The sequence below is a fragment of the Molossus molossus genome, unplaced genomic scaffold (genome assembly GCF_014108415.1).
Source record: "Molossus molossus isolate mMolMol1 unplaced genomic scaffold, mMolMol1.p scaffold_m16_p_8, whole genome shotgun sequence".
NCBI lineage: Eukaryota > Metazoa > Chordata > Mammalia > Chiroptera > Molossidae > Molossus > Molossus molossus.
Genome location: NW_023425402.1, coordinates 77,943,229 through 78,015,317, shown reverse-complemented (window position 1 = coordinate 78,015,317; position 72,089 = coordinate 77,943,229). Strand labels below are relative to the sequence as shown.

Sequence of the window (72,089 nt, the reverse complement as noted above, 5' to 3'; positions counted from 1 at the left end):
AAAGCAAGAGAAAAAGACTGTCAGTCAGGAAACTTGAAGGTCAAGGTGTAGTTATTTGAAAACAATCACATGTCTCAGTCTAACATATAAAACCACACTTTTATTGAATTTTAGTATTTATTCAATTTTAAATACTAAAAATATTATTCTACATGTTCCAAAAATAGTCAGTCTGGAACCGTGTTCCAATGTGTAAAAGTACTAAATATGTCCTAGTTTCTAACCAATGTGTAAAAGTAATATATTATTGCTTTGACAAACTTGACTATTATTTTCCTACCAAATTCATATCTTTTTATTTCACTTGTAGTCATAGATTTACAAATTCCTTCTAAGAAACTGAAAGAACAAATTGAGATCAGAATTTGTAATGATTTTACACTTTACATTTTAAAAAATTTTAAATGGATTTAAACTCAGTGGTCACTTACTGGATTGACCCCTTCTCCAGCCAGGACCTGTCACCATTCACTGCTTGTAGTACTGAGGCCTTTCAGAGTTTTATAGTCTTCTGATGTACTCAGTACCTCTAGAAATGAAATGGAGACTTAAGGAAAAACATATCAAGCATTAGAGAAAAAATATATCCTCAACATTTATTTCAAGATTAGGGGTAGGTTCAGTTGTCTACAAGTGATTTTAACCAGGGCATCTCCTTTGATAAAGAAACTAGACAAATTAAATTTTAGTATAGCATTTTTTTTTTTTACCTTATGCAATCTGAATGCAGCTCATAGCTGTCCACATGAATTGAGATGCTGAGTAATCTCATTCATTATTTCTAGCAAAGTAAAGAAAACATCAAGTAACTTAGATCATTAGAAGGAATGCACACTGTATACTATACCCAGTGAAATTTGACTAAACCTAAAGTGATCAAATTGATTTCCATAAGAAAAAACTCAGAATAATAAAGTAGTGGAAGCTTACAAACATGCCATTCAAGTTTAAGAAAATAATTCAGCAAAAATCACTCAAGAAAAAAATAATAATGAAGCCAAATCACTACGTTTGAATGTCAGAGGGATTTTTAGGTAACAGCTTGTAAAATGAAGGACACCTTCAGAGTTTCAATGTAAATTTCAACTATCTAAACCTTTTCTTCAGAGAGTAACAATTCTCAGGAACTCCAAAGGCATATACTCCTAATAAAATGATTCATCTTTCCTATAAATGAGTACTGTTATTTTTGTCACTTCTAATTTTATCCATTATGTCCTTGTTTTTTTTACTTCAAAAGTTTGTTTCAAGTCCTCTTGTGAATGAATAGACTATAAACTGTAAATACATTATTGAGAAAAGAATTAATACTTTGAGTATTTATTATGTGTTGGCTGCTTTATCACTTAATCCTCAAAACAGCCCTAAAAACTATTCTCATTTCATAAACTGATGCTTGGAGTCTTCATGAGATTTTCAAGTTCACACAATTTACAAGGGATGGAGATGAAACTCTCATTTATAGCCATTTGATTCCAAGCATAAATGTTCTAAATATTTCTTTAATTATAAAATTTTATTAATATAATATTACATTGATATAATGTACTATATAATATTGTATATGATATATAATATACAGCCATCGCTCGCCACTTCATGCTTCGACTTTCGTGCCTTCACTCTATCACAGTTTCTTCAAATATATTCATTAAAAGATGATTGAGACAGTGAAAATGATATAGTGCGCTCTCTGTTGTCTGAGTCAATTATACATCCCTGCATTACAATTAAAATTAAAATTAAAATTACTGTATGTATGGACTGTAGGCCTATGTATTCGAGCACCCCAGGAATCCTTCAACACCAGGTGCAACCGCTAGAGTCTGGAACTGATTAACCATGATAAACGAGGGATGACGGTATTCATTCACAAAGCAAAATGGTTTATAATTTCAATAATAATTTCTGACATTATTTGAATATAAAAAAACATACTTTTCTATAAGTCTGTACTAAAGTCCTGTTTCCTGCTAACGTATGACATGCCTGACTTTTTTGGTGCCCCCTAGCACAACAAGAACCTCTCCTGAGCTAATAATTCCCCGGCAAGGGCTACCCGTCCCGGTCAGCAAGGAAACAGGCAGCCATCTGGTTTTTCTTTCTCTTTTGTTGAGGTCCTATTCTCCCACCACACCCACTGCCTCACAATAATAGTTAGCCATATGGGAGAGCAGAATATAGTCAGTTGTATTCAGAGAGAATTTCTGATAAAAACTGGATATTGTCCTTACTGCTGAAGAAGCACCAGTGTCGGTTTTAACAGTTCTACATATTCGGGCATTTTTTCCAACAGATTTTCACTGCCTGAAATTCATTCTCTCCCCCTCCCTTCTTTACCTGGCAAACTCTGTTTAGACCTTTAAACACCCATTACAATTAATTTGCTTCAGGAGTCTGTCTACAACATCCTCTGTGTATATTATTTCCCATCACCACACTGCATTACAATAATGTGTCTGGAAGTCTGCTTGAGTCCTTATAGTGGGAACTTCTTTGAGGCAGGGTTGGTGTTTAGCGGTTTTTCAATTCTGGTGCATAGAGGTGCTCACTAATTTAAAAAATAATAAAATAATGACTTCATAGTTCCTCCAGGAAAATCTAAGAATATTTTATAATGCATATTGTAGTTTCCCAGGGAAATAATTTTATAGATTTTGAATTAATTCCTAAAGAGCTTATCTAGACTAGAAAAGATTATACACATTACTATTTCTGAAGTTTCTGGCAGAGGAGAAAGCAGTTTAGACTGAACAGGCACCATTCTAAGAAAGTGTTTTGAAAGCCTGAGTATTTAGAAACAACAGAATTGCATCCATGGCCACTTGTATTTGAAGCTTTAGTCATTTAATTGATCCCTCCCCTAATCTAGCCTCTTCTTAGATTTTAAAAATTATGAAAACCATCCTACCTTAGAAATGTTTTTTTCAAAAACAGCTCTCAAGCAAGATTTGCGAACAAGCTTTTCCAAGCATGTGTCCCTTTGACGTCCAAAGCAGGTGGGAACAGAATGGAAGCTTCCCTCCTCTGTCCCTTCCCAGTTGCGGCCATGGACTCCCTTAAATAAATGACACTTTGCTCGCCTTAGATACTCAAAAAGAAACTCGAAGCACCTCGAGTCTGGAGCCTGCATGGAAATCCAGATCCACTTCTTAGGAGCTGAATGGTCTGGACCTCTGTTCACCTCAGTTTGCAAATAAAAATGATACCTACACCCTAAGAATCTTGTGAACATTAAGTGACATACCCAAACTGTTTGAGATTGTTCCGGGCACGGAGTGAGCACTATGTAAATGTTAGCTGGGGGAAAAAGACATGGAGCATTTTTTTTTAGTGTGCTCAGACTTGTTTCCTTGTTTTTGCTTGCTAAGAAAAGAGCTTCCATGGTGCATTGTTTCTAGCAAATCTTTGTGCTCGTGAGGAAAAAGGTAATAATAATATGGAATGGTATTTTTCTAGGTATACAGCCTGCATATTATGAAACAATATATTTTGCTTTTATGTACACTTGAACATGCTCAAGAATCAACCAGTTGGCTCTAATAACTACAAGAAACTCCTATAATGAAAGGAGACTAAACTCTTCCTTGGGTGAGGGCTAGGCCTGGAATTCTGCCCTTCTCGTCACAACACAATGTGGCGTGTGCAACTTGGATCGCTCCCCCTGCTAATCTACAATTCACCAGGGCGAAGTAATTTTGTCGAATTCTAAATAAGGAAAACTTCCAGTAAGCAGGCAGGTCTGCTGACATTTGATAATATCTAGTTGTCAGTGAGATTTTAAGAAGGTGCATGTGCCCACACTGATGCCAAGATTAAAACGTACTCCACAGCAGGAGTTCATGAAATAAAAATTAATGATAAGACATTTTGCAAGCGTTTCATATGAAATCATATGTTAGTTAATGTTTACAGTTCATGGCCCGGATGGTTTTGGTTAATTAAAGAAATCACTTGGGATAAGGAAGCGGTAGGAAACGATTGTGGGTTTTTATACAGTTTGTAATAAGCTCCGAGACTTGAGGGAGCGTTTCAAGCTTCTACAAAACTGAATATATTTTCCCTTTGGCCCATTATTTACTTAACTGCAGGTCATTTATTTTTGCAGGTCATTTATTTTTGCAACATCCAAAGGCCTATGAATTTTAATCTTCTTCTATTGCGCATTATATCATTTGAAAATTTTTAGTCAAATGAAAAAACTGGTGATTTTTTTCTATATTAGGATTCCTCTCAGCTTCTGTGACTTTAGTTTTTATAATTTAATTGCATATTGAAAATACATTGCTTTCCTTGATCACATGTAGGTTTTTCATTAATGAAGTCCAGTAAATATATTTAGCATTGTGTATACATTTATGAAAAGTAATATATTCAGAAATGGCTCTGAAGATAGCTGCATCTGTGCATGTATCTACTTAAAGATCTCACCTAATAATAATTTTCCTATTGCATAATAATATGAATTTATATTTCAGATTATGAATTATGCATGCTGGGGACAGATCAGGCTATTTTAGTTGTGGATATTAAATTTGTTAATGCTTTTCTTCATAATACCTACTTCTGATTGTGTACACAGGACAAAGCCCAGCCATACCACCTCTATTACCAACAGAACAAGTTTCCAGACCCAATCCAGCTTCACCTGCTCTTGAAGGCAAGTATTCTATTATAGTTTTTACAAAAATCTTCTCTACTGTAACTCAAATAGAGTGAAGAGAAACAAAATAATAATAACAGCAACAACAAAATTCATATTTTCTCAAAGAATTTTTCTAATATCTACCTACTACATGGCTATACTTTATTTTCCCTAAAATTACAGTTTGTTCCCATTTAGAAAACCAAAATTTTCCTCTTAATATTCCATACTGGTAATCCCAGCTTCTAGAAGGATGCCCAGCTTTGTACCCTAGAAATCAACCATAAAATATAAGGTCAAATGGATAGGAATATGACTTGCAATTTTTGCTGTTTCATCACAACTCAATCAATTTATTGTCTTACAACTCTGGTGCCAGAGTTTCTGGGTTTGAATCTGAGTTATACCTCTTAATAACTGTGTGAATTCAGAAATTTATTTAAATTCACTGTTCATGAGATTGGTCATCCCTAAAATGGAACAAGAATGACATTGATCTCACAGAGTTATTGCAAGGATGAAACGTGTGTGTGTGTGTGCGCGCGCGCTCGCGCACCATTTTATAAACACTTTATGAAATTAGTAGTTATATTACCACTAATAATTTATTCTTCAATATGTGATGAAAATTAGCAAAACTAGAGGATGGGAGTATTATAATAAGTATATTTGCTAGAAATGTAATATAATTTCTTTAAGTCTTCATATAGTCATTTGACTATTCTTTATTAAATTCCAACCCATGGAATAATGTAAGATATTGTCCACAGTACTGGGGATTCAAGCATTTGTAGAAAATAGTTCCTGCAATACCAAGACTTTGTTTGCAAATAGAAATTAAAAGTAATTAAAGAGGAGCCTGATATAAAACATAAGTAAATAAAGCCAAATGCACCACCAATTTTTTACAAGAGAAAAATGGACGTCTACTTCAGTTCACCAAAACACCCTTTCCACTCTAGCTCTGTCACACACTGAAAGGTACCTTCTGTGTACACACGTGGATACTAACCTGTTTGTCCAAGTTCTATCCATTCTGCCAAATAGCTACCTGTTGGCATTGACCACCCTTTGAGACTAAGGGTAACCACACTTACGAGGATTCATTCAGGAAAAGGTCCATGCAGGCACTGGCATCAGAGTAAGGGCTTCTGAAGGAAAAATTTAGGGTCCCAGATTCTGGATTGTAAGAGAGACTCCAGGTGGCTACACCCTGTTTCCCCACAGACTCTTAGACCCAGGGAAGAGGGCCCAGAGAGCCCAGTGAAACACAAAGACTCCAAGAGGGGCCTGGTTGTTGGGTTCTAAGAGGTGTGTTGATTAAAGCAATATGATAAGAACCAAAAAATAAGTCAGTGCAAAATACAGTAAAAGATTAGAGAAGAGAGAACATAGCTGTTTGGAAGACCCCAGGAAATTCTTCTCTATAGAGGTGACTGTAAACTTTAAGTCCCAAGAAGAGATGTTCATCACGCAGGCGAGGAAGGAAAGAGCATTACTAATAAATGGACGGGTATAAACAAAGGAATGGAGAAGAGTAAGAAAAGAGTTTGGTACAGAGAAGTATAAGTAGTCCATCATGGAGAGAAGGAAGAAGGCATGAAGAGAGTTTGGGAGAGCTGGTAGAAAGACATGCAGAGGGCAGATTTCCAAAATGCTGTAAAGTAAACATTATTATTAAAAATTAACAAATGTAGCCATGGTATTTGTTTATTTATTTTACTGTATTATAAATAGCAGGACTGATATTCTAGCCTTATGCCCAGAGAACTATTATATTACTATGTAGAGACTGAGGCTTGAGGATTGTACGGTCATGTGTTCTGAGTCATCAACAAGTTTTAGAAAATAGAGACAAAGCTTTAGACTTCATGCTGTTTTGTGATAGAAACATCATGTTCTGATGCCAGTCCAAAATATCCTAGCAATGATTCTCAAAATTTCATGTGCATACAAATACCTGAAGACATTGTGAAAATGTAGATCCTAATTTGGGAGGTCTGGGGTAGAGGCTGAGATTCTTCATATTTACCAACCTTCCAAGTATTTCTGATGCTGCTGGTCCTGGACCACATCTGAGGAGCAAATCCTTAGACTATTTAAGAGGGATGAAGAGCAATTTAATATTTCTAAAAATGCTTTTAACTTAGTATTAGTTATCTGAATGACCTGTAATTGGCCAAATATTTTTCAGATTTACTGGAATGCCACATGTTAAAAGGTTTTGACTGCTAGTTGTCTGGGAAAAAGCAGAAGGTTTCAGGTCAAGTACCTAAGCATTCTAGACAGGCTCACAAGAGAAATGCCATTGAGAATGGAGGAAAGGTTACATTATACTTGTAAATTATAACAACCTATTACATAGTATGTAAAATATTTTCATTTGGCCATCTACATGAATTGAATAAATTAGCATTTGAAAATTTTAAATAAAAACCCCATGCAATCTGTAAATCAATACTATATAAATTCCAATATGAAGAAAAAAAATAATTTGTTTGGTCATTCAAGACCATAACTTAATGTAAAGTTCATGTAATGTCTCATTTCAAGACCCCAAATCAACAATGCTTCTTTGAATATTTAGGAAACAGTCCAGATCTAGTCCAGGGTTTGAAACTTATGTCTCTCTTTCAATTCAGCTGCAAACACACTTTATTTGGTCCACACCGGTGTTTTACTTATTGCTTTTAAAGAAGATCATCTTGCATAGAGCAAGTTTCCCACTGTCTCCATCGATTTCTACACCTCCTTCACCCATTCACTCACTTGGCCCCAGATTTTATGTGTGTGACAATTATGTGAAAACAATTTTTCTCTTGATACAATAATTTCTAAAAATTTCTGATCAACCTTGGTGTCTTAGTATGCATGGGCTACCATAACAAAATACCACAAACTAGGTGAGTTAAACAATAGAACTTTGTTTTTCCGCAGTTCTGGAGAAAGGAGTTCCAAAGTCAGCATACCATCATGGTCCGGTTCTAGACAGAGCCTACTTGCTGCCTACAGATGGCCTCCTTCTTGTTGTGCTCTTACATGTTAGAGAGAGAGCTCTGTTGTCTCCTTCTCCTCTTAGAAGGACACCAATTCTATAGGGTCAGGGGTCCACCCTTAGGATCTCATTTAATCTTAATCACCTCCAAAAGGTTCCATCATTAACATAGTCACATGGAGGTTAGGGTTTTAAGATACAAATTTGGAGGGGACACAATTTATTTCATAACACCTAATAAACTCTAAGCTTATAGTTAATACATAAGCAAAGCAGCTGAAATTTTTATCTCATACGATGAGTTGTTTAAATATTTTTTTGAGTAATTAGTGATTTTGCCTTTTTTTTATATCTGTCATATATGGGTTTCTAACAGCATAAATTCTGAATTTGCATCATTTTCTGTACATGCTTACAATCGACAGAAGTTAACTTTTCTTAACTGGACTCAAATGTAACTGAGTTTATACTGAAGGTAATAAAAAAAAACTCTGAGTAATCTCATCACTGGCTACTATTGTGTATCATTTATCTAGCTTATAAGCAAATGATTTATAAAAAAAAAAAAAACAACCAACAATTATAGAATCCAGTCCGAGAGAAAAAGAGAAAGAGAGAAAAAGGGAGGGAGAGAAAGAGAGAGATAGCAGAGTTTTTTGTTATTGTTTTTGGCATTTAAACTATAATAGCTATGTGACTTGAGATAATGTGACATAAAACTGACAAGTGACTATCTCACTGCCCACATGTTCAGAGGACGAGGGATGACCTATACGTAATAGCATCACCTTAAGTTTCATCAAATTCTAATTCTGTTGTTGTTTGAGGTGGACGTAAGTCAATGGACTCCAAATCTCCAATTTGTGGGATATTTTGAAAGTCAGAATGTTCAAGTGTTGACTCCAGTTTACCTCCTAGCAGAGGTTCATAAAAGACCAAGTAGCAAATATTTTGCCTATCAGTCTGTCACTTGCAAATGGATGTATCCATTCTTAAGTGGGACACTCAGGTTCTACTGTTATAATCAAAGAGCAATTTAACTGGACATTTTATCCTGGAAACCAATACTATGTGTAAGTGAGCAACAAGGTTTTTGTCACTATGTACTTTTAATTCATAGAGAGGCAGTCTTTGCACTAAGGATGCTGGCACTGAGCAGCTTCCCAAGGAGTCCGAGTTACCAGGCGATGCTGAGATCACTGGCTTTGTCAGGGCTTGCAGATGTTCTGCCTGCGACTCCATTAACATAATTGATTAGAAACTAGGACATATTTAGTATTAATCAAGCTGTTTTTAGTGAGGCTAATTATGCACAGTCCTTGATGTACTATTTTTGTCTGGAACTTCCTTAGAACCAAGTTGCAAGAAAATGGCATTATATGAGAAGAAACTTCCATGTGGCACTAAAATATGATATTTGATTTGAGGAGTACAGTTATAACAGGTCAAAATGTAGGAGTTTAAGCATATTTTGCATTTTAATGTTTTAAAAAGTTGAGTTTATATATAGACTGGATATTAAATTTACTCACAAGAGAATGGAAACAATTTAGGATTTTATCAGTAGAAATCTAAAAATATCAAGGACCTTGTTATGGGTGAAAACACCCTATACATCTGCAAGGCCCTTACAAGATCATTTTGTGCTTTCATAGCACTTAATACATTTCAAACAGCACTCACTTGCATTTAGCGAAGCATCGGTGCCCTTCTTATGTCAGGACATGTATGTAACGCCTGGAAGCTGTATCCTGCCTTCCTTGGATTTCACTCTTCGCCCACATCACTCGCTTTGCACATCACAATGGAGTTTTATTGTTTTGAATCTTTGGATATAAAGACAACTTGTGTATTATATAAGTTGCCTTTGACTCTCACTATAATTTTTTAGGATATGTTTGGCCAGGAAAAGAATGTTACAATAGCATAAAAAAGCTCTTTATACAATGACCACCTCATGCAATCATTTCGGTCATTTTTGTCAATTTGTATTTAATTATGAACATAACTGGAACTGACTTCAATATGGAACTCACTTCAATATAATATTAATTCTCATGATCTTTCAAAAGATTATTACATTTTGTGACAGAATTAATTCCCATGTCTATTGGGGCTGAAAGGCCTGCAGGTTCAAATAGTCAACGTAGTAATTCATTCATTCCACAAATACAGCAGACCTATGTGAGTTCCCCTCCTCTTATCACATCAAATGATACCTTATTATATTAATATCATGGGTGGCTTTATCCCTTGGCATGAGAGCTATTTTATCATCAAATGTTTGTCAGAACTGTATTTTTTACTTCCCTCAGAATCTTCAGTGGTTAAGCAGGACAGTTTTAGTCAACATTTTTCATCTCTTTCCCAATCACACACACAAAGTGTTGTTTCATAAAATTTTTGTATAAGCATAACTACTAGATATGATCCCATTGTATTCAATCAACAATGCCAGAAGATTTTTTTTTTCCCTTACTCAACATAAGCCCCACCCCAACACCATTTTTGTTGTCGTTGTTCTTGTTGTTGTTTATCCTCACTCAAGGATATTTTTTTCCATTGATTCTTAGAGTAGAAGGGAGGGAGGGAGGGGAAGAGAGAGAGAGAGAGAGAGAGAAACATTAATGTTAGAGAGACACATCTATTGGTTGCCTCCCACACAGGCCACAACCAGGGCTGGGGATCAAACCTGTAACCCAGGTATGTGCCCTTGACCAGAAATTGAACCCACAACCCACTGTTTCACAGGCCAATGCTCTAACCATGGCTACACCAGCCAGGGCAACACCATATTTTTTATTGTCATTGATCTCTGAAGAATTAAAGACTTCCATTCACATTTAGTATAGTTTGCTACAACTTGTCTGTTGTGGCAAAGATGTAGAAGAAAGAAGTTGAATGATCCCTTATTAAATACATATTTTATACTTAAATTACTTTTAATATTCCAAATACAGTGATGTGAATAAACACTGTATACCCTGTCATCTTCTTAAATAAATATATAACTAGTATTATCTTAGTATTGCAATTGTAAATATTATAAATGCCATCATACAAATGTGGGCCAGAGAACTCTAGAGAGAAGACCAAGAACCCAGCTTCCAATCTTAGCTGTGACACTAATTGGTTGTGAAATATTTGAAAAATTAATTGATTGCTTGAGCCTCCATTTCTTCACCTGTAAACTATGAGGACTGAACTTAAATGGTTCTTAAGTCCCTCTATGCTTTTACACTCAGAGATTTTAAGCTTTTTTTTTTTTTTCAGGATGGTGGATTGGTAAAAAGCCGCCTTAAGAACAGAGTGATTAAATAGCTTTGCATAGTGATTAAATAGCTCCCATAGATGTGCAAGGTGTGGTGATGGCCTGGCTAGAGATGTCAAACTTGGAGCAAATGAGCATGTCCCTATGTTGTGGATATTATTATGCAGCATTATTTACTGAAGTATAAAAGTGAGTTGTGCAGATCATAATGGCTGCAATGTTAGGAGACAAATGTCATATGAGCAAGGCAAGGCTATGCAATGAAATTATAAGCCTGCATTGGCCATAAAGAGTACATGGGTAGGATTAGTACAGAGGAGAAAGGAACATTATAAGAAACTTATTATAAGGTAATTACTGTCCAGTCGGTGTGGCTCAGTGATTGAGTGTTGACCCATGCACCAAGAGGTCACAGTTCGATTCCCAGTCAGGACACATGCCCAGGTTGTGAACCCAATCCCCAGTGCGGGGCATGCAGGAGGCAGCCAGTCGATGTTCTCTCTCAGGGATGTTTCTTTCTCTTCCTCTCCCATCCTCTCTTTCTAAAAATCAATAAAGTGCCCTGGCCAGTTTGGCTCAGCAGTTAGAACATTGGCCCACAGACCAGAGAGTACCCGGTTCGGTTCCCGCTAAGGGCATGTACCTCAGTTGCAGTTTGTCCCCGGCCCCAGTTGGGGTTGTGTGGGTGTCAACCACTCGATGTTCCTCTCTCTCTCTTTCTCCCTCTCTCCCTCCTGCTCTATCTGAAGAAAAATGCAAAAATGTTCTCAAGTGAGGATAAAAAATTTAAAAAATAAAAATAAAAATCAATAAAGAAAAAACAAATTAAAAAATTATTTTAAAAAAAGATAATTTCTTACCATAGGATGCATTTGGGGACAATGTTTTGCAGGTACCTGTAATGCTTTATTTACAATTCTATGAAACCAAGAACTTATCACTTTAGCTCTTCAGTGAGATATATCCTGGGAGGCAAAAAACATAAAACAATAAAATAGAAATTTGGCCCAAATTCTTATTCCATTAACTCTATGACACAATAAATTTTATTGAACTTTAAGCCAATATAATATTTGTTCTGTAGTGAAATAAACTCATATCTGTCAGAGATTTTTAAATAAAATTGACCTTTAGTTATAATTTTTGATAAAAAATACCAACCAAACTGCTTCTAGTACCTAATTAACTTAGAATGTTGCTAAGATGGCAATGCAATAATATATATTATACCCTAGCACATTTTCCAGCACAGTTAGGTACTCAATCATTAGTTACCATAATTATCATTATCATTCTTCTATCAGAAAATTTCACTTCTATGTATAGTAAATTATTAATTTTTATGATAGTTTTTAATTTGTATCTATACAAGGTACTAAGGTAATTGAATTAATGACACTAGTTAGCATATGTGAAACTCTATGTAATTTTTAAATACAGAACTGAGTCATATCCAGAGTCTTGTGCACACAACTAATGCTTTTACACTTCCTCATGGACTGCACAAGCCAGTGAAAGCAATTGAGAAGAGTCGCAATGAGATTGTTGTGTTAGCTATAGAAAAGCAGGATGGGTAATGGGTCGGGGTTGGGGGTTTGGAAATAAGACAGATAAGTAGACTTCTATGAGGCTACTGGTCATGGGGAAAATATATGTTACTTTTCTTTTAAACAATCACATTTAACCCTCAAAACAACTCCAAGCGATGAGCATGATTTCCATCATTTTACAGAGATGACCAGAAAACCCAAACAAATTGCCTAAGGTAACACAGCTCTAGAAGTGGCATAAAGTAAGCCCTCACTTAACATCATTAATAGGTTCTGTGACTTTGAGTGAAACAATGTATGACAAAATCAATTTTACCCTAGGCTAATTGATATAAACAAAAATTAAGTCCCTATGTCATCTCATCAATATTCAAATAAAACATCATATAACAAAATGACATAATTTCATACCCAGACTCAGTCTATTTCTATTATCTTAGACTAGCAATCAAGTGTTTGGGATGAGCATAACAACCAAATTCTTAACTTACCTGGATAAATGAATGGCGTTAAGTATAAGAACATTGTATTGGGAGATGATGATGAGTTTAGTTTGGGGCTTGCTGAGTATATTGGGGTCCCTAGCATACTAAAAATGAGTGACTAACAGTGTTTAATAAAAGTAGTACTTATAAAGGTTTGAGCAGTGTTATGGCAGAGAAGCCCAGAGATAGCAAAATAGGAAGATTTTATAAGATCTAGGCCTGAAGGGGGGATGGGAGTGGGGAGTAGAGTGGTTTAGAAACCCAAAAGCCTAGTAACTCTAAGATTGCTTTATGAGAAAAATGTGCTGACATAAGAGAGTTCCAATCATAATACCATAACAAGAAAGCTAATAATCTATCACATTTGCTCAGATTTACAAACCATCTCATCACTAACTTCCTCATTGGTTAAAATACAGGGGAAAAACTACTTCTTGATACCAGCATAAAAGTTACCGAGAGCTCTGAGGCAGGAAGCTGGACCTGATCAACAGAAGGCTCCTTTACTGTGCCCCGCCCAACTCTTGGACACCACCCCTTGATCTCCAGAGTAAAAACTTATTGCTACCAGATTTTCAAATTAGACAAACTTCTCTAGCTATATTGTCAGATATGTAGTCAAAGTAAAATAAAACTTTTCTCTTAAAGGTCAATGAGGAAAAGTTAATGGTTGTCACAAAATATATATTTCAATAATCAATAAAGAAAATCCAAAACTCATAAAGCAATACAGAAAAATTCTAGTTTAGTCATTCAGATATTTTTACAAACTACAGTGGGTCTACAGTTGTTTGAATAGAAAATAATATAATAATTAATAATAATACAAAAATAAACTGTTTCACGTATTCACAACTGTAAATGTACTTTTGCCCCACCTTGTATATTCTGTCTGTATGTATTTTTTCATACTCCTTGGGAAACCCTCATTTTTTTTTCCATTTTTGTCCTCTTCTTGACATTTTTTCCCACCTATTTGTTTTTACGTTTTTATTTACTCACTTGTTAAGACATCTATTTTTTCATGCTACTAAGCTGAATTTCACTTGTTCTAAAATATTAGCTCAAATATAATTGTGTTACCTCATGACCAGAACCAATGCAGTGCTACAATCAAAATTAATGAGAGTCTAAAATTCCAGGAAGGTTTGAAGATAAATTTAAATCAGTACTGAAGTTTCTCAAACAGCTAATGTTGAACAACCCAAAGCAAACATTCTGAAGATTCTCTGCTTTACTTGAGCCTCCCAACCCTGCTTCTTCACACTTGCTTCCCCAAAACCCTTCTCTATCCCAGAATCACTACTAAAAACTTAACTCGGCCCAGACTGGCTCTCCTATTCCCTTCTCTCGACCTCTGTCCTCACTGTCCAGATCTTATGTTTTCTTCCTATTCAAACATGAATTAATTTAATTCTTTGGGCTCCTTCCAATGCTTCTGCTCACTCAGCATACTCTGAGTACAACCCAAACAGGCAGGAGCTGATCAGGCAAACATAGTATATTCCTTAGAAATTAAGATGAAGGACTAAAGCTGTGAATATGTGTGTGGGTATTTGTAATAACCACAACACATGTAAGCAATGTTTTTATAAAATCTTTTACAAATCATTGAAGTGTGAAAGTTGAATATGGTCTGTAGTTCAGTTAATAGTGTTATACCAAAGTCAATTTCTTATTTTTGGTAGATGAACCATGGTTATATAAAATGTTCACTCTAAAGGAAGCTTATTGAAGGGTATATAAGAACTCTTTGTACTGTCTTCACAACTCTTCTGTAAAGCTAAAATCTTTTCAAAATAAAAAATTTAAAAACAACAAAATACTAGAAAGATTTTAGGACTCTGAAATAAAGGATTCATGTTTCCTTGGAAGGATCGATTAGTCAACTGTGTAACACAGAGGAAATGAAATAAATGTGTGAAGGAGGAAAGAGTTAATAAAATGAAGGCCTCAAGCATGATAAAATTTTGGATCTGAAACAGACTTTTGAGATCATCTATTCCAAAAATATCACTCTGCAGATGAGAAAACTGAGTGTCTGAGAGGTTAAGAAGCTAACAGGAATTTCACAATTAGAACTTTACTTCAGACTCCTAACTCCTATACCCCCAATTATATGAGGCAGAAATAAATTTTAGAGGAAAGAGTAGGGCATCATGATCTTCCACTTGACCAATCTAATGGTCCCTGGTCAGTATTTGTCCTATTAATCTCTCTGGAGCACCTGGACCTGCTATAGCCCTTTCTCCCATATGTCCTTTGATCCTTGACTTTCTAGTCTGTCTTCTGATGATGTTTGTGATGGTTACTTTTATGTGTTAACTTGGCTAGGCTGTGGTAACAACTGCATGGTCAAAGATTAGTCTGGATATTGCTGTGAAGGTACTTTTTAGAAATGATTAACATTTGAATCATCAGACTTTGAATAAAGCAGATTACCCTCCATTAGGTAGGTGGGTCTCCTCTAACCGAGTGAAGAAATTAAGAGAAAAGACTGAAGTCCCACAAGGAAGAAGGACTTCTGTCTTCATATTTCCTCTGTACTTGGGGAGTAATATCAACTGGGTTTGCAGCCTTGGGGCACTCCCTGCCACTTTTCCACACTTGCCAGCCCCAAAATCCCATGATCACTTTAAATTTATTCCTTAAAATAAATCTCTCTCTGTCTCTTCCCACCCTGTGTGTGTGTGTATGTATACATATCCTGACTAAAACAACATTCCTCAAATTTCCCTTCTGAGTAGACTTTGTGCACTAGACAGCTTCATTTACATCATGGTTGACCTGCACTTCAGTTATGTTCAGAACTAAGCTTTATGTGGCGCAGGGTGTTTCTAAGATCGCCTGTTCCATGGAACCTGGATATGTTATTGGGAACAGAAATATTTCTGTGATAAAAAAATATATATATTGGAAACATTGAGTTTAAAAAATTAAACTGTGTGTGTGTGTGTGTGTGTGTGTGTGTGCGCGCGCGCATGTGTACATACTGTCTTGGATCTTTCAATGCACTAATGTATGTTGTGAATGTCCATGAAGGAAATATGCTGACCAAAGTATTTTGTCATGAAATTTTTTTCCACCAAGAATGTTATAGAACCCGAATTCCCTATAACAAACATCAGCTATGCTAAGGTTAAACTTATGACTCTAATGCCTGTATCTCTCTTACTTATAAACTCCAGATTCCTCTATTCAGTTTTCTACTGGGGCTGATCACCTGTGTGAATTGAGCTCAGCACGCTACACGACATGTGGCAAAGTCTTTCTTTTCTCTCCAGGTCCAGTCTTCACCCTAGTCTTTGTGAATTGCATTAACCAAGCTCCTTGCCCTCTGGATTCAGGATATTCTGGCTTATGGGAGCAACAAGAGAAATAGAGGAGAAAATGAGAGAGATGGGCATTTATTCTCCAGCTCTCTTCTGGGTGCACAGAGAGTGTTAATGGTGTTTTCTACTGAAGGACATAGCTCTGATTAGGTATCTCTATCAGTGGATTTACACTGATGAAGTCTGAAGACCTTTGGGACATTTACTTCCTGAATGGAATTGTATCACTGAGACTTCCCAGGCTGTATCTGCAGACATGAAAAGGCACTCTGCCCAGTTTCTTCACTTGGCATTGATAGTAACACTTGCTATACTCAGCTCAGAATCAGGTCTCACATACCATTTTAGTCTTAGTCTATAGTTCTTCCTCTAGGAGTAGTTTTCATACTTTCACTTCTCCCTCTTGGGTTTGGAACTTTCTGCTGGGTCCCTTAGACTTGACCTTTAATGCTTCTCAAGGTCCTTATAGTAATTGTAACTTTCTCACTTCTTATTCTCTTACCTGGAGTTCCTGAAAGGAATCTTGTAAACTCTGGACCCTGGCAAGAAGTTTGACATGAGGTTAAATAAACATTTGTTGATGGATGAAGGAAACAAACTACATGTGTAAGAGTCTCTGGGTACTATAGAAATACTGGGTGTGGGATGTTAGTTGTTAAATAGCTGATAATGAGAAGAGCTGGCTTCTAAGAATAATTCAGCTATCACTAAAGGAGAAGTCAAGGCAAAGACAATGAATTTCAGTTCTGAAAGGCCAGCTTAGTTATGCCAGATAACTTAAGTGAAGTCCTTAATTTAGAGAGCTTTGCTGTCATAGTAACCTAATTGCCATGTTAAGCAAAGTATTCTTGCTACTGTTCTATAGTTCAAGAGTCCCAAATAAAATACAGAGGAAATTTTTAAGGGGAAAAGAGTAAAGGGGAAAGAATATTTGCACTGAATTATTTTACGTTCTTAGTCTTCTTTCTTACAATATAATCACAAAATCCAATGGAGCACTTCCCAAAACCCAGCAACAGCCAAAGTTCCTCTTAAAAAATAACTTATCATTATACAATTTATTTGCTTGGACTTTCTCACTAGTCATCTATCTTAGCGCAAACTAAAAAATTCATGTTATGAAAAACACAAGTCTCTGTGGTCGCCCTTGCCCCACCTCTGCCCACATGGCTTACCCTTCTCCTTTTGCACCTCCACTCCCACTGCACTGGTCCCGGGCTCTTCTCTGAATAGATCTAGAATGCTCTCTTTCAAGATGTTGGCAGATGTTTTTTCTCTGTCAGAATATTTCTCTCCCTTTTAGATTAAAGCTCTTCTACTTTTTTCAAAAATATTTTCAATTCTTACCCATTCAGAAATATTTACCCATGTTCCACCTTTAAAAAAAAAAAAGCAATACCACCTCCCACCTTCTCATGCTCAAATTCTCTAAACCAAGCTTCATTTTTTCTCACCCTTATTAACACCTGACATTTTATATATACATGTATATATACGTGACATTTCATATACACATTGCATAGATGCATATATTCATTTTAAGTCTTAAAAAGGGAGTCTTCTTTACCTTTAAAATTTTTAAGCCATAACAAAGAGAGAACATGCTCTAAAGCTTTTCAAGTTAACTGTTCCCAGCAAAATTAGAAAATAAATGCAAGATGCCTCATGTTTCATTTGGAGATTGAATAAATAAACATGTGAAGAGAGACTTAAATATGCTCCACTCATTCCCCTGCCTTTCACAGTGGAAGTCAGAAGATTTACTCACAGTTGCATGAGGCAGTGGCTACAGATGATAGCAAAACTGAGTCTGGGGCCCACTTCTTCACTCCAGCACAGTGCCCCTTCACAACATGCCACTTCTTACTTACGCACTTTTGTCCTAAAGTTTCTCAATACAAAATATTCCAGACACAGCTTACCTCAATACAGAACCATAAGAATGAATGTGCATTTGTTTCATATTTCTGTAAATATTGCACCTAAAAAAATTACTGAATATTATATGAAGTCATATCTTTATTATTTCTAAAACTTAGTAATAGCTATCCTTGTTGCTATCATTGGTTTTTGAACACTCACTCTGGTCTGAGGACTTTAGCTCAGTGTCACCATTCCTCACAACAAGCCCGCAAGGTAAATTTTATTAGTCCCATTGCTCAAATGAAGACAATGGAATTCAGTGTGTCACAGCACATGGTCAATGTCACACACAACCTCAAAAGAGCCATGACCTTCTGTGGATAACAATGAAGAACTCGAATAACCACTGATGTAATTGAGCTTATCTGCTTATGTGAAATTTTCCATGATCATGGTAGCAAGTGGGATTCCAAGCCAATCTCTGACACTCCAGTGAAACAAGGTGACAGTAACAAGGTATGTTGGAATGCATTGTTAGGAAAGAAACATGTCTCTATTTATTTGACTAGGACACAGAATACATCAATCCTTGCAATAGAGGAGTAAAAGAAAAGCAACCACCCGACATGTACAATTCAGATAATCTCTACACTAGAAATGCAAAGAGGGAAGAACAAAACATAAGATGAAAATGTAACATTTGCATTTGTTTTCTCGGTTTGCTAAGAACAAGCATCTTAGAAAGCTTTACAATTATAATTAACTATTACGCATTCTCTGGCTTTGAGATGGCATAAAAACATTTAAAAGCAAGAGAAAAGCCCATTGTAAGGGCTTAGAAAGCAAAAAGTGAGTCTTTTAATTTTTCTTTCATCTGATGTTAATTTATGCAGAAGTTAATAACATATTTGTGGCTCCAAGCTGCCCATTTCGGAGAAGATTTCTCTCTCAACCCGTCTTTCTTGTGATCTCTGCCAGACAGAGCCATCATTTCAGGGCTTGTGACACTTTTGCCAAAGAAAGGGTATATTCTGGTAAGTCCACATTCCATAGATACACTTAATTGTGGATCCTCTGAAAAGCTATGATATTAAACGATTTGATTCTTCTCTAGCTTGTTAGAAACAAAAGAGCAAGCAATTGGAGGAGAGGGAGAAGAGGAAATTGGATGAGTGGGTGCATAGGTAGATAGCAAGGGAGAGTATTGACTGCTGAGGGAGAAAAAACATCAGGGGAAGGAGAGGTTGCATAAAAGAAACATGTCATTATTTTTATATCCAAGCAGGCTATAATTAAATTGTTGTGTCTTTTATAAATGAAAAACCGAATTCCACTGTTGCCAAATCACCTACGGAATAGAGACAATAGTGCTTGAAGAAATGCAGAGTCTTCAGAAGTTGATGTTTTAAACGATATCACCATGAATAAAGTACGTCCCGTAATGACAGCTTAAAGGTCTACTTCATAAAAATGTTATTAAAGAACATTATTTATACCTGCTTTTTTGTGGACTTCTGCTCTTATTCATGACTCTAGCAGCGTATGGTCATAATCACAGCAAGAGTGTATAATGGACACATTAATTCAATATGAACTAAGGCAAGAATACTGTGTCACCACAATAAAACCCCAGATATATTCATGTAAAGGTAGAATTTATTGCACAAGAGCAGTCTCTTTTTTCCAAAGAAATGAAAAGAATGTCTTCCATCTTATGGCCTCGAACATCTACTTTTATTCTGAGGCTCACTATAAGACTGATTAATTGATATAAACTTTTAAATGAAATATTCGTTCATCTAAATTAAGAAACTTAGAGACCTGGTTACTGATTTGTGATCTTATAGTGACTCTGTCATTGAATTTTGATACAGATTATGAGTACTTACAAGTACTTTATATTTGACTAACCCCTTTTCTGGTACATATCATCAGAAGGCAATGATGTTTAGCAAATGCCAATCCAATACTCTGGCTCGTGTTTATTTTAATAAGATGGAAAATGCCCTGCTACATAAAATTTTCCCAGAGAAACTGAAAGTAATAATGCTTAAATCAAAAGAATCTTTATTCAGGATTTTAAACACAATTTCCATATTTAATATGTATGAAGCTCTAAGAGATGGCGGTAACATTTAATTGGATTATTTCTAGCTCTGAAACTATCAAAATTAGACTTCTTGACTTTCTGTTTCTGATTGGATGATCTGTGGTGGTGCAATGCAGACACACTTAGACAGAGTGTGAATATGTTTCTGACTTCGACACTAACATATCTCTAGGAGTCATGAAAAGGAGTTCTTTATAAATTATACTTCCAGCACTGAAAGAAAATGTTGTCTTTGATCTGGTAGGTAAAAAAAGGGTCACCTAAGGGAATGAATTAATTCCGATATTTAATAAGATGCAGTCATTAGTAGGCAACTTAAGCATTCACACTAGAACTACTCATTGAATTTCTTCAGCATAGTAATAATCTCATAATCATGCTGGGTAATGAACATCTTTGAATGCCTAGCATCTATACTTAAAAGACAAATGACAAAGAGAAAAACATTTCAGATATAAGGTAAACAACACTATTAATTGAAGTAAAAAAAAAAAAAAAGTATTTCCAACATTAACTGTACTTCAGCTGTTTCAAACCTAAAAGAACTGAGTATTCTATTTTAACAACTCTTATACTTCTACATAGTTTTGTTATTTGAAATGAGTACACTTACCAGGAAAAGGTCCAGGAATGTCCAGGTGTTACATGGCTATGGCTGGGCATTTGAAGTTCCATCTGCCCCTCAGAACAAGGCTATCAGGTCCCTGAAACAGAAATCTTTCGCGAAGTCTGCAGGCAACACATATTGTTGAATGTGGTGTCCCGACTTACTGCAACCTCTGGGTGCAAAAATGGTTTGAGCACCCACACTGATACAACCACTCAGAAAGGGCTGTGGAAGTTATGTCCCCAACACACTGCCAGATACATGTCACCAGGCTCCAAATGCCTGCTGACAAGAGACAGATTTCAAAAACAGTTGAATCAAAATAAATATTGCTAATGGTTTTGTGTATTACTTCTAATGAAACTGAACATATGAAAAGGCAACAAAAAATAATAATTCTTTTAGCTTACCGGTATCTTTTCTCAGAAAATATGTTATAATTTCATTTATTACTCTTTCACTTTAGGCCCTAGACAATTGTTTCCTTCAGGAAATTTAAGCTATCTTCTTCATTAGTTTGTAAACAATATTAGCAGCCTACAGTTTTATGCATTTGCTATGAACCAGGCACTGTGCACCGTGCTTTGCAAACATTATCTAGCTTTGAAGGAGGTATTGTTATCTTACAAATGAGGTAAATAAGGGTTGGTAAGATTAAATCACTTGCTCAAACTCACAAAGCTATCTGGAGGCAGAATTGGCTCGACAGTAATCTCTCATTCCAATCTTAGTTTTTCTTTCCTACTAAATTTTTGTAAAGAAAGTATTTTAAATTTCTTCTCTAGAAAAAGAAGGGGAAAAGAAGAAAGCTGAGAAGAAAGTGACTTCTGAAACAAAAAAGAAAGGTAAGGAATTTAAAAACTGTTTAACACATAAATTGATTAATATCCATTTATAACGCTACTGATAAAGCTATTGTTTTCTAGGGGAAAAAATGTCCCTAATAATTTTATTGTTGTTATTATTAACACTCTTGAGACTTATAAATATTCCAAATAAAGTTGAAATTAATGAACTTTTTAAAAGAAAATTCAAGTCTAAACCTTTTTTAAAAACTCTGAGTATTTTTTTCCTTAAGAGTAGCTGTTCAATTACAATTCAGTACCTCACTTGACAATACATTTGAATATAATGACTACTATTTAATCCATTCTGTTTAATGAAAAATATCTTTCAAAAGAGCAGATTATTTCATGTATAGAGAAGAAACTAGTTGATAGGTTTGCTATGTTTTGTTCTTTTAGGATGGTTGTTTCATACAGTGTACCTGAAGTCCCAAGTGAGCCTCAGATATTTTTGATTTCCTGACATGTTTCCAGTGGACTGATAGCCCAGGGAACACTCAGTATAATTCTTTTAACATCCTTTGGAAAAACTATTGAGTTATATCATATTTATAATTAATAATGCCATTTAACATTTCTACTGCCCATGAAAGACTTGTTGACCTTAGCAATAATTTGCTTCCTTTTTGAAGAGAAAGCACATGAAAGCCACTATTCTGTTATGAGGTGCCAGTTCATTCATATTTTACATGATTTATGGCTCTGACTTAGAATTACTCTCTAAGAGATTACTTGGATGTGCCCTAACGGTAGACACGTGTGCCCTGATACGTAAGAATTAAACAGGTAAAGGTTTGTAATTTTCTCATTTTACTACCAGAAAAAGAAAAAGATGTCAAAAAGAAAACAGAGAAAGAAAGTGCCACTGATGTCAAAAGAAAAGGTATTGCATTTTCTTTGTTTCCTTGGTCATTTTATGTTCAGGATGTTTGCTTCAGAATGTTTGAAATAATCTTCGGGCAAAGTAAGCAAATTGGACCTAGGTACCTAAATCTGCCCATGTACAGATGTCAAAGAAAAAAATGCACTGGATAAAGTTAAACAGTCAAGGAAGACTTTATTCTAGGCCATAGCAAGAGACCAGCACTTATGCTGAACTCAAGTCCACTGAAACGAAGAACAGGAATATCTTTGAGAGCTGAAATGGAATGGGGGGTTTATAGGCCACCTGTGATTGCTAATTGTCCTTGCTCAAAGTAAAAGTAAAATTTCTCATCTTCATGACAGGAATGTGGTGTTACAACTTGGAACAAGGCATCCAAAGGAGTTAGGTACCCCCCCACACACACACACACACAAACTAGTAAATTGAGGTACTATCTTTCTTGATGATTATATTTCAAAGGAATGACTCCCAGGTCTCTGAGAAAAATATTCCTGGGTTGTAAAACTGTACAAACATTTTTTAAAAAGATTTATATCTGAAAGGAGCAGAGAAAGAATTTAAAATAATACGTTTTCTACATTAAATTCTCTAGGAAAAAGGAGGTCAGCAGTCTAAGGTCAAGACCAAGCCTGTCTTAAGTTTAGAGGAGCTGAGGAGAAGTTTAGGCCACATTGGTGAAGACATATGAAATTGAGAAGAGCTACATAGAATAATAACACCACTTAAAAAAATAAGAAGCTGAGAGAGAATGCATCCCATTAAGAAATAGAGTTGTTCAACAGCTTCAATTTTTGCCTTAAATTTAGTTCTTCTTAGTCTTGTTCAAACATGAATATTTTCTATTCAGGTTCAGCCTAAGTCTAGGTAGTAAAAAATATAGTCATCTCAAGTATTATGGTTTGGTGATAAGTGTTCTTACCCCAAATATTTCCTCCACTAGTGTCAGTGATGCTTGAAATTCCACTATGAGAGCTCTTCCATTCCTTTGAGTTATAAAGGAATTGTCCTCTATTAAAAAGCAAATTTCTTAGGGCCCATGTGTATGGGGTAACAGACTAATTCCACTCAACTTTTAACACTTAAAGTGAATGAGACTTCCAGATCATCCCTGTACAGTAATAAGCTGAAAACAATGTTCTAGAAAATGATGGAGAGGTTGAAGGGAAAATTTCAAGCTAGGGCATTGTCTGGGGACAGCAGGCCAGGCTGGATGGCATTAGTGAAAACCCTTCACTTCTTAGGATATAATATCATAAGTGGAGGGGAAAAGCTGAAGGTAAAGACCCTGAAGGAGATAATAAGATGCCAAACTAGACATTGATTACTCTGTTAGTAGCAAATAGGAATTCCAGAAAATCCCTGACATCATGCAATAAGTGGGGTAAAAAAAAAAGTAAAACATTGAATAGCATGTTTGCATGGCTCATGAAATATCCAATGAGAGATAGACAGGTGTTTTGTGGGTCTGGGAGTTGATTGCTAGTTACTTTGCATTTAAATTTTTATTAATAAATATATTATTGTAGAATCTATTGCATTATTAAACATTTATTCATTTTGTTTTATTAAACTTTATTTATTTCCCTAATGAAAAGGAAAACACAGTTCCGATTATGTGATAATATTATCAATGGGGAGCTCTCTTTGTTCCCACCAGTTTCTTGTGGTGTTACAAGAAAAGGAATTTTCTGAGACTTGAACACAAGAATGAGATATTGTAGAAAGCTTTATTTCTGTGGAATTACAACTCTGAATTTCCAAGGTCCCATTTCCCTTCATCCTGCCAGCTATGCTTTCAATGGGGCTAGAACTAAAGCCATTGCACAGTTTCCGTTCCATGTTGGAGCAGTGTCCAGTCCAGCATTAAACTAGCTTAGTTTGTGTTCCCAGTAGTAGTTCATCAGTCCATTGCATATGGGGTTTGCAGGGCCACATGGCTATGGAGGGAACACGGGCAACGGCAAGGGAGCCACAAGAGCGCCAAGAGTGCCAAGAGCCAAGAGAGTGAGCTCCTTTGTCTTGAGATTATGTATCCCCAAACTTTTGAAAGCTGGTAGTGTCCCTCCCCCTCTGGCCAATGTTCTCTGTTCCAGGTTTGGCTGACAAGCACCTTTTCTACATCACCCCTACTGACTGTGCATGTACTCATCGCCCCCTTTGTCCTGTCTCTTCCCCCAGTGATTTGCAGGAAATGGACTGTTGGTCCCTGGGGAGTGAAAAATTGCAGCTTTCTGGTGAAGCTGCCCACATGGCTATGCTTATAATGTCTATTCCTTTCCTATTATTAATAACTAGCTAATTACAACAGCATTAATGCTACTGAGAAACTGGTCATTGTTTGGGTCATTGTGTCTTGACAGTTACACGATTGAGTGCTAAAATGATACACACACACCCAAAAAAACAAGATTCTTCTTCTTAGACCATCAGTTTTACTAAAATATTTTCCCAAGAAAGTTTTGAATTGTAATCTTCAAAGTATTTGTCATATGTATGCACAATCAGAAAAGACTTTTGGCAATGGTGTATGCGTAGTAATTGTTTTGGTTTTCGTTTTTGAGGGGAAAGGCAAAACGTGCTCATGTGCTGTGAGTGATGGGAAAATCTGATACTTCTGTGCTCCCAGGACACCTGTGTTATTAGCCCAGTAGTCATGTAAAAGTGGGATTGTGCACCACTGGCAAGAGAACTAATTATACCAATATCTCTTCCTACAAGGCCAGTGCTCACCCATTGAAGAGAGACCGAACTGGGTGATTGCTCAGCTAATGTTGAAAACCAAGTTTGTCCTTCTTATAACCCGTTTTCTGTTTGTTTGTCATTTTTACTTTTGAATACACAAAATATTGTTGGCTCTTACAAATAAGTTTAACTTTCTAACGGAAATATGCGTAAATTATTTGTTTATAAGCTCTTAACCCTCAAATATTCAAAAGTGTGTGTGTGTCTCTGGGTGTGAGATAGACATTTAATTAGTGCTAGTATTTAACTTGCCTCTATTTTTAGAGTTTAATAATTCTCACAATATATTTTTAGTGAGAGCAATACGGTTTATAAGAAGTCAGTTTAAAACTTGTTATGAAAGTAGTAAAAATTTCTGGAAATAATTAGAGAAATTGATAATGACCTAAAATCTTATAAAGCTGGGGGCACATATGTCATTTCTTTCTAAAATACTCAGAGAAATATGGCAGAGCATATGATATTACTACTCTAGCCCCAAACAGTAGCAAATTTACAAGGTATTTGATATGCTGGATGCTTATTTAATGTATCCATTTTATCATGATATTTTATTATAATTATATTAATTTTTTATTATGTTGATATAACATACATTTATTTGTTATTTTATATTATTTTATTTTGTTACACTTATTTTTATTATTATGAAGATGTAAAGAAACTTAGGCTTAAATTCTATTATGAATTTAATGAGCCTCTATTGCATGAAACTGGTAAATCATACTTTACTAATAATGACCTTTGTTAGGGAAGAGTGGATTAGGCTCTACATGATAGAAAATCACCAGCCCATCAATTAATAATGGTTGAAACTGAGTAATTGTAATAATCTCTTGGAGAAAAAACAAAACAAAAACCGAACAAATAAATACCTGCCACTTAAAAAAATACGAAAAGAGAACAAAACATGGTTACATTGTTATGAGGTATGTTTCTGCCTGAAAAATACCATGAAAAAAAGCAATCAAGACAGAAAATCAAAACTTTAAAAATATACTTCCTTCTTTATGTAGCAGACTCCAGCACTAGGAGTACAAACCACTCTACTTAGTACAGGCATAAGGGCTTCTGTATAGAGAACCGGATGCACACATTCTTGAAAGGACTGGAAGAATTAAAACTAGGGGCTGCTGCTGTATTATTGAGCACCATGGCACATCACTGGTCAGGAAGCTGCTTCATTCATCAGTACTGTCTCCACAGCCTCCTTTTAACACCCACAGACTAGACACTGGAAATGCTGAGGCTAGCCTCAGTAACTTTCATCAAAGTGACTTGTTTGCCAAAGCATTACTGCTTTTCAATCTCCTGCGGGTGCATCTATTTGGTGGATTTAAATATGCTGCAAGTGAGTCAGGAAGATGCAGGTTTTTGGCATCCCAATTTTCTCTGCTAGAAAGGTAGAATGGAAGTTGAAAGAGACTATCCAAGGTATCCTCAATAAAGATACCTTCAGAAATATTTTAGAACATAAACTTCATACAATAAGAGTTGGTTTTGAAGGCCTGAATTGTACAATGATTAAACCTATCTATGAGCTTTTCCCCCACCCCAAAGCTGAAAAAGATGGTTCAATAATGCAACAAGATACAATTTGGAATCTACAGTGCTTGTAAGTCACACTTCAGTGTAGTTTGTGTTGTTCCTTACCTAAGCACTGGTATTCTTCCTCTCTTCATTCCACAAGGTGATATCCCTGAAGAAATAATTTTCGTAGTGCTTCATGAGATTATAATGGTAAAAATGAACATGTTGCATTTTCTTATGATAAAAAATTATTACCTGGGAGAGACTTATAGACCATCATAGAAATAAAGCCAAAACTAAGATGATTCATTTTTCTTAGACTGGCCTATTTGGAGGAGTAAGTTACTAAAAAAATTTTGGACTTTAATTTATTACCAACCTATGTGTTTGCAAGCCTGTTAATTATAAAGATAATTTTGACATAGTAACAGATAGGTAATGATGTAAAGTGATATTTCATTATCACACTTAACAACATGATTTTTTAAAAAGAATTATTTGAATAGAAGCATAAATTTCAAAAAGGACCCTTAAAAAACCGACTTTTCTGAAATAAACTGCGATAAAAGGGCAAGTTTACTTATTCATTTATGCTTGTAGAAAAGATTCACTAAATACCTGCTATACACCAAGCATTGTTCTAGGTGCTGCATACTCAGAGGTGGATAAGTGGACAAAAGCCTTTCCTTAATGGAGCTTACAGTTTGATAAGGGAGGCACAGGGTCATTAAGGAGACACAATGTCCCTAAGCACAACTTAGGGTAAAGGCCAGAGAGGAAACAAATTTGGGGCAACCATAGAAAACAATGCGTAAGTGCAGGGAGCTATTTAGGTAGATAGGCTTTTGGAGTAGGCCTCTCTGGGAAACAGTTAAGTCAGAATGTGATGTACTGGAAGGATCCAGCCATAGATGTGTGCCTCCTTGTATGATGTGTGAATATGATGTATGGGTTTGTGATGTGTATATGTGCAATTTGTATAAAAGAAAGTACACAGGCTCAGAATATACAATATGCAGGGCCATTTGCAAGTGTTTAGATTTTGTTAAAGTATAATGTGAGTCCAGCCAGTGTGGCTGAGTGGTTGAACATTGACCCATGCACCAAGAGGCCACTGGTTTGATTCCCAGGTCAGGGCACATGCCCAAGTAGGTTAAATCCCCAGTGCGGGGCATGCAGGAGGTGACCAATCAATGTTCTCTTTCATCAGTGTTTCTCTCTCTCCCTCTCCCTTCCTCTCTCTCTAAAAAGCAATCAAGAAAAAAAAAGTATAATGGGAAATTCTTGAAGGGTGTTAGAAATGGAGAAAAATATTCAGATTTATGTTCAATGTAAGTATATTCTCATTTAAATAATAAGTTAGGAGAAAAGAGAAGAGGTAAGCCAATTAAAAGAAGATGGGGAAGAGATATGACAGAAACAATAGAGTTTACTTTTGAGTATGTTAAGTTTCAGGTGTATGTAATGCATCATCTAAATTTTGTATCGGGAACTATTTTAAGAGCTTTACAAATACAAATGCATTCAATCTTTATAAAAGATCAAGAAACAAACTATTATAATCTTCATTATTCAACTGAGAGACCTAAAACACAGAGAGTTTAAGTAACTTGCCTAAGGTCTCTATTGTGATCCTTAGTCAGAGCCAGACTTTTACGCCAGACAGTGTGGCTCCACAGCCCATATACCCTGAGCAGCCAGATATATGGGTCTGGAGCTCAGAGGAGATTCTGAAGTAAAACCATAAATACAGTAATCCATATAGATCACAGTTAACGCCCTGAGGATTGATGAGATTACCCACAGCGATTGTGTCAAAAGGAAAAGAGAGTAGAATAGAGTCACGGCTTGCAAAATCCCAACATCTAGACATTAGGTATTTGAAAATAAAGCAAGACAGATGGAAAAGATTTGCCAGAGAAGTTAGAGGAAAAGAAAAAGGGTTTGGTATTAGAGAAGTTTCAGAAATGGATGTTTCAAGAATCAAAAAGCTATCAACTTTGTGAATGTTATTTAGAAATTATCACATGGTGGGGGGTGGGGAGCAAGAGCAGTTACTGTGGAGTGACAGGATAAAGCCAGATTGGAATGAAGGTATAAAAATGTAGTAGGTATGTATGTATGAAAGTATTTATTTTTGTGGCTATATAAGGAGTAAAGAGGCTCTTTGGTTTGGTGTAGTCTTGCACTGGGAGGTGAATTTAGAGCTTGATGGACATAGATTGATACACACACAAAAACAAGGGATAAGTGGAAATTAAATTAGAATACATTGTTTGATGAACACATCATGGAAAACGTTATAGTTTTTTTTTTGTTTGTTTTGTTTTTTTTGAGATATAACACTATACCCACTCTAAAAGTAAAAAGTTGGTGTTTTTGAGTTATAAAGAGGAATTCATCTAGCTTGCCTAATAATGAAAGGCATGCATTTGCAACATATACAATGAAAGATTAGGTGACTGGTGTTAAGACTAAAACTCCAATAGTAAACATATTCTAAAAGTTAAAAGCCTGAGTTTTAGAAAAAGATATATTCAAAATGTCCTTGATGCTTACTGAATACTAAAAGGTAAGTATGTGAAATGTACTTTAGCAACAATTTTTAAAGATCATTCATTTAGTTAAAATATCCCATCAGAACTTTACATTAAAATATCTTTGTGGTAATATGTTAAAGAGATAAGATTAATTCAGTATAAAGCTCATAGGCTTATGCTCTTTGAAAGGATACAATCATATCTATTTCCATAGAATATTTTCAGTTACTATATGGGGCAAATACTATTAAATGCTGCACAAACTAAAACTTTTGGCTATTTAATTTTTCTGTGTAAGACCTGCTTTTTTCATTGAGAAATTGTAAAGAATCCTTTATAGAGGCTTATAGCATTGAATATATCATTAAATTTTATGTCTACCAGAAATAGAATATCATCTTTTTTATTTTATGAATCTTTTGTGACAGGTTGTTCTAGCTACTAGAACTCAAAATAATTTACATGGCAGATTACAGACCACTAAAATATATTTATGTTTAATTAAAAGTAACTTCCATGAAATATTTATATGTACAGATATAATTGGGCAAGATAATATATACTATCTTTTATGAGTTCACTGTTAAATCTCAGTTTAAAAGAGCAACATTCTATTCCCAGACTTACATTTTGAAATTATAGCTTTTTAATGCTCATCCCATCTCTTTTTCTCTATTTGAAAAGCACTTGATTATAGAAAGTTAGCTGATATTTTAATTTTGTATTTTGCATATACATAGTTGATGAGATTTGACAAATGCATTAGCTTGTCTTGGTATTATTTGTTAGACACTGAAATCTAGATGAATAGTTATCAGGATTCTACATATATTTTAGTACTCTGCAAGTCAATATGCAGTTATAAAATAGATACTTATACACTTTTCAGTGATATTGTAGCAATTATATTAATGTATGTTCTAGATGAAATTATTTTAAAAAATTGTTCAGACAGTTGGAAATCTGGCACAAATAGTACCCGATCTCATTAGTCGTTTCCAGCTTCGGTGCTCCATTATTAAGGGCAACAGTATATTGCTTTCAAGTTAGCTTTTTGTTCCCAGATAGATTAGGTTGCAAGTTTAAGTTCAGATGATGACATCTTGACTATATTAAAAACATTTACAATGCTTGAATTGTTTTCAAAGCAAGAAAATATATTTTCAAGTGTTTTGTAATCATAGAACTCATTCAAGGCAATGGTTGCCTATTTTCTTGAGGGTAAGGAATTTTTAATGGAACAATTCAGGAAAGTCTATTGAACTGCTTCTTAATATGATATCTTTGGTTACCTCTTATATGATATCTGATGAGAAGCTAAACTGCTTCAGAGAAGGTAAGAGGGAATTAACATCATGACATGTTGTGAAGTCTGTGATATAATTCTTTATGTTCCAGCTTTTGGATTGACCAATATTAAAGTGTGTTTGGTCCCAACGCAAAAATTAGATAAAGGTATTTTGCTTTAAAAAATAATTTTATAGTACATTTAAAACTCAAAAAGGGAAAAGGTTTATATTAGAAATATTTAGGTCTGGGGAAAAAAACAACAACTGATAAACCAGTGACTATTTTAAATCATTTTAAAGTTTATTATGGAGAATCAGGACTGCTCTCCCACTGACAACAAAAACAAAGTCAATGCCAAACTGGGGTATGAAAGACTGTGTCATGTTTTGTGACATACTTTCAATAGATAAAATTGAAAAACATATGAGGTAGTATCAATAAACAGGTTATGCTCAGCCAGTGTGGCTTAGTGGTTGAACATCGACCTATGCACCAAGAGGTTGCCAGTTCGATTCCAGGTCAGGGCACATGCCTAGGTTGTGGACCAAATCCCCAGTGGGGGGCATGCAGGAGGCGACCAATCCATATTCTTTCTCTCTCATCAATGTTTCTCTCTCTCTCTCTCTCAAATCAATAAAGAAAATAGCCTTGACCGGTTTGGCTCAGCAGTTAGAGCATCAGCCTGAGGACCAGAGAGTCCCGGGTTTGGTTCCCACTAAGGGCACATACCTCTGTTGCAGTTTGTTCCCAGCCCCCATTGGGGTTGTGTAGGTGGCGGCCTGTTGATGTGTCTCTCTCACATTGATGTTTCTCTCTTTCTTTTCCCTCCCTCTCTACCTCCTGCTCTATCTAAAGATAAATGCAAAAATGTCCTCAGGTGAAGATTATAAATAAATGAATGAATAAATAAATAAATAGGTTATGAATGTTTTTCTCTGCATGCATCAACATATTGAAATTTCACGTATTTACTGTACCCACATTAGATAACTTATTTTAATTGCAGTTAATATTTAGAATAAATTATTTTCTAAAAAAGTAGAAAAACATACTTACATTTAACATTAAAATAAAGTGATCTTTTACAAAGACCGTAAATTAAATTTTAAGAAGAAGATTACACAGTGTGAGATAGGAAGGGAGATGGCCATTAAAAACAAGTTTTAATTTTCTTAATTTAAAAATATGGGAGGATTTTGACAAATTTGTTGGAGAATAACACAGCCCAAGTTTTCCATGTGATCTAAGACAAACATTTAAGCATATAGAAGTAAAATATCCAGTAGACATTTTTATTATTTGTACTAAAATCTGTAAGACTTTTCTTTGTGTGACAGTAAAGCTTAAATACATCAAAATAATATTTTCCTCAATTCCAACCTCCCTAGAGATACCGAAAGAAGATTTCCAAAATAACTTACCAAATTGTACCAATATACATGCTTTTCTATAAAGAGCATTCAAAACCTATGAGTTAAATGTATTTACTGTTTTCTCATTAATACTTAACAAGAACTTTTAAGATATGTATTATAATGCCCATCTCATAGAAGGGAAAACCCAGGACTGGAGCAGTTAAGTAATCTGGCCATGCTCCCCAAATGTAATGGAACAAAGGCAGTAGGACATTCACCAAATAAAGCTCAGTCTTCTGCAATCTGCATAAATTTCTTCTCAATTCTGATTGCAGATTGCTTTAATGTTTCTTTATTTTTATTTTTTCCTTAATTACTTTGAGGTCATATTGCAGAGAGGCATAGCATGGAGGAAAGAAGTAAAGAAGATATACTATCAATCTGACTTCTTTCTTGTAGAAAAATTATGTTTTCTTTTATTCATTCACTGAACAGATATTTAACATATGCATGATATATGCAAGGAAATCTGCTAAATATTGGAGACAGATCAATGTAAAGAACATGGTATTTATTCTCAAAGACCTTAGAATAGAGGTAAACATACACAATATACTGTGAGTACTACCACAACAAGGCAGATACAAGAACTCACACTAGGATTAAGGCATGAGTATAGAAACTGTGGTTAGTACCCATTACAGATTTAGAACAGGGATGCCAAAGACTTATGTAATTAGTTGTTTGACCTAAATGCATTTAACATGTTTTAAAAGAGGATGGACATTGGCAGACATGAAATTTTAACAGTGGTTTATCACCGATGATACTTGTTCTCACAAGTGGCAAACCATCTAAAATAGAGAACTTTGGTTTATCCAGCTACACTTCTAGAGTAAACTGTCTTTGAGTTTAGCGTGAACCAGGGGCTCAAATAATGTCATCAGGATGAGGTTTATCTCTCTATTTTTAGACTACTTCCTTGATATTGGCCCACTTGATTACACACTGGCAACATGTACTGACTGCTCTACATCCTCTCTTGTTCATGACCTGGGGAAAAAGAATAGGTTGACTTCCTGAAAGCTCAAACAGAGAATGTTATTTGAGTTATATTGGTCTTTATGGGCCCATTCCTAAACTAACTTTTGTGGTAATGGTGAAGGCATAATCTGATTGTTTTAGCTTAGTCCGTGGGTCCTCTCTCTTGAGCAGAACAATTAAATAAACTTTGCTCAAGATATTTGGACTAAATTGAAAGGTGAGCATTGATTTCCTCAAAAGTAAATTAGTGTAATAAAACCACAATAAAATGTAATAGTTACTGTATGGAAAAAATATATGCATTCTCTTCAAGAAGTTATTTCTAGGTGTTGGCAATATGGATTATTTTATTTTATTTTTTAAATTTATTTAAGAACTAGAATAGAGGAGAACTTTAGTTACCATCTATGAAGAGAATAATTAAATATTTTTAAAACGCAACTCAATATAGGATAATGTAATGTCATGTAGATCAGAAAAAGAAAAGTAAATCGCAGATTTTATTAAAATATGTCTACAGAGTGAAATCTTTCCATTGTACTTTGCACTATTAGAATCTCACTAGGATAAGAGTCTTTAATTTTATCAAAGATTTTTTTGAAATAAAGCAGATGATATTCAGAAGAGAATATGCCTGGCTGGTGTGGCTCAGTGATTGAGTATCAACCCATACACCAATAGGTTGCTGGTTTGATTCCAGGTCAGGGCACATGCCCAGCTTGTGGGCCCAATCCCCAGAGGGGGGCATGCAGGAAGTGGCCAATCGATGCTCTCCCTCATCAATGTTTTGATCTCTCTCTCCCTCTCTTTTCCTCTCTCTTTAAAATCAATTAAAAAAAAAAAAGAGAGAATACTTTGGAAATGTAAATATGTACCATGGAAACAAGAAACCAGGGACAACATCAAAGCCATGTTCATAACTTTGAAGTACTCTCCTATTTAGGTGTACTCATTCTTTCTTACCTACTAATATTGGGACTCAATAGTTGAATTTAGAAGACAATGTGAGATGTTCAAGATTATATAGAAAATATTTACAGTCAGTGAAGTCTACCATTTCAAGTAGTCAAGCAGAAAAATAGTATATCTCTGGGATTTGCGGAGGTAAATCCTATGAGAAGAATGATTATATGAAAGTTAAGGAGACTTATAAGAATATTTTTTAAAAACTAAATATTGGGCTAACTTGAACTAATGTCTAACTTTTTAAACTTTTGGAATGAAGCTTTTAATTATCATGATTTCAAATTTGGCTATTTTTCAAATTATCCTAGCTGATTAGTTATTAGGGAAAAAAAAGTCTAGTCAAGGGTTGATTCCAGGAAGTGAGGTCACAGTTTATATTCACTGTATATAGCCTAAGTTCACATGGTCTCTCCTGTCTGTCTGCTATAGCATAAAACATTGTTCTGAAACTAATCAGAACATGTCTACTGTCTGCAAAAGCCCAAAACATTATAAAAAAGGAAATGAAATATACAACATATATGGAATAATGGTTAATTGCCCTCATGGTAAAGACATATTTTGAGATATCTCAGTAGGAAAACGCCAATGACAATAAGTTAAGGTAGGAAGAACAATATAATAATTAGTTATGATGAAAAAGATAGGAAAAGAAAGCTTTCAGACAACAGAAGTTCACAGTCTGGAAAATAAGAATTGTGATTGTTTTACGAAGTTTGCCTGTTAAAAGTAATTGAAGGAGGCATGAAAGAGCATAAATAATACTTGCCTAATTAAAAGAGGCCTTTTTATTTTAAATAAGTTCACTCAAGAAAAAATGTACCAATTATGTTAGTCATTGTCTATATCTTGTTAGCTAGGTTAATCTCAAAATATAAGGTCAAAAAGATAAACAAATGAAAAGGCTTATGCTAAAATACAACAGAAGCAGAGGCAGATAAAAATAATTGTCCTGAAAGGCATTATGCTAAAATAAAGGTGGGTGTACATGCTCAAGTTATAACACCTCAAAGGACAAAGGAAAAGAAATATTAGACCATGGCACTGGGCATGTGAAACAAGTCTCTCAATAGAATATAATGGAATACCTGGGTTTGCTCCTCCCTTATAATATGTATACTCACTAAAGTTCTTACGAATGTATACTGCCTCCTATTTTTGCTTCTCTATGCCTCCATGCAGCATGGGCTCAGTGGACATTTGTCAAGGAAATGCTGAGCCTTTCAAATGGTGCTGCCTAGTGATACTATGACCTTTCAGGAATAGAATCCTGATAGTTCACTTTCCCCTTCTGAGACTACTGTCTCAAACTGTTCCCTTTCCATCCTCCATCACTTTTCACCCTTCTCTATCAGCTGAATACTTGCTTCTTAGGTCCCTAAGAAAATAAAAACTAGAAGACAGTTCTAAGGAGCTCTGACCATCAAATCTTCTAACATACTTCATTTATCCTCTGCCTTCATAGCTAAATACAATTCAATGCAATTCAATACAATACAATACAATACAATACAATACAATACAATACAATACAATACAATACAATACAATACAATACAATACAATAGTTAAACTGTTCATACTTATAGGAACAACTATTACACTTGTGCAAATATGCTATTTCTTTTTTTTTTTTTATCCTCACCCGAGGATATTTTTCCATTTTTTGTACAGATAGAGTGGGAGGGAGAGAGAGGAAGGGAGAAAGAAAGAGAAACATCGATGTGAAGGGACACATCGAGTGGCTGCCACCCGCACGACCAACCAGGGCCGGGGACAAACTGCAATCGAAGTACGCGCCCTTAGCGGGAACCGAACCAGGGTCTCTCCGGACCGCAGGCCGACGTTCTAACTGCTGAGCCAAACTGGCCAGGGCCAAATATGCTATTTCTATCTGCTACTCAGAAATGCTTCTCCAGAAATACTCAATACTCTCCTCTACAAAGGTCTTTGGCTTTTCCTGGCCATTCCCAGCAGCATACAATGATATATATATATAATATTTTAATAGATTTATTCTAATATAAAATATTTAATATTTATAATATATTTAATATATAATATTTTTATATATTAAAAAAATGTCCTGCTGTTAATGTTGCATCCTTCGCAGGTTACTAACTCATTTCTCAGACCCCATTTAGAGCTCAACTGTTCATTAGCTGTATGCTCTCTTCATCCAGACTTTCACGTGTCTGCTGTACTCAGGCCTTCGCCCCCCCAGAGCTCTTGTCAAGGTCACTGCTGACCTCCACATTACCAAATCCAGACGTGAATTCTCAGTTCTCAAGAGCATTTGATGGTCAATACCTTTTTCTTCACTTAGACTCTTGGACAGTACTTTTTCTTTTGTAACTCTCTGGTCACTGTTGGACATTTCTTGCTGATTTCCTCCCTTTCTTTCTGGCACTTAAAAATGGAAATACCCAGGGCCTGAGTATGTTTTTCTCTCTGTACTCACTTCCTGCGCGACCTCATATGGTCCCATGGTTTTAATACCATCTTTATGATAATGAGTCCCAAATGTATGTCCCAGCTCTGATGTCTCATTAAACTCCACATTCATATATCCACGTGCTTATTATACAACTCCATTTAAATATCTATTAAACATTACCAAATAAATATGGTTTATAAAACACAAACTCAAGTGCTCACACGTACACACCCCAGAATGTGTTTTCCATCCTCAGCTTTTTCTTATCATTAAATTATCACACCAGTTTTTATTTGCTTAGAGTCAAATCTGAATAGTCACCCTAAACTCCTTTATTTCTTCTCCTCAACCCAATGTTAAATCTTGTTACCTTCACTTTTTTTTTTTTTTTTATCCTCACCCGAGGATATTTTTCCATTTTTTTGTACAGATAGAGTGGGAGGGAGAGAGATGAAGGGAGAGAGAGAGAGAAACATCGATGTGAAAGGGACACATCGAGTGGCTGCCACCCGCACGACCAACCAGGGCCGGGGACAAACTGCAACTGAAGTACGTGCCCTTAGCGGGAACTGAACCCGGGTCTCTCTGGACCGCAGGCCGACGCTCTAACCACTGAGCAAAACCGGCCAGGGCGTTACCTTCACTTTTGAAATATGTTTAGTAGTTGATACTTTCTTACTATCGTTAAGAACTGCCCCCTCCCCAGTTTGGGCACCATCATTTCTTACGTCCATAGGTAAGGTTATAATACAACCATGATAACAAGAACAAAAACCCTAAAAATCTCAGCCACTTTGTCAAAGTTTATTTCTTACTTATGCTACATATTGGGAAAGGGGCTGTGTGTACTCATCACAGCTGCTCAGGTACACAGGCCGTTGGAGACCCTACCACCACCTGGACCCACCTTTACAGATGCTCCCAGCTCACTCAAGAGTAAATTCTAAGGTCTCTACAATGTCGTAAAAAGCCCCTCAAGAACCGATGGCTGAAGATAACTCTAGGGCAGGATTTCTCTTGCAGCAAGGTCATTAACTGAGGTTCAAACCTCACGACCTTGACACTTCTAATCATTTGCTTTTTGAATAAATTTCTTCCATTTCCAATGGAACCCATCATTTCAGCATCTGAGTTTTATAAGTCTTTGAAAACTTTAATTTGCTGTTTCAACTGAATTTTAGCTTCACTCAAATTTTATTGAAATGACAGCTATAATCAATATATGAGGTCTAATAGCAAGTGGTTTTAATAAAATCACAGACCGAAAGCTAATTAACGTATGAGTTCTTTTTTCTTGTGTGTAGAGAGCCTGTAAAAATATAATGCAATGCATATATTAAAAAATAGGCTCAATTTCAAATTTGTTCTAAAATGGTTACTATGAAAGAATTTAGCCTTTGGTAAAAGTCAGCAGGAAAGAACTATACCAGAATAACTATTTAGGGATGGAAAAGAGAGGTAAGTCGGAAAAGAGTTAAAGACTAAAGATGGAAAACAATTTTCATTCAGTTTGATATTTTGGTAGTACTAAGAATACAGTATCCTTGTGTGCCACTGAATCCAATTAGACAGAATATATAAATATAATGAATTACAAACTCGTATATTCTTGCCTGATGAAAAATTCTATCAATAAAAACTGGCAGCAGGTAGTTAAAATTTCCCCATGGTATTTCTTCTTTCTTCCCCTCCGGCTCATTTGGTGAATGGCTCTTCCCTTTAACTCTGCTCATATGGCTCAAAGGAAGGTTCAGATCATAATCACTGACGTACCTGTCACTCCACCCAATAGTATAGGCACACACTTTTTTTTTAACCTGTCAGTTTAATTCTTGACCATCATTTATGATGGATGAGACTGCTATAAAAATCAGTCGACAAAAAATTATCCAAATACATATCTTAAATTACATCTCAAATGTGGCCATTATCTATTTCTTGTTATCCTCTTTCATTACTTTCTCATTTTTTGATGGTTGTACTCATTCCCTATCAATATTTATACACACCTATTGATAGTTTTTCTTCCCCTGATACCATCTATATCTGGCAGACTATATACCTTTTGGAATAAAAGAGAGAAGAGTGATACTGTTGCAAACTATATTATGAGACCTTAATTTATACAGAATATTTAAATATTAGGAATATTTTTTTTATCATTAACTGTTTTCTTTTTAAATTAAATTTATTGGGATGAGGGCTGGCCAGTTTGGCTCAGCGGTTTGAGCATCAGCCTAAGGACCGAAGGGTCGTGAGTTCAATTTTTGGTCAAGGGCACTATCTGGGTTGCAGGTTTGATCCCTGACCCTGGTTGGGGCACTTACAGGAGGCAATGAATGGATGTGTCTCTCTCACATCAATGTCTCTCTCTCTCTCTCTCTCTCTCTCTCTCTCTCTTTCTCTCCACTTTCCTCCCTCCCTTCGACTTTCTTAAAAAAAAAAAATCAATGGAAGAAACATCCTCCAGTGAGGATTAACCATAAATAAATAAATAAAAGTATTGGGGTGACATTGGCTTAATATATGGTGATGGAAGATTTGCTTTGTGTGGTGGGCGCACAGTGCAATACACAGATCTTGTATGCTAAAAATCTATACCTGAAACTGTATGATCTTATTACCTAATGTCACCTCAAGGACTTTTAACAAAGGACCAAAAGAAGATGACTCTTCTTCTTAGGTAGTAAATTGGGTAATGTGAGTCCAGGACATTTTATTGATTATATTTGCACCCTTCTTGTGACTACCAATATTGAAATAATTTACACATGGAAGCAGATGAAAGGATGAAGCTGGAATTCTATGGTGTTTCAAGCCTAGGATCCAGGTGCTCCTGGAAACCAGCAACCCTCTGACATCCTGCCTCTAGGGTACCATTTAGTTCATTCCTCTGTTTGTCAAGATTAGTTATGCTGGGATTCTGTCATTTCCAACCTAAATGGCCATCACCAAATGAAACCTCCGTACAGGTTTAGAATAGTTACAGCAATTTAAAAACAACCAAGTCATGAAGGGAGAAAAATTATCAAGAATTTTTTGTTTGATGCATCTTATCTTTCTGCATGAAATATTGTAAAAGGAGGATACTTTTTCTCTGATATTTGTTTATAGATGCTTGCTATATGGTAGCCTGCTTTAGAGCATGATATATATATCTCACTGAATATATATATTCAGACTAGAAAATAAAGTATTTTGTCAATTCAGCACTTACTTGACAGCAAAGCATTGTGTTAATGTAATGAAAAATTGTTGTGACTAAGTGCAGGAGTGACTCTCATTTGTTTATTTTATAAATCAGATAAAAAACAAAGCCCAAATGTTTCTTTTAATTTTTATTATGAATTTAAACTTACCTGTTTTTGTTTTTTTTTACTTTCAATTTGGAAAGATGGCATTTTATAGTTGTAGTATAAAATTAACAACATGTTTATCTCTCCAAACTATTAATAAACACAGTGAGTCAGCCCAAGACAAATGAGAGATAACACAATATCCCATAATGCTGTTGCATTTATTAGCTGCTCTAGTAATTGTAGTTAGAAAAAGCGCACTATCCTTTGTTACATGGTAATCTGTAATGTATTCCTGTTACACCTTTTTGCTTTTTTTCCTCAACAAACCCTTGAAAAAACACATCTTCTCTATTATAATCTGCAGAATCTATTAGAGATCCAGGAGGTTTTGAAACCTGTAATAATTGTCATTATTGAGATAAATGAGGATAAATAGAGGGATTTGTAATCTAGAGTTTAGCCTTAGGTAGTAAGTACTGAAGACTTCAAATGCTTCTTTTGTTAGGTTTAAGTTTTATTATATAAACTTGCACAATTTTATTCAGCTATTGTACTTTAAATTATTACTTGTGTAGAGTGTGAGCAGCAGTAATTTGCCATTACATTCCTCTGCAAAGATCATGGGGACTTGGTCAATTCTTTTAACATTTTTTGGAGAGTCCAGTATTTCTTGGGGAACATTTTAGATCTTTGATTTACCATAATAAATTCAATTTAAATGAATAAAAAATAGATTTATTAGCCCTGGCCAGTTTTGCTCAGCGGTTAGAGCGTCGGACTGCGGTCCGGAGAGACCCGGGTTCGGTTCCTGCTAAGGGCACGTACTTCGGTTGCAGTTTGTCCCCGGCCCTGGTTGGTCGTGCAGGTGGCAGCCACTTGATGTGTCCCTTCACGTAGATGTTTCTCACTCTCTCTCCCTTCCTCTCTCTCCCTCCCGCTCTATCTGTACAAAAAATAGAAAAATATCCTCGGGTGAGGATAAAAAAAAAAAAAGATTTATTAGATTACTTTCCCTGGAAGTTCAAGGGTGGAATAAAAGATGTTATCATGGCTTTCTTTCTTGATCTCTCTTTCTGTTCTCATCAACTCACTGCTTACCTTTAATCTTATGTAATCTGTAATCTCCTTGTAGCAAGATTACTTTTATAAACCTCAGTCTTACATTGTCTTTAAATACTGAACCCCAAGGAATAATACGTAATTCAAAATTTCCTGGGAATATACTGATAAGTCAGCTTGGGTCAAATTGAGTAACCTGTTTACTTCTGTGGCTCAGTTTTCCTGAGAGGGACAACATATTTTAAGTGGAAAGAGAATGGAGAAAAACCTGGAGAGAGAGCAGCATAGGGAATATTGGGGGGAAAATGGGGAAGGCAGGTCTTGACTGGAAAGGTAGCTGGTCATGATTAGCTTTGAGGGCACACCTAGGTAATTTACACTTCATTTGTTAGTGGGCATCGACTGAAGGTGTGAAAGAGAAAGACTGATATGATAATATATACACTTAAAAATATTTAATTGCCCATATTTTGTCAGGAGAGAGAGACAAAGAGAAATATTAGTTAGAAACCTATTTTAATAAATATTATAGAGTTCAAATCTATTAAGATAGCTCTGATGAGAGGTTAGGAAGGCCTGATCCAACATGGTGTATAAGGAGAAGACAGTCATTGAAAGCATTTTAGAGGAAATTGACAGTGTCCGGCAACTGAGATTCAGAGCAAGGAGGAAGCATCTAGTATTTATTTAAATGGATTTTCAGCAAATAAACTTCCTCAAAAAAATTTGAGATCTCGGTTGTTTCCTCACTTTTAACTACAAGAAGAGTGTTGTTAGTAAACGAATATAAAAGGATCGGAGGAAAATAGACTTTTTTTTTGTCATGATGACTTTAAAAAAAAGTTTTCATGTTAGCATTTAAGTTGATGCTGTTCAATAATATTTAATGCTTTGGGAAACCCAAATAATATTTCCCTTTTCCCATTTATTATCAACAATTATTTTTTTCATTAATTTTTAATGTGGTTTCTTTGTTAATCAGGTTGTCTCCAGGCAAAATAATAATAATAAATATTAATAATAGAGACCATATCTGTTTTGGTCAACACATAATATTATGGGGGTCCAGAATGAGTCGCTGCAAGATGTGTCTCAAAGGTGTACAGAATAGTTTGAGGCAAAGGCTAGCTTAAGCCTCAAGAGAAACTTCTACCCACCCCTTCCTTTAACTACATAGAAGAATTGTGCATTAGAGGACTTTCCCATAAAAGATTATCATAGATGATGTCTTTCCACCTGTACATAGAGCAGGACAACTTTTATTTACTAAAGATCTTCTTATCATCCTGCAGTGACCTGTCGAAGCCCCCAAGGCATCTTCCCTCATCCTTAGATCAGGACGTCTTATATACCTTTGTCCTTCTTGCTACCTCTGAACATGTGTACAAGGTTTCTGACTCTCTCGTGGATTTGGGTTCCCACGTGGCACGAGATTTTATTAGATCTCCTTGTTAATCTGCCTCCTATTAATATGATTATTCAGCCAGCCAAAAAGAACCAGAGGAGGAAAAAGGGAATTTTTCCTCTTTCCCACAGTATCTAGCACCTAAACTGATAAAGTGGATGCTGAATCCTTTCATTGAATGAAGGAAACATTTTCTATCAAAGAAGTATTTTCACTTTTGTTTCCTTTAAGAAGGATTTGTCCCCACCAATGAATTTTCTACCTTCAGGTTGCCTGTCTCCATTCACTTTTGCTAACTGTGGTCATGCAGAGAAAAACTAAATATTGTATTCCCAGTCTACTTGGCTGTATGTGGAGTCTTAATCAGCTTTTCAAACACATTGCAGATAAAACCTATTAATCCTCTGACCTTCACTGAATTAAAAAGTTCTGTGTTAATTGTTTTGAGAGAATACTAGACATTTTTGCTGTTCGAAAATTCTTGGCATCTCTTCCAAGAAAACAGTAGAAGCAGGAAAAGGACTTGAAAGGATACTTGTTTCTGAGCTGCTATCCTTTGCTGTTATTATAGGACAGGAGAGTCACTGCCAGACCCCCAGGAAACCATTTGGTTTGTATTTTAACCATAGTATTGCACTTTAAAAAATGATTCTAATCAAAAGCAGCAAAGGTAAAATGAGGTCACCTGAGATAGTTGTGATTTTACATATTAAAAGCATAAGGATGAAGAACCAATATCAATAATCTACTTATTAAATTCCAACCATTAACTTCTTAAAACTCCAGGATTCCCCTTTAGATGAGATATGACCATTCATGTCAATATTCCTTTCTGCTTTCAATATTCCTTTCTGCCATCACTCGGTTAGGTCCTAAAGATAAACTGATGAAAATGATCACCCACACTTCACAGATGAGCAAACAGGGTCACAAATTCATTTATTTTCAAGAGTAAAAATCCCTATTGTTTATACAGGAAGGAATTGTTACTTGAACTCTGTTCTCTCTGATCCCAAAATCAGTGTCAAAGCTTCAGTGATCATCAGCAACTGGGAGGTGGGGGTTGCTTCAGGATCACCCAAGGTCAAGGTGATGAACGTATCAGTTTGCATCTGTTTTACTGGTATAATTATTGATCGCACTCCCATTCATTTGCAGAAGTACCCGGTATAGACGATTGCACCCCATCTAGGCAGCTTTTATACTTTTGCTTTCTCAGAGATTTAGATTCTATCACTCCTCAGAGATTATGATTCAGTTGGCTTGGTATGTGACCTACAGACCTACATTTTAAAATGATCCTTGGGTGATTCTATGCTGCCAGATGCATTGCTCAGCTTGTATTGCCATCACAAAATACCATATCACGGATGGTTTATGAGCAGAATGTTATTTTTTACAGTTCTGTAGGCTATCAGATGCAAGATCAAGGTGCCCAGCAAGGAGGTTTCATTCTGAGGCTTCTTCTCGCTTGTCGGAGGCCATCATCTTATCCTGTGCTCATAAGGCCTTTCCTCAGCATGTGCACATGGCTGAGAATATCCTCTGTGTTCTTCTTTTGTTGTTGTTGTGGTTGTTCAGATAGAATGGGAGGGAGAGAGAGGAAGAGAGAGAGAGAGAGAAACATAGAAGTGAAAGGGACACATTGAGTGGCTGCCACCCACACGAACCAACCAGGGCCGGGGACAAACTGCAACCAAGGTACATGCCCTTAGCAGGAACCGAACTCAGGTCTCTCCGGACCGCAGGCTGACGCTCCAACCCCTGAGCCAAACCAGCCAGGGCCTCTGTGTTCTTACAAAAGCTCTAATGCCATCAGACCAGGCCTCCACCTTCGTGACCTCATCAAACCGTGATTACCTCACAAAGGCCTCTTCTCTAAATACCAACACATTGGGAGTTAGGGCTTCAAAATATGAATTGGAGGGAGGACACTCATTAAGGCTTATAAAGGAAGTAGCCATGAGCAGTGAAACAGGTTACTCTGCTGAGAGTCGGAAGCCTGAATGTGAGGTCTAATCCTGCCACTGGCTGCAGGACTTTGAGCAAGTCTTCATCACTCCAGACTTCTGCTTTTCCTTTATAAACCAAGGAGTTGCAATAGCATCAGTGGCTCTCTGTTGAAGTCCGGGGTCAGGCCTGGGGAGAGGAGACTGTGTCAAACTACATGAGAGTCCAGTAGCACTTCCATGGGAATTGGACATGTGTGAAGAGATATTCTCTTTGATAATTACTGCTTTTAGAGTGGCACCATCATTGCTTATGTTGGAGGAGGGAAAAAGAACCGTTGAAAACTTGGGTAGATAATCCTTCATTTCTCTCTCTAAATCTAAACATGTTTTTAAAAACTTTATGACTGCATTTAGCAGCTTCTTGATGAAATAACTTGTCTGTCAGCTGCTTAGTTTAACTACCCACACACAAACACACACACACACACACACACACACACACACACACACACAATATGTAAAATAACAGCTGAAGACATAGTCCATGATGTGAGCACACAGTTTTTTTTTAAGTCTCTTTCTTACCGAGTTGCTGGAGAGCTATAGTGTGAACATCCACACTTCCTTGCCAGCTGGCTTGTATTACTAAGCCAGGGAAATAACTGTCACACCGACCCTACCCATTATAACAAGCTGCCTCTGGTCAAAATTATTACAGCACGTCCTTATTAGTGTCTGAATCCCCTTCCAATTGTGCATTACACCTACCTGGTCCTGGATGAGTAATTTTACTTGTGAGAGCTAAATAAGCAAAATGTTGAATTAGCCTTGGACAAAAATAGCCACTCTTACAAATGTGATTTAAAGACTGAAATGGTTCAGATCATCATCCTTGGTGTCTTTGCTTAACAAAGGCAGCTGGGTGGGGTTATTGGTCTCAGAGGTGAAATAGAGCTACTGTGCTGTTGGAAGAAAAGTGATCCTCTGGCTAGTTCTTTTGTCCAGAGGACAAGTACTGTAATATGAGAAACCAGAGAGATGGTAGGTGCAATAGGCAGCTTGGCATTGAAAGCATTAGGGCAGTATTTATTTTTTCTTTGTGCCCCTTGCCAGCTGTCTTTTAGCATAGGTTGAATGCAAGTGCTTTGCCTTTGACATTGTGCATTTAAATGCCATCCTGTGCAATTTACAATACAAAAGGGCAAAGATACATGGGGGAATGAGGAAAGAAATAAAAAAAATCTCTCTTTCTCATTGGTTGACCTTTCTGGTTCTGCTTTATATAGACATTAAAGGAGCCTCTATGACCATATTTCTGATCTGCAAAACAATCACAAAAATAACTTCTCATGCAATGTTATTTATATACACTGCTCCTAGCCTTTATGCATTAAAATATAAAGAATAATTGTATCTCTGGACCTGAACATCAAATCATTCCAATCTCAGCTGAAAGTAAAATCAAATTGCATTCTGTGATTCTGGGGATGTGTCAGAATAATTAATATCTGAAAAATATGTAAAAATGAAATGATAAGTTCATATACAGAAGTTTAAACCAATAACACTTGAATCTGATAGATTTGTCTGACATGCTTACCTCAGTTAATTTAGGGAATTTTAAATTTAAAACACCATAATGTAATAATTTTATGAAACTGATACAAAGGGAAATGTAAAAAAGAATGACAATAACATTGGTGCTATGCAAATCTGCATTATTGCCAAATGATCTATGTTGATTTAATGATTCTCTAATTCTTCCTAGATGTTGGTTCATATATTCATTCATTTATTTGTTAGTTTATTTACTGAGTCCTACCATAAGAGTAACTCTTCTAGGTGTTAAGTCATAATTGCAAAATGACCAAGATCTTGCCCTTTGGAAATTTCACAGTCCAGGGAATAAAACAGACAACAAAGAGTATGTAATATATAACCTGGGACTGATAAGTGTTATGAAGAATTATGAGGGTAAGGAATAGAGAGTGAGGAAGCTACTATTTTCTATAGGGTGGTCTGGAAAGGATTCTGTAGAGTTTTTATCTGAGCAAAGACTTGAATGAAATGAGGGAGTGAGCTATACACACACCAGTGGAAACAGTTCCATTTAAAGGAAAGAGGAAATTTGAATACTCCAAAGGTCAGGGGACAGTAAAAGAATCTGTGTGGCTGGAATGGCATGATCAAGAAGGGAGTTGTAAGAAGTGAGGTCACAGAGGAGTGGGGATGCAGGTTCTAAAGAGAGACCTGCAGATCCGTAGGGAAGCTTTTCAAGGGTCTGAGCACAGATCAGTGTACCATTGCAAAATGAAAAAAAAAAAAAAAAAAATTAGAAGAAATGATCAAAACATTTTCATGTCCTCTGTTGGGTAGAAAACGTCTTCAATTTACCTCTTGCTGTGTCCCTTTACCTCTAGTAGCTCTGTAGTCACTGAACTTTGCATGTAAAATTCTTCTCTTCAGCAAAGGAAAAGGCTATTGCCATCTGCTGGCCATACATAGGAACATCATTGTATGTCTGAGTGCTATTAGTGAAACTAAAAGCATTTATTTTAGGCTTAAAGGTAATGAACCTATCAGTAATATTCTTCGTCCTGGGTAAATGTATATATTGAATATATATACAACTAGAATAAATTTAGAAACTTTGCTAAAATACTGACTGGTGCTATTCTGCGTTTTGTGCAATCTTTTAGTTTTAGTCCAACAAATAGTTATTTTTATTTACTTGTGTAATTCCATTCATATAGTAAGCATTAGATAAATTTTTGTTCAGTTGAAATAAATCTAATGTATATTCATCAGTGAGGTACTATCTACCTTTCTTAAGTATAACTACAATCCCCTTGAATCCATAGAAGGACCACATCATATTCTATTTATTGTAATAGTTATTGTGGTAGTGTGATTATTTGGCTAGCACACTGACTTATTTTAGATAGTGTTCACCTAATAAATATAAACTAATCTGTAGTACAGAAATAACTGTTTTAACATTACACAGAAGTTTATCTCAAGGCCTGCAGACGCGGGCTGTCTGCTTGAGTCCTGGCTTAATCGTTGCTACAAGTTTATGGATGAAAATGTTTTCTCACCTGCAGAGACACTAACAGTTCTCAAATGAGAAAAACGTAGGTAAAATGCCTAGCACAGTATCTAGCATATTATACACAGTCAAGACATGGTTACTATTTTTATCATTATTGTGAGTTTAGTTTGTATACTGCTTGATATGCTGAAAATCAAACCATGTCTCATGGACAAGTTACATATGAAAAAAAACAGGTAGCTGGTAAGGATGGTTTGGCCTGACCATTCAATAAACATTTGACTGAATACCTTTTTTACAGTAAGCCCTGTTCTGAAATATCCTGCAAACATTGCCAAGAAGTATTAAAAACTCCACGAGGGCAAACCTCTGTGTGTTTAATTATTGTGTTTTCAGTGACTAGATTAGCATCTAGTCCATGGTAAATAATCAGTTAATACTTGATGAATGAATAAGTGAATAAAAAAGAAATTAAATATTGAAATTATCTGATTTTACCGCTTAGTCATGTAACTATTAAAAGAGAACTTGATGTATATTAAAGTTTCTGTAAGTAGATGTATGCAAAACTTAAATATATTCAAAATTACATTATTGTCATTATATGTTTACCTAGGAGAATAATGTCAGTAGTTATGCTATCTTAGGATACTAATTTCTCAACTATAATAAAAAGATTCTTGCATTACTAATTGTGAATAGGATCCTTAAAGAGTGGAGTTTTGGTATAACAATTATATAAATACTGTGCAAGTCACTAAATTTGTATATATCCCTACTATGTACATGTATTTTGAAATTCAACTCGTGCCCAGCTAGTGTAGTTCAGTGGACTGAGCATCATCGCATGGACTGAGACGTCCCAGTTCGGTTTCTAGTCAGGGCACATGCTCTCTCTGGCTGTGGGCTCTGTCCCCAGTAGGGGGCATGTGGGGGGCAGCTGATTGATGTTTCTCTCTCACATTGATGTTTATATTTCTCGCTCTCTCTAAAAGTCAATAAAAATTTAAAAAAAAATAAATAAAATTCAACTCATATATATCCTTCCCCATTTCTATTCAGCCAAAAAAACCCATCTCCATAACATACAGATGTGAGAATTTTCTGTAACTTAAGGAATAGCTGATATTTGCAAATAGATATGTACTAGCTATTGAGTGATCCCAAGGACAGTTTCAGCTGCTTGCTAATAGTCAACATATGTCCATGGAAGTCCTCCCTCAGAACATGAACTTTAGGAAAACCAGGGCAATGTAAAGATTCTTACTGTCTAACTCACATATTTTTCCAAGTATTCATATCAATCCTATATGATGATTTCTTAATATGTTCATTCTGTGTTTTAATTATGCTTCAGTGGTCTCTAGAATTTTTTAAAACTCTAAATACAAACGACCTTGAAATCCTAATGCTAATCTTGGTCAATATGTCAGAAAGTATTGTTTAAAGATTATTTACTGGGACTTAGGGGAAGTGCCAATTACAATGACCCAGCATGGTTTCACCAAAATCAAACCAGGTATGTAAAATTAACCTTTATTCTTCATCAAACTGGAAGATGAAAGAATTATGTACACTTGGTGTATGTGTAGTAAAGCATTTTTAAAGGTGCATTGGGATATTAAAGGGGAGGGAATGGACTGAGTACAAAGAACAGCTAGTTAATCCCTTGGACCTCTATTCACCAACGCTTAATGATGGACAGCTCTAAATTTAGCAGAGATGTCTAATGACGTGAGAGTCTTTTTTTGTCACCCTTGGGACAAAAAAAAAAAAAAAAAATTGAATTATGGTTCTATTGAACCCGTCTTTATTTTCAGGAAGCCCATTCATGATTCATCAATGGTTTGTGACACATTTACTATCCTAATATCCTAAAAAACCAACCCATCTTCAAAGTCAATATTTATAGCAATTTTATGTGGAAAAACATTTAAGAATGCTTGCCAGGACCTATATTTACTTGCCAGCTGGTTATACCAAACACCCCTCCAGTGTGTGTGCTTTCCTTACAATGCCTTCATTATTCTTGTAGATTTTACTTTTTATTTATAAAATTTTTTAGGCTGTGAAGTCATCTCCATTTAATCTCACCAAAAGAATCAATGCTTCTTCCTGAGTGTTTTAGTTACTCCTAAGTAATTATGGGGTTATGTAGTATATTCAAAATATTAGTCCTCTTGATTATTTTATAATCAATATTCTCTGGTACTTCACCAAGTTATTATTTCAGATATAGTTCCAACCAAGTGGTGCCCATAACCAGATGGTTTGATGTCAGAAAGTACAGGTGTATACAGGTTTCTGCTATTGAAACATTTTTGAGAAACCCTTTGGGAACAAATATGGGACGGTGTGTCCAAGCTTCAGCTCAGCACACTGCTGCCCGCTTAGCCTGATCTGACTCTAAGACTCCTCCACAGCAGCCTGGGATGACGACCTGATTGCCGTGACCTCCCCCAGTGCCCTCAGCACTGAGAATATGTTGAGCACTATGTGAGCAAGACTCTCACTGCACAGGTTCCAAACTTCCTAAAGAGTTTTATTCATTAAATCAAGTTCTATCGTGAAATACTATCTATTATCTCTTCATTTCTTATATTGCTTAGAAAAAAATTGTTTTTCTTTATTGATTTTAGAGAGAGGGAGGGAGGGAGAGGGAGAGATAGAAACATCAATGAGAGAGAATGTTGATTGGCCGCCTCCTGTATGCCCCCCACTGGGGATTGGGCCCACAACCTGGACATGTGTCCTGTCCTGGAATCGAACCAGGGACCTCTTGGTGCATGGTTTGATGCTCAACCACTGAGCCACACCAGCCTGGCTTATATTGTTTTTTAAAATCCTTTTCTTTTCTATGTTACTTTTTATGTAATGTGATTTTTCATTTCTCAACCTCCTTCATATATTTTATATATTACTTATATATCAAGAATATTTATATCATGCTATGTTTGAACTCAGAATTATTGAACATTTTAGATTTACTTATTTATTTATTTTTGTATTCCAACCTACTGGAAGCTGTCAAGTTTTATTTATTTATTGGTTTATATGAATCAATTTATTTAATTTTGTTACAGATGTTTCTCCTTTTTCCCCCATTGACACCGTCCTCCCCCCTCCCATTCCCCCTCCTTCACAGTATTGTTGTCGATGACTACTGGTTATGCATATATGCATATAAGTTCTTTGGTTTTTCTCTTTCCACCCTCCCCAAACCCCCTTCCTCTGAGGTTTGTCAGTTTAATCCCTACTTCTATGTCTCTGGGTTTATTTTGTTCTTCAGCTTATTTTGTTCATTATATTACACAAATAAATGAGATCATGTGATATTTGTCTTCCTCTGATTAACTTATTTTACCTAGCATAACACTCTCCAGGTCCCTCCATGTCGTCTCAAAGGATAAGAGATCTTTCTTTTTTACAGCTGCACAGTGTTCCATTGTGTACATGTACCACAGCTTTTTTATTCACTCATCTTCTGATGGGCACTTGGGCTGTTTCCAGATCTTAGCAATTGTAAATAATGCTGCTATGAACATAGGGGTGCATATATTCTTTCTGTTTGGTATTTCAAGGTTTTTAGGATATATTCCTAGAAATGGGATCACTGGGTCAAATGGCAGTTCAATTTTTAATTTTTTGAGTAAACTCCATATTGTTTTCTATAATGGCTGCACCAGTCTGCACCAGAGTCCCTTTTTCTCTACACCCTCACCAGCACTTTTCTGAGGATTTGTGGATGGCCGCCATTCTGGCAGGTGTGAGGTGATACCTCATAGTCATTTTAATTTGCATCTCTCTGATTATTAGTAACGTTGAGCATTTTTTCATATGCCTCTTAGCCATTTTTATGTTCTGTTTGAAGAGGTGTCTATTTATGTTATTCTTTATTTCTTTATGATTTTCGTCATAGCTTCTACCTCTTTTTTTTATGCTGATGTAGTTTCGCTGAGCACTTTATAATTCTCATTAAATTGCTTGTTTGAGCACCCTTAAAACCATTGTTTTGAATTCTTTATCTGACAAATTGCTTGCTTCCATTTCATGTAATTCCTTTTCTGGTGATTCCTTCTTTTCTTTCATTTGGGGGTTATTTCTTTGTCTCGCCATTTTAGCAGTCTGGTAGTTCCAGGCCAGGTGAGGCCTGTTGGGATGTGTAGGCAGGTCACTGTGTGTCAGATAAGACTGCTATGCCTCGCAGACTGTTCTGGTGTATGGCGCCTCTTCTCTGCTGTGAGCCCTGGAGGACTGACAGCTGGCAGCTCCTGTTGTTATGTCACGGTAGGTGCTGCTGGGGTGCATGGGTCCTCAGGTACCACTGCTGTCTGGTGGAGTTCACTTCTTTTTTTTTTTTTTTTATCCTCACCAGAGGACATTTTTCCATTTTTTGTTCAGATAGAGCGGGAGGGAGGGAGGGAGAGAGAGAGAGAGAGAGAGAGAGAGAGAGAGAGAGAGAGAGAGACATCGATGTGAAAGGGACACATCGAGTGGCTGCCACCCTCACGACCAACCAGGGCCGGGGACAAACTGCAACCGAGGTACATGCCCTTAGCGGGAACCGAACCCGGGTCTCTCTGTACCGCAGGCCGATGCTCTAACCGCTGAGCCAAACCGGCCAGGGCGGGGTTCACTTCTTGATCAGTAGCTGCTGATGCTGCCAGGGGCGGGTCTCAGCTCCCAGTCTGTGCTGCTTCTGCTGCTGGAGGATGAGTCTCAGCTCCACAGCCTCAGCTGCTGTTGGGGGCGGAGCTCCATTCCCTCTCCTGAGCCAGTCCCTGCTGCTGTGGGGATGGTGTTCTGCTCCCAAGCTGGTGCTACTGCTGCTGGCGGTAATGTACGGCTCCTGAGCCCGCTGCTGCCTCCTAGAGCAGTCACCTTGACAGCGCTGCTACTGTGCGCTGGTCCATGTTGGCCCACGGGGGCTACTGGTCCGATGATGCAAGGCACACTGTTGGCCTCAGGTTGCTGGGCCCTAGCCACTCCCTGCTGCCTCCTCCCAGAGAAGACCAGCAGGATCTTTCAAAACAGTGGGGCTTCCAGCCTCAAGCAGGGAGAAGTGCCCTGACAAGCCGCTTACCCTGGTAGCTGGCTGCTGCCCCCACCTGAACCCCACACCTGTCCACAGCACGGGAAACTCTGCCCTGGGTTTCTGAACTGCTGCCTGGTTGCTCATCCACACTCACATCCACTCACACTCTCTCTCACACTTGCTCACACTCACACACTCACCCTTGCTCTGGTCCTGCCCACTGCCTTGTATTGTCAAGCTATCGAGTTTTAAATTAACTAGTTACTAATATCCAAATTATAGTCCTTATTTTTTATTATTTCTCTACATTATATAAATTCTTTTCTTGTTTTTCTTATTATTTAATTTTTTTTAATATTGATATTATTCAACTCAAGCTTCTAAAATTCTTACTATAAAATATCCATTTATGAAAGTTATTAAAAGCTACATGTCAGAGTTTTGTATGTCTGTGGCTGAACCCTCCTGAAAACTGTTCAATTTGTTAGTAGAGGATATAATCAATAATCAGATATCTTGTTTAAAGAATATTAAGAGAAAAAGAAAGATGTTAACAACCTCACCAGGCACAATACCTGAGGGATTCTAAAACGTAGAAAGAAAAATGTGGTATTTCTCAAATTAGTAGTTTTGTCCAATTAAAATTTGTTCATGGAAATGTTCTATATCTGCACTGTTAAAAATGCTAGTTAGTAGCCACGTAAGGTTTTTTGTTGTTGTTGTTGTTTTTTTAAGTCTTGAAATATGACTAGTGCTGACGAGAAGCTGAATGTTTAATTTTTATTTGAATAACCGGGTGTATGTTTGGCTAAGATTAAGTGTGAATGGCAGATGTGGCTAGTGGGTGCCATATCGACCGGCACAGCCCATTCTCTCAACTCACTGTGTCCTCCCTTCACTCCTACCCACTCCCTGGTTTATCTGAGAACAAAGACACAGAAAATAAACTGTAGTTTTAGTTAACAAAGAGATTGGTTAGGATTCCCGGGCTTTCTGGGAGCTGGGTAAATGCTACGGTGTGCTAGTAATCTGGCTCTTGGAGATAAAAGTGTAGCCCTGAGTGAGCATTTGCTCATTTTCATGGTGTAAATAATCCCGCTGTGGCCATTTTGAAGATACCAACATGAAACCGACCCGCTGGAGACATTTCTGAAAAGTTAACTAGCAACACTCCTTAGCTGGTATGAATTGGCTTTAAGGTACCTACACCCAGTGAAAGTCCAAAGCACTCTTTAGATGCTCACTTTTGGCTGTGGGCCCTGCTCTTTCTTAATTGGTTCAATTAGTAGGTTGGCTTGTTGTTAATGCTCTTGATCCAGTGCTTTTATCTCATCAGCACATTTCTTTAGTATCCTCAAAATCCATTCATACAAACTATTTATTTAAAGAGTAGAACTTTAAAAAGTGGTTTAGGGATAGTAGATGATGTGTGTGATGGGTAGAGATCACACCAACAACGTTAATAAATACAAATCAAATACAGTATTGACTGTCTTGCTCTACTTAACACCCTGTGGATATTCCCCATTGCCTTTTCCCAGGTAGTCTCCAGCCAGGTGCCATCTCTCTGACTTCTCTCTGCCTTGCTCCTCCCATTGCTTGTCTTCACCCCCTTACTTCTAGATTGCCACCAGGACTTCAATTCTCACTAAACCATTAAAAGCAATTCAGTTCTCTTCAGTCTTCACTCCCAGACCCTCCTTTTAATATCCAAACTCATCACATTGTCTGAAGAGCACTTTATTTACCAAAACCAGCCTTCCTCATAAAGCAGTTATTCATAAATTCAACAATATTTATTGAATACCAACTACATGCCAGGCACTTTTCTGGTTGTAAATATCAAATTTAGCCTTCTATTACATTAGTATTGAGTGTAATGATTGTCAAAATGTCTAACACAATGCTGAAGTACTTTGGCAGTCAATGGATATCATTTTATTATATATTTCACAGTAAAATGTAGAAACATTAAGGGAAAGAAATAGAGAATGTGGTATTGAGACAGACTAGGCTTTTTATTTCTTTACCTACTTCTCTTAATTACACATCCTAGTCTACCCACAAAGCTACCTTTTCAGTAATGATATTTATGATCCTCAGGCATGTAGAAACAGTAATGCAATCAAATCCACTACTGTTTTAGCAAATGTATACATAAGTCACTGTACTTTTAATTAATACAAACATATCTTTCCATTGACCTGTATTTATTTGTTTTTGTTGTTGCTATTATAAATTCCCTAGCAGCATATTGTGTGGGCACGATAAATATGTAGTAAAAACCCTTGGTTTCAATGATGAAAAACTACAATAATTGAAAAATACAGTGTGTTATAGTTATGCTAATAATGTATTTTGGGCCCTGGATGGTTTTGCTCAGCAGTTGGAGCGTTGGCCTGCGGTCTGGAGAGACCCGGGTTCAGTTCCCGCTAGGGGCACATACCTCAGTTGCAGTTTGTCCCTGGGCCTGGTTGGGTCGTGCGGGTGGCAACCACTCGATGTGTCCCTTCCACATCGGTGTTTCTCTCTCTCTCTCTCTTCCTCCCACTCTATCTGAACAAAATATCAAAAAAATGTCCTCAGATGAGGATAAACAAAAAATAATAATAATGTATTTTGGCTTTTTCTTTCATTTCTTTTTTGTTAGTTCTTTTAGTTTTTACTGTAAAATTACTTGTAGTTTTGGGGAATATATCAGGTAATATTTTATTACCCTGATGCCAGGTGCCTGTTGTAGAGGAGGGAATGCATAGTGTTCTGTGTCACTGCAGAATGTGGACATAGAGACTTGCTTTACCAAGGCTATCTCTCAGCCCTGTCCCCTGCTTTGGTCTCCACAGCCTCTGTTCTAGTTCAGGCTGATACCAAGCCCAGGTTTGGCTGCCTCCTGCTGGAAAGCCAATAATGGAGAGACAAGAGCTGGTGAAAGAAAAGTAAGTTTATTCAAGAGCCTGCAGCCTGAGAAGATGGTGGACTTGCGTAACAAAAACCATCTTAACAATTGGATGTGGGCAGGGTTTTTATAAGGAGAGAGAAGGAAAAAAAATAAAACAGAACTCAGGAATCAGAAGGAGAGGATTTGAGAGTTCTCTGTTGAGGGAACTACATGCAAGTCAGCAGTCTGTGGGACTACATGCAAGTCAGCAGTCTGTTCAAATAACTGGTCAAGCAATGGTCTGGTTTGCATCATCCTGTTTTGTTTTTTTTTTTTGTGGTTGAAGGTCAGCAAATCTTCTGGAGCTAGAATATTTGGAGTTTGGAGTCTGCATTTTCTGAAGTTAGATACTAGAATTTTTAACACACAGGCTGTTGTGCTGCAGTTATATACTAGGTAACAGGTCATCATTTATAGAAACAATGTTAAAAGAATGGTGCCATGGGTTACAAGACCACCATTACTTCTAGTCTGAAACACAATTGGATCCTTAGCTGGTCCTCCACAATCCATAACTCACACCACGGATTTCACATCACATGGTATCATGGAATGGATATCTGATCATTTCATTTTCCATTAACATCCACTGAAGCTTTACTGTGTCATTATGACAGATTCTGAATGTAAGTATTTCAGTACCTTTCCTGATTGGTCTCTAACTTCATCTCTTGATTAACTGTTTCCCCACACAAAATTCTACCCAATTGTCATCTTATTCTTTCCTGCACTTTTGGTTCTTTTAGAGGTTTCTTTCTTTGTTCAAACCCTTTTACTCAGCGCTCCATCCCTGCTTTCTAAAATAACTTTTTTTTTCTTTATTGATTTTAGAAAGAGAGGAAGGGAGAGGGAGAGAGAGAGAGAGAAACACCGATGAAAAAGAACATCTATTGGCTGCCTCCTGCATGCCCTCCAGTGGGGATTTGGCCCACAACCTGGGCATGTACCCTGACAGGGAATCAAACTGATGACCTCTTGGTGCATGGGTGGACACTCAACCACTGAGCCACATTGGCTGGGCTAAAATAACTTTTATTCACTTTAAAGTATCAAGTTATTTCCATAAAAATTCATCTGATCTTACCCCTCTGGATAGATAGGTTTTCTGTTCTATGAGTTCCCATTATAAAGCATTCTTCCCCTATAATGGAATATAACACACAATAGTGGGTATTTCATTGTCTCTCACCAGATCTGAGTTTTGTTTTCTTTTTTTAAAAAAATTATTTCTCTGTTTTAATTGACAGTGCTAGGTACAATGCAAATGGAATATTATGCCTCTGCTCAAATTAAGGTGAATTAATAAATGCCATCTATAACTAGAATAATTTGTTTCTCTGCTGGCATTCAAAAGCGACTAGGAAGAAAGCATACATTTGCAAGTGCCTATTATGTTCAAAGTATTGTGCTTGGAACTTTACATATGTCACCTTATTTAATGCTCACAGCTCACAGCAATTTGAGCCTTTGTAAACCTAAGCATGCTCAAGGGTATAAAATAGTAAATGGCAAAGCTGGGATTCAAAGCTTAACCTTTTTGAGTATAATATTTATGGTCTTTTCACCAATACACATTGCTTTTGTGGCTCTGTGAAAACTGAATTGCTGACTACTATGTATCTTATTGGTTGAATTAAAGAATATATATCAGAGAGCCTTCTAAACTGTAAATATTCTATACTGGTACAGTGAGCTATAGGTATTCAATACATATCTATTGAATAAATAACTAAGTGACTGTATAGTATTATTATTGTAATTAGTATTATAAAAAAGCAAGAAATATTTATTATTTTCATTTCCAGAAATAAAAGTGTCACTCAATGTATGTTCCTCATTAATAGGTGTTATATTAAGCAATAATTCTTTATCAAATATGTTTAGAAAACAACAAGTTAGCTTAGATCTTTTGTTCTTCACCCCTGTGTGATATGATACTGCCACTTCTGATTTCTGGTGGTGAAGTGTTTGTGGAGAAGACCCAATAAATTAGATGAATACAGAACAGAACACCTATCTCAGACCTTGAGGTCCTGGAAAGCTTTTCAGAAGTGCTAGCATCCAAACTGAGACCAATAGAAAGTGGCTTCATCATTTTATGATGAGTGACTAGAAGGATCAAAAGAGGTCAGTATGCATAATAGTGGAGAATTCAGTTTCTGGACTCAAGCCATTACTTACCAGCTAGCTATGTGACTTTGCAACTGTTATTTAAATCCTTTTTTTCTCTCCATTTTCATTTGTAAAGTATAAATAATTGTGTGGTCATGATGGTTTCCCTCTAACATTCTGTTGGAAGGCTTTTGGGAAACTTTCCTCACTACTAAAGCAGAGAGCCAAGAAACAGATAGTCCCAAGTTTTCCTCTGAGTTTTTTCATGTTTCGTGATGTTGCTGGAATGGTTGCAGTTACCTAGCCACCACGAGGTGAAAGCTCTTCTTTGGTTTCTGATCTCATGTATATAGTTTCTATTTGTAAAATTTCCACTGCCTTCAAATTGGTCCTTTGGAATTCAGAACACCTCCAGGGTGTTGAGGATGGACTAGTTGGAAGCTTTAGATTTGAGAGTAAATTTAAGTTAAGGCATTTGTTAGAAGACTAGCAACTTGCCTTGTACCAAAGTATGTGGGAAATTGTTTTCATGTATTAGCCTTTACTCACTCATTCTCTAATGCTTCTGTGCACATTGCTCTAGTAATTGAATATTAGCTCTCTTATTTGTGCATATAATTGTTGAATTTGAATATTCACAGAGAGAGGCCATCTGCTAAAGTACCCCATTATGCTTCATTGGATGGTCCTCTAAGGAAAGGGTACATTTGCTGCCATATGTGAAAATGTGGGCTCCAGAAACAATGTCAACCCGCAATAATCTCACTTTGTAATTTTGCTATTTAGAGAACCTCTAAACTTCCTGTTAAATATCAATTTAAGTTTAAATATACATGCCTGACATTGGCAACTCTTCTCAAGATGTGTACATAAGTTTCTTTAATATTGATGGAAAGGAGAAAACGAAGAAGTGAAATACCCTCATTGGGAAGTCAACATTGTGAAGCAAATTTGTTTATTTAGATTGTGAACAGACTGTTAAAGCATGTGAATTCTTAGAGCTATGACTAAAATATGTGCTAAAGAACAGTGCACAGATTTCTAAAATTAGGACCAAACGTGGACTGTTACCTATAACTCAGTCATTCAGTGACATTTCATTTTAAATGTGTGGTGCATACTTCCCTACACGTCCTAGAGAAAATAAACAGCAAATAAAACCATCCATATGTCTAGATAAATAATTAATTACATATGTTGGGTTGCAACCTCCCAGGGAACTTCCTGGTGTAATCTGAAACAGACATCCATAGGAGGAAGGCAGAGAAACCACAGAAAAAGGCAGAAACCCAAAGATTGGTAGGTGGCAGGTTTAATAAGGAATTTACATATGAGTCTTCTCTTGGGAGACTTCAGGATGATTAATTTTATGTACCTGCCCAACAAATCTCAAAGTTTATATGGAGGCTTTAAATGGGGTCAGTCACGTATGCAGTCCAGATAGTTTCATCACATTTGAATCTCAAGGCTGTGCTCTCAGGTAGCTTCTAGTGTGTGGAAGGCCAAAAGTGAGCCATTTCAAGTACAGGGGAGGAAGTGGGGAGCCCCCAATCGCCTGGTCTGGTTCTCAAGGGTCAAACCAATGGTCAGATCTTCTTGATGACCTTCCCCAACAAAGCACCTCAAATATGTGCCATCTAACACAGTACATAGCTTCAAAAGTTAGTTGTCATTTCATTCAAATATTTTATTCCTTATGAGTATTGATAAAGGCAAAAGAAGAGTGCTATCTTGACATCTAAAAGAAAATAACAAAATATTCTTTCTTTGTCTTTGTTGAAGATCTGTTAAGTGTTTGCCAACAAACCAATATTTTTCTCAGTAGGATGGCAACTTGAGGCCTTCCTACTTTTACTTTATACCTCCATGCGGATGACTTTAGAATCTGCATATCACTTCAGGGGCCTTTTTTATTTCCTAATGTCTACTCAATATTTTCATTTTTTTACATATGTTTTATTGGTTTTTTTTAGAGAGAGGGGATGGGAGAGAGAGATAGAAATTTCGATCAGCTGCCTCTTGCACACCCCTCACTGTGGACTGAGGCTGCAACCCGGGCATGTGCCCTGACTGGAAATCGAACTGGGTCCTCTCAGTCCATGGGAGGACACTCATTCTACTGAGCCACACTGGTAGGGCTACTCAATATTTTCACTTGAGGTTCCACCATTGTTTCAAATTCAATGTGTATTATAAACTTTAATTAAATTCTATTACAATCAATTTTGTTTATTAGGTCCTAACTCTGTGCTGTTTGAATAAATACCTTCTTCTTCCTCCTTTGTACATGTTACGCAAATCTAAAACTTCTATTCATATCTTTTTTTAAATATCTAACATTATTTTATTTCCATTTCCATGAACACTTGCCAACTATAAGACATTATCAACTTACAACTAGAGTATTTCAGTGACAATTTACCTGGCTTCTATGCTACCAAGATAAACCCTTTCTCCTGACAATCATGGAAAGTTTTATCTCTTCCAAACATTGCTGTGTAACTTCCTACTCAAAAATACAATAGCTTTCAATGCTCTAAGAAAAAAGCACATTCCATTTGCTCAGATTTCAAGGTTAATTATTTTGCCCATAATTTACTTTGAAAAAGTTTTCAATTTTTAATTTATTTCTCATTTGCATCAATGAGACGCTTTTGCTCCAGCCAGGCTGAAGCATAATCCCATGAGAATAATCATTCACTCTGCGGTTTTCTCTCCCTCACCCTTTTGTGGGTCTATGCTCTATCTCTCCTTCAAGTCTTATCTATAGCCTGCCAATTATAACATCGCCAGTATCTAAAACTCAGATTACTGTACCCTTTATTTAACATTAATTCCCCTAACCAGAGTGTGGGTGGTGGTATCTAATTTCCAGTGAGCAAATATGCAACAAATATTGAAAAAAGAATGAGTGATGGACCTCAGTAATTATTTGAATAAGTGTGTTTTCATTTACATAAATCAAAGTGTGTGTTGCTCATCCCCTCAACTATCTGTTGAACTGGAGAACAATGTTTAGTGGCAAGTGTTTGCTAAAGTTCTTTCTCAGATTGCTTGATTTAGGGCTCTTCGCTCAAGGGTTCCTTCTTTTTTGAAGTCTTTCTAATTTACCATTGTAATAAATCTGTATTATATAAAAGTTGCCATTTTTACAAGAAATTTAGATTCTGTTGAAGTTGATTGTAACATCTTTCAATTTTAACATCTGCAGTACCATAGAGCAAAAAGACTTGGTGAGCCTGAACCTTTTTATGAGACTTGCTACCCACTTGGTTTAAAGTTTTCAGCAACATAAGAGTGATTTTTCAAACACCTTGTCTCCTAATCATTAGTCATTTATTCATGAAAAACACATTTACTGGATGCCTTCTCAGTGCCAAGAACTCTGTTAGAGATTGAGACTATAAATAAGAATAAACTAGTCTTTGCTCTCAGTTTTCCCTTCCACTATTCTTATTATTTTCTATTTACACTTACAATTCTATTTGTTTGTAACATGTTGTAATGAGATGAAAAGGGGGTGTGTGTTTCTTATTGTCTAGAAAAATGAAAACCAGATAGTAATATTCACAGACAGCACACTAATTGTTAGAACAATAGGGCTGGTGTTTAAGGTCTGAATTTAGATCATGAGGTTGTCCCATATTTAGGAGGCCAATGTTTTATCCATTAGGCTCCTGGGGCTCCTGAGGTTGTCCCATATTTAATGAGAAAACCATTTCCAATTGCATGTGTAAATTGTGAGCTAAGGGACCTACCAACAGTACCTCGATTTTTAAGACTGAAATTTTAACTGGTAAATATGGCTCAATAGTCAGATTCTATTTTCTTATAAAATAAGACACAGCTTATTTTCTCAAATAATCTCTTGACTCTTTAAACAACTCCTTTAAATTTTGCTTAAAGGGCCCAAATCAATTCTAACTAAGGAAATATATCACCCATATTGGGAAGTCAGTAATTCCTCCAAATTATAACATTTATTTCATTAAAAGTGTCATTTTTCTACTTGAGTCCTAATTTTTCTAAGGAAATATACACTTATAAATACAAAGTGAACGGCCAAATGATTTGTGTCTCATTCATAGTTTTCCTTTTTCTTAGTTTTCTTCTTTTATTCATTTCAATAAATTTAAATGATTTAAATAAATTTGAACTTTGACTTTCAACTCTAAATTTTAAATTGTTAAATGCCTAAGAAACCTGGCATTCTTACACATTCTGTCCAGAGAGCTGGATGGTGCCTTGAAGGAGAAATGTGTGACTGTGATTGTGAATATTCTGGCTGATGCTTCTCAGGATTTTTTTTTTTTTTGTATGCTGAATTCTCTCTGAATTATATATATATATACATATATATGTATATATATATATGCATATGTGTGTGTGTGTGTGTATTTTTAAGCTGATTCCATGTGTAGAAGCTGTAAGTAGAGTTTAACTTAGATTTAATTTTTCAAATTAAGAAATACTTTGAATTGTTTTTATGGAATTAATAGTCTATGTTGTTAAGGATTAAGGAAAAAATCAAGGGACTCTTAGTAAAAATGAACTAATCATTTTTTTTCTGAATTAAACTTTATGATGCTAAGATATGAAGTTAAGAGCTACTTAGATTTTGCAACAAAATGCATTGTTTAAGGGATGAAGATATTGTGGGGGTGGGGGGAAGTATAGCTGTATTATGCTACCTATTGTAAATGATGCTGCTAGTTTATTTAGATTTTTAACCTCTAGCAATAACAGATTATTTTGATAAATTATTCATATTTCTGCATTGTGCACCTTAGGCAATTTGCATATCTGGCAGCAAATAGGCCCTACTTTCAAGCTTCAGTCCCCTTGGTCAGACAGGATGGCCCAAGGCTGCTTCATGATTAATTTCATCTCAATAGGGTAATTATCATACTGAAATGAAGCAATGCCCCTGAGATATGCTTTCCTGGAGCTACAAGTACAAGAGGCTTAGCTTAAGAGCTTTAAAGAATATAGTAACTTTTAGCTTAAATTTTAAACCTTTCTCTATTTGGGGAATATCTACATCTAAAAATAATATTGGGTTCTGTAAAACTAGAAAACAATAATTTAGAGCTTGGTTTAGCAGTTCATTGGGTTGCAGGGTTGTATACATTTTGAGAGATCAAGGAGATTTTATATTGCTGGCTCAAAGTCTAGCTGCTGAACCCATAAATATTAATTTCTCTTCTAGTTTGTGAAAAGTCATTCAACTTTCCTATATTTAGATTTCTGATCTGAGAATAGTCTAAATGCCTTGTACTATTGCAGAATTAGCCAGAGATGGTTTTTTAAAAATGTTTCTGTTTTCCTATTGGAAATATGATTTTTAAAAATTAGATTAGTTCATATTACATCCTTAAATAGAATTATATTTCCTAATCCATAAAAATTAGTTGGAAATTAATTTGAAATAGTGAAATTCTTCAAAATTTCTAAATGCACTTAGGGTCACAGGGTATTCTAGTGAAAAATCAAGTTCTGAAATTTAATATTGTATCTCTTTGTGCATAATACATGATCAGTGATCAAAGAGAAAAGGAGAGTTCCAATTCATTTTGCATTATCTTAAAAATGAAACAGTTTCCTAAATTTAATGTCTCATTTCAAACTGGTCAATTGGGTTTTTATCACTTTTATAGTTAGATGTTTATGCAATAAATTTCTTACATGTTTATTCAAGAGAATTTCCCTGGAATTTAGCTAGATGTTGGTGATTTAAAGTTGGGTAAATAACAGTCAATGATCTCACAGAGTTTATAGATTAGCTGACATTATAGTAGCATCAGTAAATTATTAAAATATGATTGCACAATGAAGTAGAAACCAGTACTGAGAGTCTAGTGGGCTGGGTATTGTGAAATGACAGGGTTTCTTTAGAAGTCATCACCTACATTACCACCTGCTAATATTCATTCACTTACCTCTGCCAGATTTGTCTCTATAATGGACAGACTCCTTCATCTTGGGGGCATTTTTTAATTTATTTTGCTCTTATTTGCTGAAGGGAAGAGACTTCTGTTATTCAGAGGTTGTTCATTGTTACTTTTGAAAGAGAAAATAATCTCTCTCAACTTACTAAATATTAAAAATAAATATTTATTTTGGAGGGAGTGGGGGATTACTTAGAAAATATTTAAAAAGTAAGTATGATTGTCTATTATATTATTATTATTCATATGCTGTCCATTAGCTAAAGACCAACACTGCACTCACTGTGTAGCAGTACATTTACTGTTGAAGTTATGTGAAATTTGCACTTGAAAACTCAGTCAGTTTAGACTTCACATGAAAAGTATGAGTCTCATAGACGAAAAGCTCAAGATATTAAATGAATATTTAAAGCTGTATATATGCAAAAATCAATTCCTGAACAAAATATTTGCAGACTCAATTTTGTAAATGAGACTGTTCAATGTCTATGAAATCAGAAGAACCAGTTGGTTTATCTGATTCATGACAATTCCTTTATATAAATACAACATGTTTCAGGAACCTAGGAATACTAACTTCTCTGGCAATTTCCTGCTTAAACATTCCTAAGTGATTTGTGCTGACATTTTTAATCTAGATCCATCCTGTTTCAAATTTCTCAGTCCAAAGTATTATTTATCAATTTCAGAATTATTATAATTTTTGTTGAGTTTATTTATAATCTGTGTTTTTTATTTAAATCACTGTATTTCAGCCTGGCCGGTGTGAATCAGTGGATTTAACATCATCCCATGGACAGAGAGGTCTGGGTTTGACTCCCAGTGGGGCACATGCCTTGGTTGAGGGCTCCATCCCCAGTTGGGGGCGTGCAGGAGGTGGCTGATTGATGTTTCTCTCTCACATCCATGTTGCTATTTCTCACTCCCTTACTCTCTCTCTAAAAACTCTCTCTCTCTCTCTCTCTCTCTCTCTATATATATATATATAATCACTGTATTTTATTTCAAAATACAACTATAAAAATTGTCAAATAGATCCTTAGAAAAAGATAAATAATTTGATATAATAAAGTTTTCATTTGGGATGCATATAGTGTAGGCAGTAAGTAATACAGAGGAAATAAGACTAGCCATAACTTGATATACACTGAATGGATGTTGAGAGCATGGAGGTCATTATATTTTTTTCTTTATTAATATATATATGTGTGTGAAATGTTTCCTAATAAAAATTTAGTTTCTTTTGCAGTTGACAATAATAAAAAGTATGCAGAAAAGAATACAATGAAAAATTTGTCTTTATGGGTTATTTTTTCATTACTTTTTCAAAATTTTATATTTTAATTACAGTTTACATTCAATATTATTTTATATTTACTTTAGGTGTGCAATATAGTAGTTAGACAATCATATATATATATTTTATGAAGTATTCCCCTGATATTTTAAGGATCTACCCGGCACCATACATAGTTATTACAATATTGCTATGCTGTACTTTACATCCCGGGGACTAATTTGTGACGACCAATTTGTAGTCCTTAATCCCTTCACCTTTACCACCTTGTCTGTATGACTTTGAAGTGTTTTCACTCCTATGCAGTTGTATATTCACTCTTAATGTTGTACATTTCTGGTCTCAAGGTTGACTCCCTCTTTAAAGTCATGTAGTTTTTAAAACTGAAATGCTATGCACAGACAGATATTATATCTTATCCCCTCTGTATGTATCTTCAATAAATTTGAAGTCGATATTTTTGTCGGATGGATGCAAGTTGGCAGACTAGTCAAAAAGCATTTGATTTTAAATTGTTAATTTCTACTGAGATGTCATTCACATCATAGGTTGTGAATTAATATAAATTGACTTAAAAGCTTGAGATCAGAGAAAGAGTAAATGAAAATTTGAGGGACAAACAACATCTTACTGCTATGATCCTAGATTTATCTTCATTACAATCATCCCTCTAAGTGTGGGCATTGTCTGTAGAAATAACACCTTTTACCTGGTACAGTATCTTTAATGCACCAGTGTGCATTAGTGGTGGATTAGTGGTTTCTTTGTGTTTTGGGGTTTTGTTTTCTATTTTTTGTTTTTGTTTTAGAGGGCATGGAGTTAAGGCATGACAGAAAGAAGAGTCCACAGGGTATGAGCCCTTAAAACATGCCCACTCAATGTGCACACAGCCATAAGGATATAGGATAAGGCTCGTGGGGTTGTGACTACTGAGAGAGGACCAATTTGTCATCTGTCAGGATACTCGAATAGGAAATGCTGAACAGTCAGGGGTATGATCTAAATCCTGATCACTGAGTAAGAAAGCAACTGACAGAGAAACCAAATGATTGATGGAAGAAGTAAGAAGGCATTAAGAAAAGCTCTCCATAATTCACAACTGTGTGCATGGTGTGGTTCAACAGAATCTTAGGCGTGGAGGGATCAGTGGGATATGTAATCTAATAGGACATAAAGAAAAGAAAGAAAGTAGAGGAAAATCAAGTGTAAGAATCATGACACTTGACTGATTTAAATTATAAAATCTTTTTTTTTTTTTAAATAAGTAACTACTCTGCATTTCTCTGATATGTTGAAATCTTAAGGAGTAAAACATCTGAGTAGATTAGGACACTTTTGGTAATATTATGGATTTTTTCTTTTATCCTTTCATCCCCTTTGTTGTTCACCAATTATTTATTGGTGCCTACTACATGCTAATCATGTACCTGTATCAACTACATTTATACTTTGCTATTATATACACATAATAGGTCCTAAATAAATATGTGATGAATGAATGAGTTAAGGTCAATATCTAAGATGAATGACCAAATCTTCCTTCCCATATTAAGTGATAATTCAATTATTGAAAACTTAACAAAGACAAACAGGAAGCACTACTTAGTGAAATGCAAAATTAACTTTTGCTTTTTGAAATCTTTATTTCCTCTTTTATCTTTCATCCTAATTAAATAACATTTAAATATTTATCAACTGTTTGTGTATTATTTATTTAAGGAGGACATTCTGAACTAAAGAAGGGTGGGGGAGACAAGACAAGAAGAAAGAAATATTTTAAATGAAACTTGTTCATTCTCTCACAATACAGTCTGTTGCCCCTGACCGCATAACCACACAGCAGTAGAGGGAATGGCATCTCATGTCAAAGACGAGCTGGAAATTGGTTGCACTGGGAATTAGTCTCACAGTAGTCACTCAGGAACCTTCAAAGAGCCACATTATGTCTAAATGTTTCATGCATTTCAAAGGGCTGATAATACAGACATGATATACAAAGAATTCTAAGATTTTCAAATTTAGTTGCTAAACAAATGCAAAGAGTTCCATGGTCAGTTAACAGAGAGACAAAACAGTTTCGAGAAACTTTATTTTATGCTTTTCTTTGGTTCGGTCGTTTTATTTTTTGCCCCAGTAAGCTTAATTATCAGCCATTCCCCTAATAATTGTGTTTAATTCTTAACAATTCTGAGTGGTAAGGGCGATGCTTTCTATCTTTGGTTTTGTTTTTGTAATTTTTCCCTAAAAAAATTTTGTTTTGTATATCTAACAGTACTTCATGTTAATGTACTTATCTTTTCTTTTTATTAGAGTCGGGGAAAGCCCCTGAAACCAAACAAGGCACTATAAAAGTTTCAGCACAAGGTAAGCAATAAAACTCTTTAAAAATTCTATTTTTTTTCACTTACATAGCACTTTATTGACAAAAGCAAAAGCTGTTTATTGCAGAATAGCACCATCTGCTGGGGTATTATAGAAAACATTGCATTGTTGGATGAAGATACACATTTCGAGTATTCATTTAGTAACTGGAGAAAGCATGACTAAGACGAATGCCAAATTTGCAGAGAAACCACTGAAGAACCCAAGAATTAGAATTTTGACTCCTGATTTCAGTCATTGAGCTTTTACTTACATTTTCAAATTAAACCATAGATTAATTGATAGACAGGTAGATAGATAATATATAGAGACACACAAATAATATTCAAATTTTCTAATGTTTTCAGTTATACCTTCTAATTTATGTCATATCAGAAAAATCTGTCAGGATTTTTAAAAATTAGTATTACTTCTTCTATATACCAAGACTACAAAATCAGGTTCCAGATATGATTAGAAAGTAATCACCCTAGTTTTGATGAACCATCTGAGAACATCTATTTTTTCATCCATTCATATCTTTGGGGTAAAAGAGTGATGTTTAAAAATTTTTTTTTCTTTATTGATTTTAGAGAGAGAAGAAGGGAGAGGGAGAGAAAGACAGAAACATCGATGAGAGAGAACATGGATTGGCCACCTCCTGCATGCCCCGCACTGGGGTTTTGGCCCACAACCTGGGCATGTGCCCTGACTGGGAATTGAACCGGCAACCTCTTAGTGCATGGGTCAACACTCGACCACTGAGCCACACCAGCTGGCCAAGAGTGGTATTTTTAAAGAGAACTTCAGGAAAAATTTGATTTTTTTCTGTCACCAGTTTGTGAAAAGTACATCTATAAAATAACTTTTCTATAAAAATATTTTTTTAGCTATCACCTGCAATCACATGTTTTGAGAAAGCTATTTTAACTCCAATGTCCCCAACTCACAAGAATGGAGTGCAAAGAGTTATGTGACCTTTATTCTCAAACCATTAGCAGTTATATGATGAAAATACAAGGAAAGAGTACACTTGTTCTGCCTTTGTCATCTATGAGAACTTAACAGAACACTGGGAAAGAAAAGTGAAATATTTATTAGAGAAAAATCTTTATTTTTTCTCCTATGCTACATTATCCAATATTGAACAATTAAGGAGATACATTTATGTCATGGCACATTTGTTTCTGGGCAGGAGATCCTGGTAGCAGACTTCTTAGTATATGACATGATTGTATCTGACCAAACCTTCTTCTGTTATATTTCATCCTAGACCCAACTATATGCAAAATCATGTTAGTAGGCATTGGCAAAATGATTTGGCTAATTGCCACTGGACCCAACAATGTTGTTTATAAGCAATATATGATAGAATGGTAAGAGCTGTGATGTAAGTTTTTAGTTTTCTTTTGATCATCATGGTGTTCAAGAAAACTGATTCTTCTTCAGAAGACTTCTGATAGAGAACATAACTGTTATGGGAGGTAGAAAGGCAGGGCAAATACTATTATCACTTTTGTGTTTTATATTCATGAAAATGCTGCTTTGAGTGATTTCCTCAAGCAAATGACTACTAGTTCAAGTAATCATTACAGTTAGGGTATACACATTCTTATATAAAAACACCATCACCTGTTCCGACTGAGGCTTCTGAGGGTCATGGTGGAAATGAAACTATGAAATGAGGCAGGAATATACTGTTGCTTCAGCCTCATAATAGAGGAAAGGGGAGAACATCAAAGCAATAATCTCAGAACTGATTTTAAATTTGAGTTTGGGCAATAGGCTCTTCACTTTTATATTTCAACTACATTGGACAATGCAACCTCAATTTATTTTTTCAGATTAAAGGATTTATTATTGAAAGAATAGTAACTTAGAGTTTCAAAAGCTTGTTAGAACTATCTTTTTAAGGAAATTAGATGAAAGTGTTGATTAAGCTCAGTGTACAGGCAAGAGTTAGGGCTAACCGCATACTTATTAATTTGACTTTTTATCTACATAACAATATATTTTGTGTTGTTTTTTTTTTTGCTTTATGTTTTTATCTCAATTTAGAAAACCTTATGAAATAATATTTTCAGATTATTCTCTTATTTCAGAGTTGAATAGGTTTATTTGTACATAGATATCCACTGAATTTATGAATACATGGAACACATTCTCTTATTCCCAGGAGTATTCTGAACAATGGTCATTTAATATGTTTTAACACTATTTTCTTTCCCTTATTTCAGCAGCAGCTAAAAAAGATGAAAAGAAAGAAGGTATGTTTTATAAAAATTCCACTATGCCCTTTGTGTGAACAGTTTATCAATATTCAGAGTTGGTTTTGGACTGCCATCTTGTCTGTGTTTCCTTTGGATAACTGGATCTATTATGTGTGTACATTTTGCAAAAATGTGACTTTTCTGCCTTACCTCACATAAAAGGGTAAGCTACTTTTTAAAGTAACTTTAATCTAGTCTTTCTCAAGATACAGGGAGCATAACATAACCTCTCAAAATGTCAGAGCTCCTATTTTATTAGCAGTTTTAGCAAATTTCAAAACTATGCAAGGTACAGACCCATTCTCCTACATCAACTACTTATGTCTCTGAAACTAACAAACAACTGATGTTACTTTGTTCTGTTAAATTACACAAAAGTAATAGTCCATCTGCTGCACACCCCTTCCCTTTGTCGAGATGTCCTCATTCTGAGAGAAAATCCCAGCTGTCAAAGACAGTTGATGGAATTAAATAAGCAAGGAAGATTTTACTCAAGACTATTGTAATAGGGGTCAAGTGTATTGCCATAGGAGAAATGGAATTTTCAGTTCAAATGAAACCAAAATGAGAGTGTTTAAGCTCTGGAATGAGCAAGTATAAAGGTACAGGAGGATGTTGGCTAGGTTGAGGGTGGTGGCCAATGTGTCATTAGGCACCTGTGTCTGCTAATTGTTGCTCATTGAAGTTAAGTCTTTTACCCTCCCACAGAGACTGGGATAGCAGGGGCACTATCTCCTTTGATGATTACATTTCAAAAGGATGTCTCACAGGTCTTGAGGAAGATATTTCTGGTTGTAGAAGACTGATATTTCAAAGGGACTGAGAAATAATTTATAATGCAAGCTTTTTAAAGTAAATGATCTAATAAAAGGGAGGTCAGAGACCTACAGTCAAGAACCCTATTTAAGTTTAGTTTAGTCAAGCTCATGGGAATGTTAAGGCCATCTCAGCCACGGTGATTCTGCTTAGAGAGATGTTTCTAATGCACTCTGACAACACTTAGACAAGATGTCTAGTGTTCCCCACTGTTTATTAATCTAGGTTATTTTCTCAGTAAAAATAACTTGTAGATAGAAGCAATCACTTCTAACTTTGAAAATGACAATTATGTTCTAATTAGTGTTTATAAAATCAGAAAAATAGGAAAGCAGTGTTATATTTTATATTTAGTGTCATTGGTGTTCTACATACTTGTAATGCTGCTGCTAAACAGGGATCTATGAGTCACTAGGCATGAGAGAGATAAAATATCTTAGTTGGTCATTATTTGTTTAGAAAGAACAAAACCATAGTATCATAATAAGCTTAACTAAGTCACATTAATGTGTTTAATCTCAAGAGATTAAAATCAGTATTAATTCCCCCATAAACACATGGCAAATATTTCATTGTATTTTAGAAATTATATAATTTGTATGATGAAATTTGTGGTGAGTATTCACAGACATTATAAGAAAAAATATGTTCTCAAAAAATTCATCTTGCCCTGGCCGGTTTGGCTCAGTGGTTGGAGCGTCCGCCTGCGGTACAGAGAGACCCGGGTTCGGTTCCCGCTAAGGGCACGTACCTTGGTTGCAGTTTGTCCCCAGCCCTGGTTGGTCATGCGGGTGGCAGCCACTCAATGTGTACCTTCACATCGATGTTTCTCTCTCTCTCTCTTCCTCTCTCTCCCTCCCACTCTATCTGAACAAAAAATAGAAAAATGTCCTCAGGTGAGGATGAAAAAAAAAAAATTCATCTTTCCTCCACCAATTCTTTTTAGGAATAAAGAACACTTTAGCATCTGATTTAGCTAAAGCAGTAATATGAACAATTATTTGTTTTGTTTGTTGTATTCAAAAAAAGTATTAAAAGATATTGGGGTATATAAAACCATAGTCAAAGTATAATTGCATAGCTTTAATCAAGATATATATAATTTCTTATTGCTATGCTTATCATTTTTTTGTTATATTTTTCCTGGATTATATGCCTCATTATTTTCTTTTTAAGAAATTATTTATGTTTAATGTACAATATTTGGAAGATCTTGGGAAGATTTGGCTATGCAGTGATCAAGTGATGATACAGCTTTAAAACATATACAACACACACCTCTGACTATTAATATTATGTTTACATTGCTATTACTATTATTATTAAATTATTAGTTTTAAAATGTTTCATATATTATCTCTTGTTTGGAAAAGTTTTATCATCACTAAAATGATTATATTTAAGAAAAAATAGCTATCTACAGTAGTGTTTATTGTTCCCAGCATATAATAGGAGAATAGGCTTAATGCTCAGCTACTCTAGACAGCCATCTGATTTTATGTTTCCCAAGTTCCTATTTTTATTTCTGTATCTCCTATTAGGCAGAGCAGAGATGTATATAGAAATAAGCTTCTCAGCTCTTGCTTTTTACTTTCTATCATTTCAATAAAGATCACAGATATATTTTCCACAGGGACAAGGAACAGATGTTTGTTCAAATGATGCAAATTTATAACAAATCACCAGACACAATTAGGATTTTCAACATTTATTTTACACAAAGTTTATTTCTACTCACATTCAAACTTATTGGATCTAGTTTAAAGATACTAATTACTGACAACTTTCCCGAAGAAAGAGAAAGTGAGAAGAGTTTTAGGAATTTAATTAGACTGGGCTTGAGAAGTTCTTTTGTGGGCGAATTTTAAAATACGGAAACTTAAGTGCATAACAACTTCCTTGTTAGCAAAGACTATCTGTACGTCAGGCCATAAAGGATTTCTTGCATTAGTGAGCTCTGAAAATTTGATTTTCTTGTGGAGATCTTATCCCAAGCCTGCCTCATCAAGTCTTTTTCAGAAGCCTTAACCAGCGACACCCTTGGCTCCATGA

The 72,089-nt window shown here is 35.8% G+C and overlaps 1 long non-coding RNA gene across 2 annotated transcripts; it reads left to right on the top strand.

Moving 5' to 3' along the window:
- The first annotated feature begins 22,537 nt into the window (after window positions 1-22,537).
- Window positions 22,538-69,218, top strand: LOC118621543. Of its 2 annotated transcripts, none has more exons than XR_004957722.1 (3): window positions 22,538-22,586; window positions 66,901-66,954; window positions 69,192-69,218. It is a non-coding gene; the product is annotated as an uncharacterized LOC118621543 (long non-coding RNA). The 2 variants fall into 2 exon arrangements; XR_004957721.1 differs by having other exon boundaries at window positions 69,189-69,218.
- Window positions 69,219-72,089: the final 2,871 nt, after the last annotated feature.